Below are 72,089 nucleotides of genomic sequence, written 5' to 3' on the forward strand. Positions count from 1 at the left end.
AGACTTACGGTGTATCGATGAGCTTAGATGTAGATCGACTTCTATTGTAGACATTCGATACAGCATGCCGAAGTCTAAATTAGATCGGGATCCCTAGATTAGAAATGATTTGAGATAAGATAACAAGTCATTGCCTTAAATACAGATTCGTATTGATTCATGTATTCATATTGGATACATGTTTTAATGATTGTTTATGCTTTTATATATGTTTTATGTGATTGCATTGATACATTGTTTATACTGGGATATTTATATCTCACCGGAGTTATCCGGCTGTTGTCGTGTTTGTATGTGTGCATGGCAACAGGTGGGACAGGTTCAGGGTCACAGAGGTGAAGAAAGATCGAGATTAGAGTGGTGATTCCGGACTTAAACTAGAGATAGGGTTTAAACACTTGTTATATAGTTGTTAAACCTTAGTTGAGACTGATTTTATATAGTGCAAGATTTGTACTTTTAATACTGACGTGTATGTTAAGATGTATGCCACTACGTTCCGTTTTTGATAATGTATTTAAAAAAAAAATTAGACCATGTTTATTCTAATTAATTAAATTAGTCCCAATGATGATTAGCGTCCGGGTCCCCACACTCCATCTCATATATCCCGATCGAATCTGCAATCATTGGTTCATCGAGGGTTGCATAAGAATTCGATAACTGTGTGACACATCTTTGAGAATAAATAGTGGCATCGCATGTTCAATTAGAGAACTCTTTCCCTAATGTACATATCATACTTTGTCCAGAGATTTCTTGCACTGTTATTTTATCAGATCACACAAGATATCCACATCCGTAGATGAGCGGTGAATTTCCAATCACAATGCACTAGCTCCTATATGTGTCGCAATTGTACCAAATCTCGCCATCTGATGACCTTCCTGGAGTCAGTAAACGAGTCAAAGCATAGCCCTAGCATATAGAACATCAGTGTTGTCCCGGGTCGTAATGTACTATCACAATCTTGGACTTATCTTCGCGATGAATGATAACCACTTGGAATGTCTTAGGGAGGGCAGTTCAGTATAATCATCATATGACTATCCATTTGCGTGTTTGGACATCTCTATGACCTTACCAGAAAACGCGGTACACAAAATCACAAATGGTAGTCTCGAGCTCAAGCGACCTTTATCCATGTTTTAGGCGCTGAATCGACTAGAAACAAATTTAAATTATACAATGTTTACAAATGAGTTTCAACATCGACAATTCATTTGTATTAAAGTATAATCAAGGTCTTAATCGATATCACATTGGTATACAGATAAAGAAATAACAAACCATGAAATAATGTATTATATTAAAATAAAGATTTATTACAACCGAGTCAATAAATTCCCTAGCCAACGATTGGCTTACAGGGCATATACTCTAACACTGTAAACCATTATACCAATCAATTGCTCCAGGACCTCCATGGCAAGCTGGGCTATGCCATTGCCATTGTCTTTCTGGATCATTGATCTGCTCAACACTCAATCCATTCAGGAACTCGAACAATTCTCTAAACCATCCGAGTCAAAATCATCATCCAGAAGTTCATCATTTGTGTCATCCAACTCTCCATCGCTGTCATCAACTTCATTAGCCTTAGATACCTGGTCATCAGCTGAGTAAGTTGATTGAACATGCTGCTTCAGGCGCTGGCTATCTTCTAGAGACTGAGAGGCTATGTCAGACCATCTCCATCCATTCTTCAAAGGAGCAGAAATTACCAGGTCAGGATTTTGGTAAGCAGATTGGGGCTTAGCATAACCTCTGCCAGCTGATTTTCTTGAATCAGAAGAATGTAGGCCAGCCTGAACCCCTTCGTGATCCACCATGATTTATAATTCCCTGTTTTTTCATAGTATCTTGAGGACTCAATGTAGAATCCGTAAATTAGACTACGTATAAGTCATGCATAATTTCTATCATTTAAAATAAAATGATTTTATTATTCTTGCATGAGTATTTATTCTTTCTTTTAAATTTAGTTATTTTATGCAGTAGTCTAAATTTTTATCTTTTCAGTTATTTCAGTGAAGCCGGACTGGAGTTGGAGTTTTGAGATAAAATTTAAGATTTATAAAATCATTCCCAGAGTTTATTTTAGCTAACTAATAAGTTAATTTAAGTTAAAAGAAGGTTTAAGGAATTATTTAAGTAACTTGAGTTAAGTAGGAAATAAGTTCATTTGTGTTCCATAATTAAGTGTTAATTCACTAAATTATTTAAAGGATAGGTAAGGCTCTAAAGGTTTAAAATGCACTAACTAAACAATATTTCCCTTCCATTTATTTGATAAATTTCGGCCACCCCCTAGTTGTTAGAACAATTCTTTGCCAACTCACCTTTGACCCTTTCCTTGTCATTTCTTAGCATGATAATCCTTTCATTTATTAATCACCCTTAATCAATTAATATTAGATCATTATCCTAACCTTGTTTAGCATGTAGAATCAGTCATGATCCCTCCAACCATCTCTAGGATATTAAGCCATTTCAAAATTCAAAAAGGAGAGCAAGACTTGGTCTTGCCATCCCTTTTATATTGCAACCCCTTCCCCCTCACTCTCCTAACCATCATTCCCCCTTCCTCATCACCAAATTCAGAGGCATTTTTGAGAGAAAAATAGAGAGGTTCTAGGGGAAAAACAAGAGAGAATAATCGAGTAGAAGGAAGGAAGGAAGGTAGATCACTCCGTCTCCTCCGCGTCGCGTCGTCGTTTCGTTCGTTTTTCTTTCAAAACGAATCAAGGCATGTAACGTTTTTGTTTGCTCTTCAATCAAGCCATATTAGTATTTTAAAACATCACACTCATGATTTATTTGAGCTCAAAACCGATATCTTTCCATATTATTTTCGAAAAATGAAATGCAGATTTCGGCTCCTCCATTTCATTCTTCATGGTTCGCTTGTTTTTGGTGTTTCAGGTATTGGTTCGATTCCAGGCTCCCAAGGCTGCATCTAGACATGTACTAGGGTGTGTCAAGACCATGTTGGTCCATTCGTTCAGTCCCATACACGCTGGAAACTCGCATGTGACAGCAACACCCCAAATGTGTCCCTTTGAGTCTCGATTTGTATAGTTTCTGTCAAGGGAAGGAGTTTCTGATCTTGGCTGCCCTAGGTGCCTATAGCCATGGTTAAAAAACTTCCCTATCATGTCTAAGACGTGACCAAGTTGCCTTTTTGAAGCTTGGTCCATGGTTGAATCGGTTTTTAATCAAAGAAACAAGAACAGCCCCTCGGCCCCTTTCCACTACTGCATGTGTTGTTCGGTTTTTGGTGGAATGGGGTGGATCTTGTTTGGCCTCTGGCCATTAGCCATGGATCAAACCATACCCTAGGATGTTGTTAAGAGGCTCTGGTCAGTGGTTCAAACCCCAATGGCCGGTAGTCTCTAAAACGACACAAGGAAGCGAAGGCACGGTTGCTGGAATTTCTGGAGAGCAACTTGTTGCGTCGGTTCAGTGGCTCGTTCGAGTTCTTGGTTGGCTTTTAGCCTATGGCCTTGGTTTGGACAGTGCCTCATCGAGTTAGGAAGGTCATGTTATTGGCCGTTCGTGATTCTGATGACTTTAGAGGTCGTACGAGAATTTACGGTGCGATGTGCCAAATTGACTCTCGAAAGAGCGTTTTATGTTTTGGCCTCCATTCACAAAAATTTCAACTTGAATCATTTTTGGAGCATTATTTCATCATTTAAGGTGTATTTTAATCATGACTAAATGATGTTTCGGTGTTGGTTCGGGATGGTAAGGAGTCGTCATTAAATACGAAATCGTGGGGCGTAATTGTCTCGTTTTTGTATTCAATTACAAAGTTTGGTCAAGAAAATCATTTGCATATTTTTCATGATTAATTAAGGTCGCAGCGAGCCTGGGAACGATCCAATCCATGTGGTAAAATAATACAGGATATTTCATCATACCATTTAATTATATTACGTGCATAAAAATATAAAATATTCATTTTTGAGATTTATGCGATATTGCTTGTGGCCATTTCACTATCATGTGATCATTGTATCATCCGGTCGTCAGTTACCGGTCAGTTCTGTTCTGTTCCACCCAGTATACTGTGGCGTTATTCTGATCAGACGTTCATTACTTCACCCGGTCGCGAGTTACCAGTCAGTTCAGTTCAGTTCAGTGCAGGAGCCACTTGCGTAGAACATAATCTCACCAGAAAATTATTACATGCTATTTTATTACAGGGCTCCAAGGAGCAAACATTTCACTTATTATTTTCAGTCAGTTATACACGTATTATAATTACTCATGATAAGTTATTTTCACGTTATTTCTCATGACATGATATTTTTACTTGCATGCAATTTTATCTTATTATTTACTCGTTATTTACAATATATGCATGCTGAGTCTTTATACTCACTAGACTTGATTGTTGTAGGTACTGATGATGTCGGGGCCGAGGGCGGGGACCAGTGAGCTAGCTTGGATCGGCAGTAGTGGAACCCGAGGACCTCATTTTAGCATTTAACGTTTCTATGCTCAAACATTTTATTTTGTTGGATTATTCTTAAATTGTTATTTTGCAAACATATATTTACTTCCGCTGCTATTTTGAATATTAAATTTTATCTATCAGTTGAACTTTGAATGAGACATTTTAATTATTTAATGAGGCATTCTAATTATTTAAAGAAAATTTTAAATTTTCCGCAAATTTTCAAACAAGAATTTTTGGGCTATTACAGCTGGTATCAGAGCAATGATTCTGTATAGGGTTGTACTACTACTAACCACGAGAAGTTCACGAAGTCACGTCTTCGGTCTGTAAGTTTTACATTTACGCATTTTATTTAAAGCATGAATTATTTAACAGCATGTTTTCATGAAATATTTTACGTCCATATTTTTATTGTTCACTATTTAAATTTAAATAAATTATGGAATTATGCATGTTGGTTACGTATGGGTTATGTATGGAACAATATGCCCCCTAGATGTTTCTCGAGCGCACTAGAAATGATGAGCCTCGCCAAGAGGATGGGGAGGAGCAGAGGCAGGAGAGAGATTTACCACCTCCACCTCCACCGGACATGAATGCCCAGATGCTAGCTGGGATGACTTTGTTCTTTGTACAGTTTGCGGGGAACAATGATGTGGCGACCAGGCCGACAGGGCCCGAGGCTGTCTATGAGCGCTTCACGAAGATGAGGCCGAAGGAGTTTTCAGGGACGTCTGATCCCATGATTGCCGAGGGCTGGATCAAGTTTCTCGAGGTTATCTTCGAGTTCATGGAGCTTGGAGATGCAGACAGAGTTCGATGTGCCACCTAGTTATTCGGAGGAGATGCCCACTTATGGTGGGAAGGAGCGTCAGTAGCCCTGAACTTGGCTACGCTGAGCTGGACACGCTTAACAGAGGTATTCTACTCCAAATATTTTACTGATGAGGTGCGTTCCAGGTTGACCAGGGAGTTCATGACCCTAAGGCAGGGAGATCTGTCTGTTACGGAGTTCGTCCGTAAGTTTGAGAGGGGTTGCCACTTTGTGTCCCTAATCGCCGGTGATGCTGGAGCCAAACTGAGACAATTTATGAATGGTGCGGCCGATCTTGCGCCGCGATGTTAGAGTGGCAGGCCCTACTACTTTCGAAGTCGCTGTTTCCAGAGCTCTTGCTGTAGAGCAAGATCAGATCGACATTGAGAGGGACCGCCAGGGTAAGCGACCAATCCCAGTACCACACCGCCCTCCCCCTCCTCAGCAGCATCAGCAGCAGAACAAGAGGCCTTTTCACGGGCTGCCTAGAAACAGAGGTCAGCAGCAGCAGCAGCGGGGACGCCCAGCCCAGAGGACCATTGAGCACCCAGTCTGTCCCAAGTGCTCACGCCGCCATCCTGGAGCATGTATGTCTGGCTCAGGAAAGTGTTACAAGTGTGGTAGTCCAGACCACTTACTTCTGCAGTGCCCTCAGAGGAATCTGCCTACCCAAGGCAGAGTTTTTGCCCTTCATGCGATAGAGACAAACCCGGAGACCATGCTCATGACAAGGAGAATTTTTATATCTGGTTCTGCTATGAAAACCTTGATAGATTCAGGGGCTACTCACTCATTTATTTCGGAGGTCTTTTCTAATTTCCTCAAGGTCAAGACCGTTGAGCTAGATGTAGCCTATTCAGTAGTATTGCCTTCCGGTGAGGAGATGGCAGCTACCAATGTGATCCGAGACATAGATCTTGAGCTCCATGGCAATCTTGTTTATGCGGATCTTATCGTACTGCCGATGCCAGAGTTTGACATCATTCTAGGGATGGATTGGCTATTACGGAACTGAGTTTTGATCGACTTTCATCGGAGATCTGTTCTAGTCCGACCGCCTGGAATGGCGCAATTCTTATTCGAGCCAGACAAGTACTTTCCTCTACCGCGCATTATTCCTTATGTCCAGGCCAGGAAGCTCATGCATAGAGGGTGTCGGGCGTTTCTAGCGACCTTTGTATATGTCCCCGTGGCGCCCGGTCAGTCAGCCTCAGATGTTCCTATTGTTAGAGATTTCCTAGACGTTTTTCCTGAGCACGTCTCTGGTATGCCACCCGAGAGAGAGGTGAAATTTTCTATTGAGCTTATGCCAGGTACGGATCTGATTTCGAAAGCGTCGTACCGACTAGCACCGACAGACATGGCAGAGCTTAAGAAGCAAATTCAAGAACTTCTAGATAAGGAGTTCATTCGCCCGAGTTTTTCACCATGGGGCGTGCCAGTCTTATGGCTCTATGAGGCTTTGCATTGATTACTGGGAGTTAAACAGGGTTACAGTGAAGAACAAATACCCACTTCCGAGGATTGAGGATTTGTTTGACCAGTTGCAGGGAGCTTCGATATTCTCCAAGATAGATCTGCGTTCCGGTTATCACCAGTTGAGGGTGAAAGATGCTGATGTTTCCAAGACTGCTTTTAGGACTCGTTATGGCCACTATGAGTTCCTTGTGATGCCGTTCGATCTGACGAATGCGTCAGCGATCTTCATGGATCTCATGAACCGCGTATTTCAGTCGTATCTTGACCAGTTTGTGATAGTATTCATAGACGACATTCTCGTCAACTCCAAGAATCAGGAGGATCACAGAAGACATCTGACCACAGTGCTACAGACGTTGCAGAAGCACAAGTTATTCGCAAAGTTCAGTAAGTGCGTATTCTGGTTAGAGAAGGTGGCGTTCTTAGGCCACATTGTTTCTAGCAGTGGTATTGAGGTAGACCCAGCAAAAGTTGCAGCAGTCAGAGATTGGGTTGTGCCGCAGAATGCATCAGAGATCCGCAGTTTTCTTGGGCTAGCAGGATATTATCGGAAGTTCATTAAGGGATTCTCCTCTATTTCCGTTCCACTCACATCATTGACCAAGAAGAATGCTAAAATTGTGTGGAGCGAGGAGTGTCAGAAGAGCTTCGATACTTTGAAGCAAGCTCTTATCTCAGCACCAGTTTTGGCCATGCCGTCAGGGCCTGGAGATTTTGTGTTGTATACCGATGGTTCGAAGCTCGGTTTGGGCGCAGTATTGATGCAGCATGGGAAGGTGATAGCGTATGATTCTCGTCAGCTGAAAGTCCACGAGAAGAATCACCCTACCCATGATCTAGAGTTGGCCACCGTGGTATTTTCCTTGAAGATTTGGAGGCATTATTTGTATGGAGAGAAGTGCAAAATCTTTACCGACCACAAGAGCCTCAAGTATTTCTTTACGCAGAAGGAGCTGAACATGCGTCAGAGACGTTGGTTGGAACTTTTGAAAGATTATGATTGTGATATTAGCTACCACCCGGGTAAAGCTAATGTAGTTACGGATGCATTGAGCAGAAAAGTCGCACTGATGGCTCATTTGACGATTCAGAGACCTCTTCTGACTGAGATGCAGAGGTTTGGTCTAGAGACTTATCCTCGAGGTAGAGTTCCCCGTCTATCTACCTTGACTATTCAGTCCTATCTTCTGGACCGTATTCGCAGTGGTCAGCCAGCAGATGAGCAGTTGGAAAAGTGGAAGGAGAGAGATTAGGCCAAGGAATGTGTCTTGTATTCAGTTAGCGAAGGTATTGTGAGATACCGAGACAGGATGTGGGTTCCTAACAGTGGTTCCATCCGAGCAGATATTTTATCCGAGGCCCACTTGTCGTCGTACTCTATTCATCTAGGGAGTACGAAGATATACCGAGATCTGCAGTCATTGTATTGGTGGCCTGGGATGAAGAAAGACATCAGAAGATTTGTATCCGAGTGTCTGACTTGCCAGTTAGTGAAGGCGGAGCATCAGAGACCAGCAGGTTTGCTCAAGCCTCTTCCCATTCCCGAATGGACGTGGGAGAATGTTACCATAGACTTCGTGACCGGTTTGCCGAAGTCAGTCAGAGGATCAAATGCTATCTGGGTGATTGTAGATCGTCTTACCAAATCAGCCCATTTCTTGCCTATTAAGACGACTTTCACCATGATTCAGTATGCAGAGTTGTATATCTGGGAGATAGTCAGACTTCATGGTATCCCAGTTTCTATCGTATCTGACAGAGACCCTAGATTCACTTCCGCATTCTGGAAGAGTTTGCATTCGGCAGTGGGTACGAAGTTGCTGTTTAGCACAGCTTTCCATCCGCAGACAGATGGGCAGTCAGAGCGAGTTATTCAGATCTTGGAGGATCTTCTCCGTGCTTGTGTGATTGATTTCTCTGGGAGTTGGGAGTCGAACTTGCCATTGGTAGAGTTCACCTATAACAACAGCTTCCAGTCGTCTATTGGTATGGGTCCGTATGAAGCACTGTATGCTCGAAAGTGCAGATCTCATGTTCATTGGGATGAAGTAGGAGAGGGAGCAGAGTTGGGTCCAGAGATTATTCAGCAGGCTACCGATGTAGTAGTCAAGATCCGTGATAGGATGAGGACTGCTCAGAGTCGACAGAAGAGTTATACAAATCAGAGGAGGAGAGACCTAGAGTTTGCCGTTGGCGACCATGTCTTTGTGAAGGTAGCACCTATGAAGGGTATCATGCGGTTCGGTAAGAAAGGGAAGCTCAGTCCGAGATTCATTGGACCATTTGAGATCCTCGACAGAGTTGGGACTCTACCTTATCGTGTGGTTCTTCCGCCGAATCTGACCGGAGTACACAATGTGTTCCACGTCTCTATGCTGAGGAAGTACATGGAGAATCCTTCGCATGTCTTGAACATTGAGCCATTGCAGCTTACTCCGAACCTGACTTATGAGGAGAGACCAGTGCAGATCTTAGACAGACAGGAGAAGAAGCTTCAGAACAAGCTGGTTAAGCGAGTCAAAGTCAAATGGCTTAACCATTCAGAGGAGGAAGCTACGTGGGAGTCTGAGCCAGAGATGAGGAGTCGGTACCCTGAATTATTCGATGAGTTTTAATTTTGAGAACAAAATTTCTTTTAAGGGGGGGAGAGTTGTAGAACCCGTAAATTAGACTACGTATAAGTCATGCATAATTTCTAGCATTTAAAGTAAAATGATTTTATTATTCTTGCATGAGTATTTATCGTTTCCTTTAAATTTAGTTATTTTATGCAGTAGTCAAAATTTTTATCTTTTCAGTTATTTCAGTGAGGCCGGACTGGAGTTGGAGTTTTGAGATAAAATTTAAGATTTATAAAATCATTCCCAGATTTTATTTTAGCTAGCTAATAATTTAATTTAAGTTAAAAGAAGGTTTAAGGAATTATTTAAGTAACTTGAGGTAAGTAGGAAATAAGTTCATTTGGGTTCCATAATTAAGGTGTTAATTCACTAAATTATTTAAAGGATGGGTAAGGCTCTAAAGGTTTAAAATACACTAACTAAACAATATTTCCCTTCCCTTTATTTGATTAATTTAGGCCACCCCCTAGTTGTTAGAACAATTCTTTGCCAACTCACCTTTGACCCTTTACTTGTCATTTCTTAGCTTGATAATCCTTTCATTTATTAATCACCCTTAATTAATTAATATTAGATCATTATGCTAACCTTGATCAGATGTAGAATTGGTCATGATCCCTCCAACCATCTCTAGGATATCAAGCCATTTCAAAATTCAAAAAGGAGAGCAAGGCTTGGTCTTGCCATCCCTTTTATATTGCAACCCCTTCCCCCTCACTCTGCTAACCATCATTCCCCCTTCCTCATCACCGAATTGAGAGCCATTTTTGAGAGAAAAATCGAGAGGTGCTAGGTGAAAAACAAGAGAGAATAATCGAGTAGAAGGAAGGAAGGTAGATCACTCCATCTCCTCCGTGCCGCTTCGTCCTTTCGTTCGTTTTTCTATCAAAACGAATCAAGGCATGTATATGTTTTTATTTGCTCTTCAATAAAGCCATATTAGTATTTTAAAACATCACACTCATGATTTATTTAAGCTCAAAACCGAAATCTTTCCATATTATTTTCGAAAAATGAAATGCATATTTCGGCTCCTCCATTTCATGCTTCACGGTTCGCTTGTTTTTGGTGTTTCAGGTATTGGTTCGATTCCAGGCTCCCAAGGCTGCATCTAGACATGTAATAGGGTGTGTCAAGACCATGTTGGTCCATTCGTTCAGTCCCATACACGCTGGAAACTCGCATGTGACAGCAACACCCCAAATGTGTCCCTTTGAGTCTCGATTTGTATAGTTGCTGTCAAGGGAGGGAGTTTCTGATCTTGGCTGTCCTAGGAGCCCATAGCCATGGTTATAACACTTCCCTATCATGTCTAAGACGTGACCAAGTTGCCCTTTTGAGACTTGGTCCATGGTTGAATCGGTTTTTAATCAAAGTAACAAGAACAGCCCCTCGGCCCCTTTCCCCTACTGCATGTGTTGTTCGGTTTTTGGTGGAATGGTGTGGATCTTGGTTGGCCTCTGGCCCTTAGCCACGGTTCAAACCATACCCTAGGATGTTGGAAAGAAGATCTGGTCTGTGGTTCAAACCCCAATGGCCGGTAGTCTCAAAAACGACACAAGGAAGCGAAGGCACGGTTGCTGGAACTTCTAGACACCAACTTGCTGTGTCGGTTCAGTGGCTCGTTCGAGTTCTTGTTTGGCTTTTAGCCTATGGCCTTGGACTGGATAGTGCTTCATCGAGTTAGTAAGGTCATGTTTTTGTCCGTTCATGATTCGGATCATTTTAGAGGTCCTACGAGAATTTACGGTACGATGTGCCAAATTGACTCTCGAAAGAGCATTTCATGTTTTGGCCTCCATTCACCAAAATTTCGACTTGCATCATTTTTGGAGCATTATTTCATCATTTAAGGTGTATTTTAATCATGACTAAATGATGGTTCGGTGTTAGTTCGGGTTGGCACGGAGCCATGAATAAATACGAAATCGTTGGGCGTAATTGTCTCGTTTTTGGATTCAATTACAAAGTTTGGTCAAGAAAATCATTTGCATATTTTTCATGATAAATTTAGGTCGCAGCGAGCCTGGGAATGATCCAATCCATGTGGTAAAATAATACAGGATATTTCATCATATCATTTAATTATATTAAGTGCATAAAAATATAAAATATTCATTTTTGAGATTTATGCGATATTGCTTGTGGCCATTTCACTATCATGTGATCATTGTATCATCCGGTCGTCAGTTACCGGTCAGTTCTGTTCTGTTCCACCCAGTATACTGTGGCATTAGTCTGATCAGACGTTCATTACTTCACCCGGTCGCCAGTTACCGGTCAGTTCAGTTCAGTTCAGTGCAAGGGCCACTTGCGTAGAACATAATCTCACCAGAAAATTGTTACATGCTATTTTATTACAGGGCTCCAAGGAGCAAACATTTCACTTATGATTTTCAGTCAGTTATGCGCGTATTATAATTGCTCATGATAAGTTATTTCACGTTATGTCTCATGACATGATATTTTCACTTGCATGCAATTTTATCATATTATTTACTCGTTATTTACAATATATGCATGCTGAGTCTTTAGACTCACTAGACTTGATTGTTGTAGGTACTGATGATGTCGAGGTCGAGGGCGGGGACCAGTGAGCTAGCTTGGGTCGGCGGTAGTGGAACCCGAGGACCTCATTTTAGCATTTACCATTTCTATGCTCAAACATTTTATTTTGTTGGATTATTCTTAAATTGTTATTTTGCAAACAAATATTTACTTCCGCTGCTATTTTGAATATTAACTTTATCTATCAGTTGAACTTTGAATGAGACATTTCAATTATTTAATGAGGCATTTTAATTATTTAAATAAAATTTTAAATTTTTCTCAAATTTTCAAACACGAATTTTCGGGTCATTACACTCAATGTCTCAGAATGGGAATAATGAGGACGCAATTGTATTGAAGCATTGCCCCCACCCTTGTTTTTGGATTTGTTTCCACGCATTTCCCATCCATCATCTTGTGCAGAATCTAGACCTACATACGAGATTCCACTGGTTTATTGATCAAATCCAGGATCAGAAACATAGAAGGCACCTTTTCCCTTAAACGATGGATCAAAGGTACCATCTCTGGAAGGATTCCCACCTACTTTTCTAGAGTTCATGTCTGGGATGTCACAATGAGAATAAGTGCGGGAAGAAAGGGCTATCGCTCACAACTGTGGGTATAGACGTCAGAGGAATATTACAGTAATAACTTATCATGGCTATAATAGATCATCATTTAGCAACCAGCCATTTTAAGTTCCACAATATAATCGACGATAAAAAAGGTGTGCAACAAAATTTGTGAAAAAATGTAGAAACGTACAAGTAAAAAAGAATATAGTGTTGAGTTCAGATAAAAATTAAATGACATGATTTAAGTCATGGAGCCACAATTAGGTCCTTCTTTTCACCTATACTTACCCTGAGAAAGTAAGTAGAATAATCACAAGTTCATGGTATATTTTCTGTACTAAATCGGAGAATGTCACCGTAAAGTTAACGATGCAGCAGTAGCATCCATGAAAAGATTGAAAAAATACCAAAAAATATGATAAAAATTTCAATCTTTATCACATATGCACCAAGATAGGCAAAATTTATTGGGAAACATCAGGATTGATAAATGCAAAAATATTTAAATATATCAAACATAGTTTCTCATCATACAAAAAAAAATTTATTGGTCAAAAATCTGATAAAAACATGAATTAAGCAAATAAAGTCCATCCTTTCCCATATAAAAAACTCCATCTACCCTGTAAAAATGGTAAAATACTAAGTGGTCGCGGCGATAGATGTGATAGTTGTCCAGAGAAAAGATGATACTATAAATGTGAGAACTCGGAATTTCCAAAGTAAATCATGTAAGGAATAAAAACTCGAAACTAAGCTCAAAAATTTTATTCTAACTATAAAACTCAGTTATTAACTTAAATGTTCAACTAACTTGACTCAAGGAAGTAGCTTCGAAGCTCTGGAATTAGCTCAACGGAAAACTATGCTATAGGAAATCGCATCAATCGAAGAATCGTCATCGGAGAAGTAAAACCCCAGCTCAAGGACTCAATCTTTCAGCTCAATGAAGCTCAACCATGTTTGTACCAAAAGGGTCAAAAAGGAGTTAAAGGAGGAGCTAAGGGATAGGACAAATTAATAATGCAAGAAATAATCCTTTAGAAAGTCTATGTGACCTTTGGTGCATGAGATAACATTGATTACATTCATTTCATTTCTTAGGGAGCAAAGGGCGGCCATGGGGGAGATGAAGGGACAAAGCCATGGGGGAGATGAAGGGGCAAAGTTTTCATCTATAAATGGAACTCAAAAGGTGAAGAAAAAACACACCAAAAAGCCATACAAAATTTCGGCTACTCCCCTCCATAAGCAGCCAAATTTCGGCCAAGGCAAGGGAGAAAGAAGAACCAAGTTGGTGCTTTAAGAGTGCTCAAGCAAATACGTCGAGGTGTTGCTGGATTGACGACATAAATTGCTAAAGCAATGTGTCGAAGTACTGTCCAAACTTCGGAAGAAACTTCGTTCAAGAATCTGCAAATTTCGAAGCATACCTACGCATTTCAGTAAGTGGGTTTTCGTTGCGTATTTTTTTGTAATTTTAAACTTGAATACATATATCATGACATGCATGTATGTGTATCATTATTTTCGAAAATTTCTGTATTTCCTTTTAAAAATTTCGATCGATGATACGCTTTTTCTGGTTTGTTCGTTCTGTTTTTCGACGTTCTTTGACTCCTCTGTATTCGTTCAAAAATCTGATAAGCTCTGATTGATAAATCTGAATTCTGTGATACACTGTTACAAATAGATTTTAAATGAAAAATAATTGTAATTATGTTCTAGCCCCCATCGGTGGATATAAAACTGAAAACTGTCTGGCCCCATCGGTGGGTATAAAATTGTTTTCTTGCCTCATCTCTTAGAGGACTAATATATTGGGGACAATTTAACCATCGAAATAAGATGAGAAACATTGTTGTGTTTGTTTCTTATTTCCTTATGAATTGCCTCTGAACTGCTCTGATTAATCTGATAACTTCTATCTCATATTTGATTTGGTTCTGCTATGATAAGTTAAAAGTAATAAGTTTTGAAAGTTTGTTAAAAATATGTTTTAAGAAAATTAATTTCTATATGTAACTTTAGAAATCGATCGACCCCCACTTGCTGAGTGTTTCCCAAAACACTCACCGCTTACAACTTTCAGATAAGAATGAAGAGCAACTGAATGAAGAAGAACAAGAAGCTTTCTGGGGATGGTAATCGATGGACAAGATCAAGAATCAAAATTTTTTTACCTTTTCTCTTATTTAGTTTCCGCAAAACTCTGATGTAATTGTTGTTCTATTGTCATTGTAAAGACAATGTTATATTTATGAAAAAGACTGTGTTATTTGGCTTTTTGATACGAGGCTTATTGTTTTCAAGTAATTGTTAAATAATGTCGGATGTCACCGATGCTTCGGTCTCGGGGCGTGACATTTAAGTGGTATCGGAGCCCCTAGGTTCATAATCCCGTTGAGATTTTGATAGACAATTTGGAGAACTAAAATTTTGGCAAAAGCCTAGTGCATCCCAACATGAACCCAACTTTCATTTGTTCCCTAAACTTTCCAGAAACTCAAAATATATCCCTCCAATTGTTCCGCAAATTCTTAGTATCGAATTTTCCACGACAAATTTGCTTTTATTGTGCCTTTCTACCCTTCATACTGTTCTGATATTTTACCTAGATTTTATCCTAGGAAATGGCTGTTCTACGTACTCATGCTCAGGTTGCCCTTCGTATGCGCATGCTCACAATAGATAATCAAGTTAGGGAGATTGCTACTTTGAAGACGCAACTTGCCAGGGAGAAGCTAGAAAAGCAGGAGCTTAGCGAGATTAGGAACATACTGGAGACAAACATACAGTGACTCACTCACCATCTTGACTTGGCTGAGAGCCAACTTCTTCAGATACCTACTGATGCTAGAGAAGAAGAGAAAAGACTACGAGATGACGTTCGAAGCTATACTGCTTATCACCTAGAATCTGAACGTCAGCACGATAGCACAAAAAGAGAGTTGGAGACAATTCAAGGAAGGTTTTTGGCAGCACATGGTCGAGAGAACAAGCTTAACAAGGCGATTTACCAATTTTAAGTAAGGATAGAAGAACAGGAACTCAATGAGGCAACAAACCAAACAACCGTACAAGAACTTCAGGACCAAGTAAACAATATCGACGACCACAAAACACTGTTGCAAAACCATATTGATCAACTACAGAATGATATGATCAACATGGAAGAGCTCGTGGGAGAACTCGAAGACAATCAAGGAGGAAACCCCATTGAAGAAGAAATTAACGAAGTAATAGGAGACGGCGAAGTAATAGATGAGTAGGGTAATCCCTAGTTAGGAAGCGATTGTATCTAGAACCATTAGACTTGTCGTTTTCTTTAAAAAGATAAATGTATGATTTTTGAAAATTAATGAAGATATTTCTTTGATTATACATTGTTTCAAACAAATTAATAAAATATATGTTTATAGGAAATGGCAGGCAGACCACCCAGATACAATCCAAACCCCCGAGGAGTTAATCAAAACGAGAACGAAAATCCACAATCACCACCAAGGTTGAACCTCAATCGAGAAGACATGATGGCAATAGCTACCATTGTAGTCGCCCCTTTGCAATGAATGGTAATCTCATTGCCAATGCCATCCAGCTGCCACCAGAACCACAACCATGAGGAATCAGGTATCATTACGAATCCCTCAGGAAGAATCGAGTCCCAAATTTTGATGGAAATCCAGACCCACAAGTCGGTCATAACTGGCTTAAGAATGTTGAAGCTCAGCTGCACTTATTGGAAGTACCTGAAGGACTTAGAGTGGATGTCGTAACCCCGTTTCTGGAATATCGAGCATGAAAGTGGTGGGAAATAGTTTCACCATCTTTGGCTGAGGTGAAGCAGATCACATGGCAAACCTTCAGGAGAGAATTTTTGAAGCAATATTACCCAGCGGAATTTTGGCTGCAAAATTTGAGCGAATTTGAGAACTTTAAACAAACACCAGACATGACGGTGATGGAATACACCTCAAGGTTCAATGATCTGGGAACCTATGTTCCAACAATCATGTTTGATGAGACATTGAAAATTCACCATTTTAAGAAAGGACTGAACAGCTGGATCCAATCGGCTTTGGCAGTATTCAGGCCAAGCAATTTTGTAGATTTGATGGGTGTGGCAATGAGTGCGGAAACTTATATCAAACGCCGCGAAGAAGAAAACAAAGCAAGAGACCTTTGATTAGTCAGTCTGCTCATTGTGGCCCAAATTCAAAAGGCCAAACTATTCAAGCGGTCCCCCAAGAGGAACCTTCAGCAGTTCTAGCAATAAAGAAGGAAAATGGTGCTACATATCGACAGAATCACTTTGGGTAATGTTATATGAAAACGGGCGCTTGTTTCAGATGTGGTAAGGTGGGTCATCAGATTAAAGATTGTTCTGAAAACAAAGACAAAGGGGCGGGGCCCAGCAAACAAAATGAAAACAAGACTAATGCTCGGGTATATGCAATAACCCTTGAAGAAACTGATAACACCAACTAGGTGGTTGCAGGTACTGTTTTACTCAATAAAATACCTGCATATACTTTGTTTGATTTTGGTGCTACGCACTTGTTTGTGTCTAGAAGATTTGCTACGAAGCTAAAACTTGAGCATGAAATTTTTAGTGAACCGTTAAGAGTGGAAACACCTGCAAGTAAAAAAATTGAAACCCACAAGGTGTATCGAAACTGTAAAAATTGGTATCAGTAAACAGATTTTTGAGGCGGAATTGATTCAACTTAATATGATTGAGTTTGACATCATTTTTGGAATGGATTGGTTAGCATGTTCAACTAACTTGACTCGAGGAAGTATCTCCAAAGCTCTGGGATTAGCTCAATGGAAAACTATGCAACAGGAAATCGCATAAATCGAAGAATCATCATCAGAGAAGTAAAACCCCAGCTTAAGGACTCAATCTTTCAGCTCAATGAAGCTCAAACATTTTTGTCCTAAAAGGATCAAAAAATGAGTTAAAGGAGGAGCTAAGGGATTGGACAAATTAATTATGCAAGAAATGCCCCTTTAGAAAGTCTATGTGACCTTTGGTGCTTGAGATAGCCTTGACTACATTCGTTTCATTTCTTGGGGAGCAAGGGGCGGCCATGGGGGAGATGAAGGGACAAAGCCATGGAGGAGATGAAGGGACAAAGTTTTCATTTATAAATGACACTCAAAAGGTGAAGGAAAAACACACCAAAAAGCCATACAAAATTTCGGCTACTCCCCTCCATAAAGCAACCAAATTTCGGCCAAGGCAAAGGAGAAAGAAGAACCAACTTCGTGCTGTTAGAGTGCTCAAGAAAATACGTCGAGGTGCTGCTGGATTGACGGCATAAATTGCTCAAGCAACGCGTCGAAGTACTGTCCAAACTTCGGAAGAAACTTCGTTCAAGAATCTGCAAATTTCGAAGCATAGCTACGCATTTTAGTAAGTGGGTTTTCGTTACGTATTTTTTTTGTAATTTTAAACTTGAATACATATATCATGACATGCATGTGTGTGTATCCTTATTTTCGAAAATTTCAGTCTTTCCTTTCAAAAATTTCGATCGATGATACGTTCTTCCTGGTTTGTTCGTTCTGTTTTTCAACGTTCTTTGATTCCGCTGTATTCGTTCAAATATCTGATAAGCTTTGATTAATAAATCTGAATTATGTGATACACTGTTACAAATCGATTTGAAATGGAACGATAATTGTAATTCTGTTCTGGCCCCCATCGGTAGGTATAAAACCGTGTTCCGGCCTCACCTCTTAGAAGACTAACATATTGGGGACAATTTGACTATAGAAATAAGATGAGTAAAATTGTTGTGTTTTTTTTTTCTGATTTTCTTCTGAATTACCTCTGAACTGCTCTGATTCGTCTGATAACCTTTATCTCATATTTGTTTTGGTTCTGCTATGATAAGTTAAAACTAATAAGTTTTCAAAGTTTGTTAAAAATATGTTTTAAGAAAATTAAGTTCTATATATACCTTTGGAAATCGATCGACCCCCACTTGCTGAGTTTTTCCCAAAACACTCACCCCTTACAACTTTCAGATAAGAATGAAGAGCAACTGTATGAGGAAGAACAAGAAGCTTTCTGGGGATGGTAATCGATGGACAAGATCAAGAATCAAGATTTTTTTACCTTTTCTTTTGTTTAGTTTCCGCAAAACTCTGATGTAATTGTTGTTCTATTGTCATTGTAAAGAAAATGTTATATTTATGAAAAAACTGGGTTATTTGGCTTTTCGATACGAGGCTTATTATTTTAAAGTAATTGTTAAATAATGCCGGATGTCGCCGATGCTTCGGTCTCGGGGCGTGACAATAAATTCATTCAAAAAATGAAAAAGAACGTGCCATATACAGCTTTACCTGTTTCACACAGAGACTATGAATGAGAAATTCAATTTGGATCACCGTAGAAAATCTCATAATTCTCACAACAAAAACAACTGAAATCAGGAAAATTTCAAGCACAATTATTCTAGGAGTTAAAGAAAACTGTCAAAAGATATAATCAGTTGTAAATGTTTAAAACTTTTTGTTTGACTGAGTACAATGCAAGTCTACATTTCTGTATGCACATATACACACAAAATACACAGTTTGATTCGCACGTCCGTGGAGATTTACAAATGCACGAACAAAATAAAACAATAAACAGCAACTATCAGCCACCACCTATTAACTAAACAAATTGCACACTCTTAAAATTAAGTCATGCTCGCACATGTCAGATGCATGCCAAACCAGTTTGTTTTAGATTAAAAAAAAATGAAGAATTTTTGGGAAAAGATTGACTGAGAATAATTTAATTTTCATATATGCATAACTTTTCCTTTTATAATTTAGGAAAATTTTCTTAAAACCCCATTCCAAAAGTTTTTCATATCTAAAAATCCCATTTTTTTTGCCTTACAACCATTCAATGATTTACGCTAAAAATCTCAATTTTAATTTATATTTAAACCAACTAATAGTAATATTTACTTTCAAATACATTATGTCTTTCTAAGTTTTCAATCAGCAAATTAATTAAAGATAATTCCTATCACTGAATTTATTAATGATAATTTCGTTTAATTTAATTACCTTTTAAAGTAATTATCTGGGATAATTGGAAAAAAAATCACGAAATTGGCAGTTGTAGTATAAAAATAGTAAAACAGTTTTTTGAGATTAAATATGCCTAGGAATTTTAGAAATTAAAACATTTCCCATTATTTTTTATGTACGTAAGTACAGGAATTTAGTTTTATCAATATAAAAAAGGTTGAAATTGTTGATTTATTTCAAGTAAAATTTTTCAACCTCTTTTATCAATTTTATTATATTTTCTAGAGGGTGGACAAATTAAAATCTACAACAAAACCAAAAGAACAAAATAAAATACACCAACATATCTGAACTTTTTAAGGAACTTTTTTAGAGGTGTGAGTGATGATTGAAGACAGAAAACAAATACAAAAATAACTGTATATATCAAAGCATATTCATGTCGAACTGTCAAATCAAAATCTTTTACTCAATTCTTGATCTTATTTCAATAGTTCTGCGTAATATATTGGTGCTTTAGCTAATTACTTATGTACTTAACTCGCCTTTAATCATGCAGGTGGACAAATAGATTACAGGGAATTCATGGCAATAATGAGAAAAGGAGTTGGAAGTGGTGTTGAAAGTAGAACCGTTAGAAATACTGTAAACTTGGGAGAAGCCTTCGGACTAGGAATTGTTAAAGATCAGAGTGAAGGATGCAGCAGCTGACACCAGGGAGTTGTTAAAGAGCAAACTGAAAGATACAGTAGCTGGATACAAATTTATGGACGTTTATGTGAAACGGGGCTCCGAAAAGTTCTTATAGGTTGTATATTGATGCTGATTCATGTTACATGTCGAACTTTTTCTGCGAATCAAAACTTTCAACCGAAGTCTGTATAGAATCAGAAAGGTCATGCAAATGATAATAAACAGATCATTATATGTTATGCATGTTAGAGTAGATGCCCTGCAAGCCAACTGTTGGCAAGGGAATTAATTGACTCAGTTGTAATAAACAATCTTTATTTTAATATAATTTAATGTTTCATGGTTTGTTATTTCTTTATCTGTATACCCATGTGAACAACATAGATAAAGACCTTGATTATACTTTAATACAAATGAATCGTAATTCGATGTTGAAACTCATTTTTAAACACCTATTATCTAAACCTGTTCCTAGTCGATTCAGCCGCCTAAAACATGGATAAAAGTCGCTTGAGCTCGAGACTAGCATTGTGATGTTGTGTACCGCGTTTCTTGGTAAGGGCATGGAGATGTCAAAACATACAGATAGGTAGTCATATGATGATTATACCGAACAACCCTCCCTCGGACTTTCCAAGTGGTTATCATTCATCGAGAGGATAAGTCCGTGGTTATGATTGTACACCATTAGTCCTTACGACCCGGACAACACTGAGGCTCTATATGCTAGGACTGGACTTTGACTCGTTTACCGGCTCCAGGAGAGTCATCAGGTGGCGAGATTGGGTACAGTTGCGACACATGTAGGAGCCAGTGCATTGTAGTCGGGGATTCACCGCTCACCTACGGGTGTGGATATCCTATGTGATCTGATGAAATAATAGTTCATGGAATCTCTGGCCAGAGTATGAAATGTACGTTAGAGAAGGAATTCTCCAACAGTACATGCGGTGCCACTATTTATAGTTATCACATAGTTACCGAATTAATATGCAACCCTCGATGAACCAATGGTTGCAGATTCGATCGGGATGTATGAGATGAAGGGACCATACTGTACGTTAATCATAATCGACTGGTTCTTGTAGGCACTATCAGTGATACCTAGGGGATCATGAGGCGATGCTACTAGACGCTCTTACCATGATTCGATGAGTGCAATCAGAAATGAGTTCTGACATTCTTGATCAAGATATTGATGAAAAGAATGGGGCTGACTAGGGTAAGCCCGAATAAAAGATTATGTCCTGAATCACAAAGAGTTGTGAACCCACGGCTAGCTATATCTCTGAACCATTGAGGGTCACACAAGCACTGGCTTACTTGTTCCCGTCGAGATAATAAAATCAATGAGTTGAATTTATAAGAAATAAGTTTGATATGATCAATCGATATGCTTATAAATAAATTTTATAAAAGCTTATAGAAATTTTGAGCGCATGACTGCTAAAAAAAGTCAAAAGAAGTAAACATGTTTTATTTAGATTTTAGTGATCTCCCAAATATATATGTATTAAAAGAAAATCAAGATTGAAAGAGGTTGGCATTCATATTTAGAATCTTTAATTAATTAGATTAATTAAGTTAAGAAAGGACTAGAAATAATAATGAGGGATTTTGATTCCCAATTTACGTAACATGCATCTACAAGGATTTTATTGAAATTCATTGATTTGATTAATATGATTAATTAAGGAAATGACAATCAATTATTCAAATTAATAATATATGTTGGAGATCACCGAAACTTAAAAAAGGAACAAGGATTTTGATTCTTTTTGAAATAAGGCATTGACTGAAGATTTTAAAATTATGATAAGGGGAAAGTCTCCAAGAGATATCATTCTAATTCTCTTCTAAAATCCATCGGCTCTTCAAAACTTGAGAAGAAAAGTTTTGCTCCAAAAAAGGTTTTTGAACCATTTTTATTTCTTGATCTCAAATACAAAATCTTCTACACTTTCTAGTGAGAGTTAGAAGAGGAACAATTATTCCAGTCGTGGACCTGATTCGGAGATCGAAGAAAGTTCGAACTGAGTTACAACAAGAGCTATCTATATTCGCTAATATCGGAGTAGTTGATGTAAAGTGAATATTCACCAAAGGTATATTTTAAACATCCTATGTATGTTTAATTCATGAAAACCATACGAGTGCCCAAAAGAATTATTTTGTTTTTCAAAATAAAATAAAAATTGTAAACTTCCGCTGCGTTTGGGCACGTAGAAAACTGAGTTACAACAGTAGTATCAGAGCAAAGGTTTTTCTAAATCGTATGGTTTTGATATTGAATAATTTATTTCTAACCACACAAGAAAATTTTTCAGAAAATTGTAGCACCATAAAAATTATTTTTTCCAGATTTTCGAGACAAAAAAAAATTTAAATCTGCCCGGAACAGTTCCAGGCAGTCCGTGCGTGCAGGCATCGGACGCCTGCGCGTAGGCGCCGGACGCCTGCGCGCACCTTGTAAGCGCAGGGGCCGGACGCCTGAGCGCACCGCGCGCGGCGTGCGCGCACAGGGCGCTGCCGCTGCCCGAAACGTTTGGGCAGCGAGGGCGGCTGCCCGGGATCGTCTCGAGAAGCGTGCTAAATGTTGGTCTTTAATTGTTTGGGCCTATGGTGCAATTTTCTGAATTTTAAAATTTTTGGGCAAAATTGATATTTTTGAAAATTGGTTCAATTTTTATTTTGGAAAATTGTTTTTTATAAAATTAATAATTTTCTTGTGAAATAAATAAGTAAAATATGATTTTAATTAGTTATGGTAAAAATGAGTTTTTACAAGAAATCAATTATTATTGATTTAGTTGGAAATTAAATAAATGAGTTTATTTAATTTATTAAATCTTTTAATAATTGTGGTGGTTAGTGATAAATTATTAGATATATGATTTATTAATTAATAAAATTGTTTAATTAAGATGTTAATATTTGATATTAAATGCATGAAGGATGATCGAGAGCCTTGACCAATGTGTTAGGTGTATGTTAGGATATTTTACTGTTTTATTCGTTTATTTTTTTTTTAATATTTGATATTATTAAAGTGGGCCTGGTTTATGACCCGTTCCCACTCCCATGAGATGTAACCTTTATTTGCCATGACTATTTAAATGTAATTATTAGAAATAGTGGGAGATCAAGACTGGAAGATGGTGGGCCCGATGAACGAAATGAAGACATGTAAAATATTGGAAGCTCTTGTAATAGTTGCATTTGCATCCCTGCATTCACCTAGGTTTTGGACCTAGATCCATGTATGGCTCACATGGATCTAATAGTGTTGGCGATCGATCATCCTTATTTATTGTTGAATGTCATATTATGATATATGTGATATATAGTAGTATGCATGTATGTATATTATTATATAATATATTTGCATGAATCCGACAAACATACAAACTCGTGGCTCGCGATTTTTAAATTAAAATGATGAGACAATTTTAAAATTAAAATCCCTCATTTTGAATAAGATTCAAAATTTATATCAAACCGAAGAAGTAAAAATTAAAAGAGTTTAATTTTTCCTTGCCTTCCATCAACCGTGATTGCATGTTGATCGCTACCCGCGGACAGTGTCTGGCTAATATTGTAAAAGCCCTAAACTCCTTACTTGAAAATTTGCGGAAAATTAAAAATTTTCTTTTTAAAGAACTTAAATTGCTTCATTCATAAAATCAACTGATAAATCAAGTTCAATGTTTAAAAATATAGCAGCGGAAGAAAATAAAGTTTGACAAAAATAACAATTAAAAGAATATCCAACAACTGATAAAAATGTTTGAACGTCAAATAAAATGTCAAATGCTGAAACTGAGGTCCTCGGGTGCCACTACTGCCGACCCAAGCTGGCTCACTGGTTCCCGCCCTCGGCCCTGGCCTCATCAGTACCTACAACAATCAAGTCTAGTGAGTCTAAAGACTCACCATGCAAATATCGTAGGTAACGAGTAAATACTGAAGTAAAATGTGCATGGGATAAAATATCATGTCATGAGGCATACTGAAAATAACTTGTACTGAGCAATTATAATACGTGCATAACTGAACTGAAATCATAGTAAAAATGTTGGCTCCTTGGAGCCGTGTACTGGAGTAACTGGTAAAAATTTCTGTTGAGATTATGGTCTACGCCTGTGGCCCCTGCACTGAACTGATCGGTAACTGGCTACCGGGGAGTATAAAACTGAACTGAGCTGGCCGGTCACTGGCGACCGGGTGGTACCAAACTGAACTGATCGGTCACTGGCGACCGAGTAAAATAGTGCTCCCATAACAGTGAATTGACCACAAGCAATATCGCATAAATCTCAAAAATAAGCATTTTCTAATTTCATGCACGTAATATAATTAAATGGCATAATGAAAAATCCTGTAATTTTACCAACTATATTGGATCGCTCCCAGGCTCGCTGCAACCTAATTATGTCATGAAAAATATGCAATAGCTTAGACTTGGCCAACTATGCGCTTTAATTTCAAAAATGCGACTATCACGCCTAATGACTTCGTATTTAATCATGACTCCGAACCAACCCGAACCGACACCGAACCGACGTATAGTCATGATTAAAATACGCTTAAAATTATGAACTAATACTCCTAAAATGATGAGGGTCGAAGTCTAGGTGAAATGGAGGCCAAAACCAGAAACGCTCTTTCGAGAGTCAATTTGGCACATCGCACTGTAAATTCTCGTACGACCTCAAAAATGATCCGAATCACGAACGGTCAAAAACATGACCTTCCCAACTCAAAGGGGAACTGTCCAGTCCAAGGCCATAGGCTAAAAGCCAACCGGGAACTCGAACGAGCCTCCGAACCGACACAGCAACTTGCTGTAAATTTCCAGCAGCTGCAACCTTTCTTGCAACGCGTCGTTTGCGAGACTTTTGGCCATTGGGTTTGAACCACCGACCAAAGCCTCTCCACAACGTCCCAAGGAATGATTCGAACCATGGCTAAGGGCCCTAGGCCAGCCACAATTCGAATTATTCCAGCAACATCAGAAAACTCTTACCGAGGGATCCAACCGAGAACACCTTTGTATGCGTGAGGTGTTTTGTTTTGATTGTTGTCTCGTGTCGTTCCAGTGGCCATTTGATTGACCATGGCACGATCTAGACATGTAAGGGCATGGTATGAACCGTGGCTAGGGGCCATAGGCCAACCAAGATCCACACCATTCCACCAAACCGAATGTTACACTTGCCGAAAAATGAAGGGGCCGAAGGGGAGTAGGGGCTGTTCTTGTTGTTTTCTGTAAAACTGCTTAGCCATGGACCAAGCCACCAAAAGGGCGACTTATTCACGTCTTAGACATGCTAGGGAAGTGATCTAACCATGGCTATAGGCCCTTGAGGCAGCCAAGATCAGATCCTTTCTCCTTGACAGCAAAACCGAAACTTTGAGACACAAAATGGCACCGATAATAAAGTTGCTGTCATTTGCGAATTCAAGCAAGCATGGGGACTGAAATATTGGACTAAAGTGATCCTAATCCATGCTAGAACATGTCTAGATGTCACCTTGGGAGCCTGGAATCGAACCAATACCTGAAACTCACAACACAAGGCAAACCGTGAAATGCATCTTGAAATATCGAAAATTCTGCATGTATAAGTTTCTGAAATTTGCTGGTATATTTCGGTTTTTGCTCACTAAAACACGATCATGTACTGAAAAATAATTGATAATATGACTTGATTGAGGTTTGAAAGAAGTCTAGACATGCCTGGTTTCATTTTGAAATAAAACGAACGAAACGACGACGACGCGGCACGGAGGAGTGGAACGCTTCTTTCCTTTCTTCTTCTACTCGATTTTCACTCTTCTTAAAAGCTATGAACCTCACAATTTTTAATCTGAAATGGCAGCTGAATTTCGGTGGTAGGGAGAGGGGAGAAGGTTGTTTAAGATAGTGAGGGGAGATCCACAATAAAAGGGATAAAAAGGAGTGGCCAAGTCTCCACAAAATTTGAATTTGAAATGTTGCTTGATATCAAATGAGTTGTTGGAGAGATTGGATGGGGTGGCCGATTTCTCTAGCTAGAATAGGGGTAGGATAATGCTTGTTAGATAATTAAATGGTGCTCCCAAAAATCCAAGAATTATCCTACTAATTAAATACAAAGAAAAGATTAAAGGTGATAAGACAAATGAATTGTTTAATAATCTAAGGGGTGGCCAAAAATTTGATATTTAAATGGAGGGAAGTTGTTGATTATTGACTAAATTAATAACCCTTAACAGCCTCACTAATCCTTTAATTAATTTAGTGAATTAATCCTTTAATTAAGAAACTTAAATGAACTTATTTCTTATTCACCTCAAGTAATTAAAATAAATCCTCAAACCTTCTTACTAACTTAAATGAACTTACTTGCTAGCTAAATTAACTTCTGGAAATATTTCTCAAATCTTAAATTCTATCTCAAAACTCCCACTCCAGTCCGGCCTCACTGAAATAACTGAAATACTAAAAATCAAACTACTGCACTGAAATAATAAAATAATTAACTTCAAAGAAATGCATTAAAATAATCATGCAATGAAGTCAATTTAAATTTAAAAATCTAGAATTATGCATGGCTTATACGTAGACTGATTTACGGGTTCTACACATATTATTGGGGAGGCCTGGACGCCGGAAAGCTGTGACTTCCACCGGACATATGACGTGAATTGAGAGGAACTCCCATGACTTCGGCTCATAGTATGAAAAATATCATACTCAAAATATCTTTCATGAACTTAAAAAAAAAAACCTTATTGCCAACATACCTTTCCTGAACTTTTAAAACATGAATATAAACGTGTCGTATAAAATTATGTCATCTCATATCATCATATACGTGTCAAAACAGCTCATCATGTCGAAGCATGTCAGCTCATGTCATCATATACGTAAACGTGTCGTGTAAAATCGTAACGTGTCAAAACATGTCTCATCCTATTATCATATCGTATGCGTAACTGTGACCTGTCAAAACATGGTAATAGCATGTATCATCGTATCAGCATATACGTGTTAAAATCTTAATTTGAATTCCGTTCATTAGCTGTGACTTTCGTATCATCATGTCAGTCGATGGATCCATCTACGTGTAACCGCGGTACCCGGCGGCGGGGGACATCAGCGACACTCTCACCCATCAACTGAGCCCGAGCCTATCATATCATCATATCATGATGTCAATGGAAATACGATCGTCGGCTCCCTCTGGGGCCTTCTCCTGTAAACGGGCTCCCTCTGGGGCCTTTTCTCTCACGATATCTCCAATCATATCATCATGTCATCATATTAGTCACAACTAAATCACTTCCTTCAAAACGTGTCATCATATTCATCACTTAATAAAATCATGCATATAGGTAATTTTTCCTTTAAACCAAGCATGCACCGTATTTATTATAATTTCATAAAAATTCATAAACATGATGCATAACCATTTAAAACGTGATAAAATATGCTCAGGGCGCTGCCAGGACCAAAATCTCACCTGAGTGCGAAATGACCATTTTGCCCTTAAAACCCAAAACTACCGTTTTGCCCCTAGACGTAAAATTTTCTTCTTTGACATTTTCTTAATTCCATTGACTCTAACATGTCCCAAATAATTATTTAAGACTACATGAATTTTCTCATATTTTTATTTGGCTTAAATCGATAATTTTTAAATTAATCTTTGAGTATAACATATTAATGCGTTTTAATCCCGAATTAAACCAAACCTTAGCATAAAATTCCTAAATTAAAAACTTAGACTCCTAATAATTATTTGAGCTTAAATATAATTTTCCATAATTTTATCAAGCTTAAATCTAGGCTTTTCAATTTATCCTGTAATTAACGTTTCGTGCGACGACTAAATCTCGGATAAATCCAAAACTCATTATTTTGATCCGAAACTTACCAAACTCTTAAAAATGTCCCAAAACATATTTAAAAGCATCCCTAGACGTAAACTCGAGCCCATTTCATAACTTAACCGAATTGTTTTAAAGCTTAGACCGAGGCCCCGGTTTTAACCCAAACCAACTCGAAACTTAACCGAATTTTACCAAACTCAAAACATGACTTAACAACACCATACCAGACCTGAATCCACCCAATTTGAAACCCTTAGAACCCCTACAACCCTGCTGGTATGCTGCTGGATTTTCAGAACATGCCCAATTCAAAGCTCTAATTCACGTGCCTCTCTTAATTTCACTCCAAGTCTTCGTCCAATAGAACCAATCCTTACCCAAACACACCTAGACCACCCAAAGCCCGGGATATGCTAGACTCACGGCTAACCTCCCATGCAAGCCCACAACACAAGCACGATCGCTAGAACCCCGAAGGCATCCTACCGAGCTCCTCTCCTTCATGCGTGCAGCAGCTACGTCTGATGGTTTCAGCAGTTGTTGAGCCACCCTGGGCCGTGACTCAGACCCACCAGGGTCTGGTCCGAGCCCCAGTTTAGTCCTTTCACCACCGGAACCACCCCTACCTCGATCCCTCACTCGTGAAAGGCACACCATCTAGAATACCCTTCGGTTCTTCCACCTACAGCAACACCGACCCGATCGAACCCCCAGACCACACTTTATAAACTTTTTCAGCCTCTTAACACTCGATCCCACAGTCCCTTGCACATCAGTAAGATGAAAACGTGAGTGGATGCAAAATAAATATATATTTCATGCTCAACCGAAACATACCCGTAAAAACGATGCATGAACTGAAAACAAAATGAATGGCACACATATCAGCATGTATTATCGCGTATATGATGCAGAAATAAAAGTATGTGGCGTGCCTTGGTGATTAATCTTGAACAAAATGGAAAAGCTTTTGCTTGATCAAGAGAAATGAAGACACTGAATTCTTAGCAACAGCAATTACACGAGGAGCTTTGTGAGTGGAGGGAGAAAAAGCTTCAGTCTTCACGTGGAGGGGCTGCTCCAATAAATGGGTGGTTGGCCATTATGTATTTATTAGGTTTAGGTTTATGTTTAGTTTAAGTATAATTTAGGTTAATTAAAATATGTACAAATGAGCCTCAATTAAAATAAAAAGGGTTTTAAGTCCAATAACTTTAAAAGTAGGCCCATTAAATCCAAACAAACTCTCGAAAAATATTTCGTGTTGGAAATTTTTTGAAAATATTAGCCGAACCCTCATAAAGTCTCCCGATTCGATAAAATTCGCGTACCGTTAAAAATAAAAATCACGCGGGTAAAAATACCCAATGAATTCTATTTTTGAAAAAAAAACACTTAAAAACATCTTAAATTAATATTAAAAAAACAAATCATATAATTAAAATAATTTTCCTGAAAATTTCTCGATCTCCGCTCCTCGTTCGTGCACGAAATGAAACTTAAAAATCATAGTGCATGAACTTTTAAAATTTCATGAATTAAATCCTATCATGCAATAATAATGCATAAAAATAATAAAAAACAATTTAATGAAATAAACATATATTTTATGCTTTAAAAGAATTTAATAAAATACCAAAGAAATTTAATAATTTGCATGCATGTGGTTCACGCGGACTTTTCGATTTTCGGGACGTTACAGATGGGTTGGTTTGACACGTGAAAGTAAACGACGTCATATTATTGGGTCCTTATTAAACGTGAGGCAAAACACGCGGAGGTTGCATAGGGATGCAATTGGACTCTACCTTTTAGAAATTATAATTGGCTGATATTATTCGGGATTATAATTGGCTAATTGGACTCTACGTGCCTACTAAGGAAATACGATTTCCCTTTTTAATCAGAGGGTGGTGGAAATGTCAAAATAGTAGGAGGGAATTTATAAAATAAAAATCCATATTTTATATCTTAAAATTATTTTAAAATAATCAGCAACCATTATTCTGTTTCTGTATCAGTATATTTTCGATTTCGTCACGTAATAAATTTTTATTATTAACAAGCTAATTGAATCTAATTTTTCAAGACTGGTTGGGAAAATTGTTCCGAATTCAGAGAAAATGATATACACAATAATGTCAGTCCTGCTGAACTGACAAAGCATTCAAGATGGTAGGACCATATTATGGAAGCTAAAGTGTGATGTGCTCGCTTCTATGTCAAATGAACTGTAGGGACAGTTTGAGGAAATTTTGAATGCTGCTAACATTCGAATGCACGTGCAAGAGTTGCATGGTGCATGAAACTCATACGATTATGCACACTACTTTCAAGGAGCTCATGACTACACACATGCAAGATGGGGCTCTAGCCCATGAGAATATTCATGGTGTACATATGACTGTGCTTATTGAGAATGTGGTGGGCCTGGAATATGTGATTCCTAACGAGTTAATTGATAACATCAATTTTTTGTCTTTATATTCCACATTTGACGGGGTTATGGTGAACTTCAAGTTTAATAAGATATTTGATAGCCTTGAAGAGCTAATCAATATGCTTATGAGTTATGAGATCACCATAAAATAAGTAAGGGAAAGAAATGTTCCGCCCCTCACTAGAAAAACAATCCCAATAAGAGGCAAACTCTGAAATATACTTAAAAGGTCTACAAATCCCGATAAGTTAGAACATATTTATTTCACTGCAAGAAGTCCAGACATAATAAATTATATGTGCCACAAATGTTCTGGAAATGATAAGTGAATGTCCAAGTAAATATGATTTCAACAAAAACCAAAATAAAGTTAGATGATCCAGATCCCACACAAATATGGCGCGCTAGACTATGTCACATTTTCCAAAGAAAGATGCACAAGCTAGTGGGAGAAAGCATGTTTGACTTGTCAGACATAAATTCTCTACCTACTTGTATGTCCTGTCTAAAAGGAAAATTGACCAAGACTCCATTCAATGGAATCATGGAACGTGCACATGGTCTACTGGATTTGATCCACACAGACGTTTGTGGCCCGCTAAGTGTTAGCACAAAATATGGGCGATCCTACTTCATTACCTTTACTAATGACCATTCGAGGTATTGGTATGTTTATATGATGAAACACAAATCTGAAGCATTTGAAAGGTTCAAAGAATTCAGATCTGAAGTAGAAAATCAGCAAGAAAGAAATATTAAGGCACTTCGATCTGATCGAGGTGGAGAATACTTAAGTGCTGAATTTTTTGGTTATCTAAAAGAGAATGAGATTCTCTCACAGTAGACTCCACCAGCAACACCATAATTGAATGATGTTTCCGAACGTCATAAGCGAACCTTGTTGGACATGGTTCGATCTAAAATGGGATTCACTGAATTGCCTACATCGTTTTGGGGCTTTGCGCTTGAAACTGCGGCAATGTTGTTGAATAATGTCTATACTAAAGCAGTGGATTAAACACCATATGAGATATGGATGAGAGAAACTCCCAAATATTCTTACATGAGAATATGGGGATGTCTTGCTTACGTGAAGCAGACAGTGGGAGACAAATTGGATAGTAGATCCACTTTGTGCTACTTTGTAGGATATCCAAAGAATTCTATTGGATACTATTTCTATCATCTGAATGAAGTAAAAGTGTTTGTTTCAAGAAATATCACCTTTTTGGAAAGAGAGTTTCTATTAGATAGAAAAGGCAAGATGATTGAACTTGAAGAAATTCAAGATACTCCCTCAAATTTAGAAGTTGAACCTAATCCCCTAGAACCATTAATTGAAGTACAAGTTCCTATAAGGTCTGATAGGGTTATTAGACCACATGCAAGATATACACTCTTCATGAACAAAACCATGATGAGCACTGTGTTGGATGTGATCCAATGAATTTCAAAGAAGCAATATCTGATACTGATTCAACCAAATGGCTTGAAGCTATGCAATCAGAAATGGACTCTATGTATTCTAACCAAGTCTGGACATTAGTGGATCCACATGAGGGAATCGTTCCCATAGGATGCAAATGGATCTACAAAAGAAAGATTGGGGCATATGGGAAGGTAGTGACCTTCAAAGCAAGACTGGTTGCAAAAGGTTATACTCAAAGGCAATGAATTGACTATGAGGAAACCTTTTCATCAGCCGTTATGTTTAAGTCCATTAGAATACTACTAGCCATAGCAGCATGGTATGACTATGAGATATGACAAAGGGATGTAAAGACTGCATTCCTCAATAGAGACATCAAAGAAGAAATTTATATGTCTCAACCTGAGGGATACACATCAGTGGGAAGTGAGCATAAGGTATGCAAACTTCAGAGATCAATATATGGTCTCAAGCAGTCGTCAAGGAGTTGGAACCTCAGATTTGATATCACTATCAAAGAGTTTGGTTTTGCTAAGAATCCTGAAGAACCATGCGTGTACAAGAAAGTTAGTGGGAATTCAGTGACATTCCTTGTACTTTATGTTGATGATATCCTACTTATTGGGAATGATGTAGGATTACTACAATCAACTAAAGTATGGTTGGCGAGTAAATTCTCGATGAAAGACATGGGTGAAGCATCCTATGTATTGGGAATACAAATCTATAGAGATAGATCAAAGAGGATGCTTAGGCTCACCCAAGCGACTTATATCGATACCATCCTAAAAGATTCTCTATGGAAGAGTCCAAGAGAAGATACTTACCAATGTGTCATGGTATTACTCTATGTATAGTTATGTGTCCCAAAACTGATGAAGAGATAGAGATGATGACACGTATTCCATATGTGTCAGCTATTGGTAGTATCATGTATGGTATGATATCGACACGTCCTGATGTTGCTTACGCTTTGAGTGTTACAAGAAGATATCAGGCAAACCCTGGTCCAATGCATTGGAATGCCGTGAAAGATATTCTTAAGTACTTGAGAAGAACTAAGAACTTGTTCATGGTCTATGGGGGTGGAGAATTGAAATTGGAAGGCTACACTGATTCTAGGTTCCAATGTGACGTAGATGATTCGAAATCGACCTCTGGCTTTGTATTCATGCTATATGGTGTGGCTGTCTTTTGGAAAGGTTCCAAGCAAGACATCATTGCGGATTCCACCACTGAAGCTGAATACGTTGTTGCATCTGATGCAGCGAAAGAGGCAGTTTGGATGAGGAATTTTGTCCAAGTTTTGGGCGTTATTCATAATGGAGTTGATCCAGTCCCGTTGTACAGGGACAACACTGGTGCCATTGCACAAGCAAAGGAACCAAGGTCTCATCAGCGATCCAAACATGTACTGAGGAAGTTCCACATCATACAGGAGATTGTGGGAAGAAGAGACATATCAGTCGAAAGAGTCCCCTCTGCAGATAATATTGCTGATCCACTTACAAAGCCCTTGCCAGGACCATTGTTTGAAAAGCATCGCGAAGCAATGAGATTATGGGTAGTTGGCTCTAGGGTAAGTGGGAGATTGTTAGAGTAGATGCGCTGCAAGCCAACTGTTGGCTAAGGAATTTATTGACTCAGTAGTAATAAACAATCTTTATTTTAATATAATTTAATGTTACATGGTTTGTTATTTCTTTATCTGTATACCCATGTGAACAACATAGATAAAGACCTTGATTATACTTTAATACAAATGAATCGTAATTCGATGTTGAAACTCATTTTTAAACACTGTATTATCTAAATCTGTTCCTAGTCGATTCAGCCATCTAAAACATGGATAAAGGTTGCTTGAGCTCGAGACTAGCATCTGTGATGTTGTGTACCGCGTTTCTTGGTAAGGGCATGGAGATGTCCAAACATACAGATAGGTAGTCATATGATGATTATACCGAACAACCCTCCCTCGAACTTTCCAATTGGTTATCATTCATCGAGAGGATAAGTCCGTGGTTATGATTGTACACCATTAGTCCTTACGACCCGGGACAACACTGAGGCTCTATATGCTAGGACTGGACTTTGACTCGTTTACCGGCTCCAGGAGAGTCATCAGGTGGCGAGATTGGGTACAGTTGCGACACATGTAGGAGCCAGTGCATTGTAGTCGGGGATTCACCGCTCACCTACGGGTGTGGATATCCTATGTGATCTGATGAAATAATAGGGCATGGAATCTCTGGCCAGAGTATGAAATGTACGTTAGAGAAGGAGTTCTCCAATAGTACATGCGGTGCCACTATTTATAGTTATCACATAATTATCGAATTAATATGCAACCCTCGATGAACATTGGCTTGCAGATTCGATCGGGATATATGAGATGAAGGGACCGTACCGTACGTTAATCATAATCGACTGGTTCTTGCAGGTACTATCAGTGATACCTAGAGGATCATGGGGCGATGCTACTAGACGCTCTTACCATGATTCGATGGGTGCAATCAGATATGAGTTCTGACATTCTTGATCAAGATATTGTTGAAAAGAATGGGGCTGACTAGGGTAAGCCCGAATAAAGGATTATGACCTGAATCACAAAGAGTTGTGAACCCACGGCTAGCTATATCCCTGAACCATTGAGGGTCACACAAGCACTGGCTTACTTGTTCCCGTTTAGATAATAAATTCAATGAGTTGAATTTATAAGAAATAAGTTTGACATGATCAATCGATAAGCTTATAAATAAATTTTATAAAAGCTTATAGAAATTTTGAGAGCATGACTGCTAAAGACAGTCACAAGAAGTAAACATGTTTTATTTTGATTTTGGTGATCTCCCAAATATATATGTATTAAAAGAAAATCAAGATTGAAAGAGGTTGGCATGCATATTTAGATTCTTTAATTAATTAAATTAATTAGATTAATTAAGTTAAGAAAGGATTAGAAATAATAATGAGGGAATTTGATTCCCAATTTACGTAACATACATCCACAAGGATTTTATTGAAATTCATTGACTTGATTAATATGATTAATTAAGGAAATGACAATCAATTATTCAAATTAATAATATATGTTGGAGATCACCGAAACTTAAAAAAGGAACAAGGATTTTGATTCTTTTTAAATAAGGCATTGACCTAAGATTTTAAAATGATGATAAGGGCAAAGTCTCCAAGAGATATCATTCTCATTCTCTTCTAAAATCCATCGGCTCTTCAAAACTTGAGAAGAAAAGTTTTGCTCCAAAAAGGGTTTTTGAACCATTTTGATTTTTTGATCTCAAATACAAAATCTTCTACACTGTCTAGTGAGAGATAGCAGAGGACAATTATTCGAGTCGTGGACCTGATTCGGAGATCGAAGAAAGTTCGAAGGGAGTTACAACAAGAGCTACATCCGCTAATATCGGAGTAGTTGGTGCAAATTGAATATTCACTAAAGGTATATTTTAAACATTATATGTATGATTAATTCACGAAAACCATATGAATGTCCAAAAGAATTATTTTGTTTTTCAAAATAAAATAAAAATTGTAAACTTCCGCTGCGTTTGGACACGTAGAAAACCGAGATACAACAGTTGTCAGACTTTGAGGGCCTCGGATTGGGTTTCTTGTATGGTTTTTTGTTGGACTTGTTCTTATTAAAATTAATTTTCCAAAAATTAATTTTTCAATGCAACAGTTGAGACCACCCAAGAGAATTGATCACATATTGTTGCCTTTTTGTCTGAAATATATCTAGTGGTTCATACATGTAAGTGTACCCGGTACAATAATTTCTTATACAGAAAATATACATAACGGTTTCAAGCATTCCAGCATCTAAACGTAAAGAGACATTTTCCCATTGCTGCCACAAATAATAGAGGAGTTGTACTCATAATCACATCTTGCTGGGAACTATTAGATACTTGGTATGGCGACCCTGAGCAATTATTTTTCCTGTTTTTTTGTTCCTAAGCTCAACGCTCACGACAGCTATAGCCTTCCGGACATGCAGCACCTTTGATTCTATCTCAATCTCCTCCTGCACAAAAGAAAATCACTCAAATTTCTTGATTTTGTAGGTACAACAATGCAAACATTCCATCCTAGTCACTATTAATCCAAATACAGAAACTCACCTCCATACATGCAATCTCATAAAATGTGACACTTGATGATAAGTCAATTTAGCTAGCTACTTCACATTATACAAATAACTACAGCAAAACAGGCCAAGCTGCTAATATCTAAGAGATTGATTTCAGTAACAAGGCTGTTAAAACAAGGACGGGCATACATGACCTGATGACCACACATCTCTAAAGATGAAACATCAAAACTTCTCAAAGTTTTAGGTACAAAGAAGTGTTTCATCCCAAAAAGTTTGTCTATTGAGTGATATAACATCGTGGATTTATAAGTTATTCTTTATTTGTAACAATATCTTCAAGCATTATAACCATTTTCGATAGATGGAGTTGGAACTCTAACTCAGGCACTTTTTCCTACAAAAGATAAGTCATCTCTACGAGAAATTTCTACCTACCTTGGCACACTACCTGCCCTTAGGATATTATCCCAAGAGTATATCTAAGGATGAATATTTAATAATGCGTATGGTGTCAACTGAAAAATCAATGGAGCTCACATGTATTTATAAATATCGACTCTTAAATGGACCCTAAGAGTAATGTCATATGGGTAGTAGTGACTACAAATTAATGAATTATAGTAACTATATCTTCCCAAGTCAACAAACAACTCAGAGGGTTATTTTCTGGATCATAAAGGCAAACCACTCAAACGAGGAAGGATTTAAACAGAAACTAGGCTGCAATGTTTTCAACATTTTATAGCAACTATAGGTCCATTCTTGCTCAACAATGAGCTGCATATAGCCCAGAAATCAGAAATTCCACCATTGTCTACAGGAAGAATTCACTAAACCAAAAGATGATAAAAAGAAATGGTCTGATTAGAAGAATAACAAATTCTGAAGCAACAGAGCAAAAGTAAAAGAAGTTAAGGGAATAAACCAATTACACCGACAAAAGCGCCATCCAAGTAGGAAACGTTGATCTCCACAGAAACGCCACTGGTGGGAGCCCCCATGGTGAATATAGCAGCCGATCCCACTATATCAACAAGGGCCGCCGTGGCGCCGCCGTGCAACGAGTTTCCAGTGTTCTTGAGCCACAAAAAGAAACAAGTGAATATTTCCAATCACAAACTTAAAAAACTGAAATCAAAGGGCAACAGAGGAGGAGACCCACCAGGAGGCGAGGAGGAACAACGAAGGAACACAGGAGAAGACCGCGCTCGATGCGATTGACTTTGAGGCCTTGCATCACAATAGGGTCGATGAATTTCGTGGGCATCGAATCCATCGTGAACTCAAACGGCCCACCTTGCTTTTCCACCATCTTCTTCACGCACTCCAGCTCCATCCTCCCCCACTTCTCCACCGTGAACTCCGAAGAGAGAAGCAATTATTTGTATTTTTTAATCCCGAGTTAAATTTGTTTTTAAAATCCCTTGTCGACTCTGATTTTGATGTCAAATCTATTACAACAATAAAAAAATGGGACAACTGGATTAACAGTGATCATTGGTGACGGAGAAACAAAATAATGATTAATTCAGGCAACTTACAAAAATGATAAAGTTTTCCTCTCCTCAGCAATATATAATTTTTAAAGTTAAGTTTCTTCAATTTTGCTTCTCCTTTCTTCAATTTGAAGCAGGCTTTTTTCTTCTCGATTTTCCTTGGTTTCGTTGGAGTTTCATATGTTATCCCAAAAAATTTAAAGACTAGCACCAAAAATTCAGATGCATGTCATAATAATTGGGATGCATATCAGCTTACTAGCAAGCTTACCCATAACAAATATGAGTCATCAGACAAGATATTACAGAAATTCATTGAAAGAGGGATGATCATTGACCAAGTTATTCATAATACATCAATGAACATAAACGTACAGTCAATCATTCAAGAGACCTCAAAAGAGAAAACCAAATATCTTGCGAAAAACTAAACTATAATAATAAATAGTAAGAGGTAAATGTTGAATCTAAGTAACATCCACGTTTTCTTTATCTTTGTTATACAAAAAAAAAAAAAGAAAAAGAAATTGTTTGTTATGTTACTGATTTTGATGGTTATTGGTGTTTAGATAAAGCTTACAAGTTTCTTTTTTGCATTTGAATTGGTTATGATGATATTATTTTATACGTATTGATGCAGAATTGGTTACAAGAAATTATATTGATGTGTATGAGTCTCATAGACAAATGAGCAAAGATGCAATGTCACCATGTTCTTCTAATTACTTAGAAAGGTGATGAATAAGCTTGAACAAAAATGGGGGGAGAAGCTTCGGGCAAGGATCAGAATGGAGTGTTCAATAAGGAGTAATGTTCGTGTTGTGCATGTGAAAATGATGAAAGCATTGATGTACGAAAAGAATGAAAACGAACAATATTAGAGCATGTATTGTTTTACGACCTTATGTAGATGGACCCGCCCCATCTGGACGGGTTTGGGCATACTAAATGGGTAATGGGATGGATCTCGGGTCCAGTTTTTCAGATCCGTATGGGTATGGGCCGGGTCATGGGTCCTATAATATCCGCCCCATATATGTGGATATAAATATTCTAAGACTTAGTTTTATTAATTTTTATTTTTTTAGTATCCCACCTCAAGGTCAACCATAGACATGTCTGATTCTGTTTTGGGTTGGACTTTAGTTTATTATCCAAATAGGTAGACCAATTATAAATAAAGCCCTACTGTCTCTACACCACCATAACTATACGCTAATGCTAGTGGTTCAAGCCTCAAGGTATCTCTCAAAGAAGATTAATCTTTTTATTTTGAAAAAATTCGGATCTCACGGGTCTCATGGGTCTAACCCGCCTTGTTTCGTATTCGGGGTGGGACGGGTCCAAAGAATATTTAACCGGGGTGGGGTGGGTAATGGGTCGAAATTTTCTTCATGGGACGTGATGTCAACCGGGCAAATCGGGTAGTAGCCGGGTGGGCGATTTGCCAAGTCGAGTGTTTAGATATATGTGCGAATGTTAATGCGAGTTACTGATGGCCCGGGGTGGTTGAGCTCCCTGTCACCTGAAAGACAACGCCCGGGATGATTTGAGTAATAACCCTGAAACCACAGAACGTTAGGGGAGCGCCGGAAGTTGTTCCGGCGTATCCACTCCGACGCTCAAGTCAGTGATGTACGCAAAGGAAAACTTGGGAAGAAAATAAGAATCTTCGTGAGTGCTTGTGTGTTTTTTAGAGAAAAGGATCGATGCCCCTTGAGAATACCTGCGAGGGGTACTTATAGGTGAATCGGGTAAGTGACTTGCCCGCAAAGTTCGGGTGATGGTCACGATTGTGGGTGGTGGGCCACGTTGTAAAGTAGTGGGCCACGTGTTGAATGTTGGCTTGGTCACAGAACGTGGGAGTACGGGTTCCGAGTTTTCCGGAGAACGTGGTGACCAGGGAGAGATTGGGTTTTCTTCCCGGATATTATTTACCCGGGAACTTCTAGGACCGGGAAGCTATAACCCCGGGTACTGACTGGTTATTCCCCTGGTAGTCGCTTGCTACGTGGTGCACAACTCGCCGGGCCAGTGAAGACCCGGGATCCTTCCTTCACACCGGCTCGCCGCATGTAACCATACTTTGGTATCTCCTCCCTGCTCTCCACTTATCCGAGTCCAAGAACCTTCCGGGTCCGGAGCTTTACCCGGGCCCGGGCTCCTTTGGGGGTATCACCACTCCCTCCTAAAAAAGTCGGGCTAGAGTCTATCTCGCTGTCCCGATTAGTAAAAGAAATGGTCCACACACCCTGAGCGAAGCCTTATAGAAATTTTAGAGAGATGGACACTATTGCTGGTGCTGCTACAAAACCCTAAAATTCGAACTTATCCGCAAGGTTTCGTGTTTCGAGGACTGTTATGCTCCCTCGATATTTACGCCTGTCTTTTAGCCTGCTTGGTGCAACTTCCAATATTCATTCCCACCGTTGATATATTCGAGAACCAACGATTGTGATTCACTCCTCTTCCCTATATATATATGATATCCTCCCACCCTTCCATTATCCTTCGCTGATTACTTCAATAGACATGGCCGGCGCAAGCAGCTCAAGAACTCCAGGGATGATTGAAGCGCTTAGGGAACCATACCTGGAAGCTCAAAAATCCATAATAGAAAATGAAGTGCTCAACGAAGTTCTCCGCTATTGGGAAGAGCTTCAAAAGCTGAAACTTCTTTATGATTCTGGGGAAGCCACCACCCCTGCCCTGGTATCCAAACTAAAGACAGTGCGTCGACAACTACACATAGCTGAGTGGGTGGACATCTTCACGGATGGCCGCGTCTATCAGCTGATGCTCCGGAAAGAATTGAAGCTACTGAAACGTATCCTCGGTTCTCCCAGTTTCTGGCAAGGCTCCACTCCTCCTCTGTCTGCTTGGTTGAAGATGCGAGTACTTGTTATAGAAGAGAAATATGACGATGTAGTATGCACCAACGTATATGGTTGAATAAGAATTTATTTTAGTTCTTTTTTCTCTATCACCACTCGGCTTATAACCACTGTAAATCCACTGACACATCATGAACTGCGTAAAACCATCTGAAATAATTTACTAAAAACTTCTGGACTTGATATCTCCCGGGCGATTAACCCCAGTGCCGGGGCCTTGCGCTCCCCGGGCTGTGAATCACCTGCGGGGGCCTCGTGCTTCCCAGGCTCCATGAAATGCCGGGGACTCGTGTTTCCCAGGCTTGGATAAGTGCCGATACCCTAAGACTCCCCGCCCCTTGGTATGGTGTCCCATACACAAATTTCGATTTTTGATACTAAAGTTCCGCCGAGGGACGCTCCATTTCCCAAGGTAATAATGACACTGTGACATTGATATTTGTTCGCGTCCCTTTGACTACATGGAACAATTTATCAGGCGTCTCTTGACCCCATACGTGTGCTCAAATCGATGGCTGCACTTAACCTCTCTCCTGCATAAATGCGAAGTCGCTTCGTCTGCCCAGAAACTTTTCGGCTTCTTCCGTTTCGAATCTCATCTGCTTATAAATAGATGAAGGTGAGAGGATAACGATCATTCTGCCATGTCGAGCTCAAGTGAGTCAACTGTCTGCAACAGCCCGTACAGCCCGTATGGACACCTGCCCCCCTCAACGCGTGCCCATCTAGAATCTGTGCAGAAGACCGTCGAGGAACTTATTCTGACGAGGGTTATGTCCACTTGGTATAAGATTCAGGATCTTATACAATCATACCAGGGTGGCCTGGCTTTCACCAAGCCCCAGAGGGCACTGGCGCGGAGATACAGGCGGGAACTCTGCGTGACGCACGTGGCAGAGCTGGCCACCGATCCAGTTCTGTTACAGGCCATGTTGCGGAAGGAGTGGAATCAGCTGAACAAGCTTGCTGCCACCGAGTCTTTTGCCTCTATTCCCCTTCCCGAGCTGCACAGTTGGATGTCAGAGTGGCAAGATCATGTAGGCTCTAGGATGGCAGCTGTAATATGGGACCAGTTTCATTAATAATATTTTGCTTCGCGCATGTTTGTATTTTCCTCAAACTTCACTGGCTTTTAAGATAAAATACTGAGGTCTAAACCTCCTGAAATTAAAGTAACATGCTAGGGCTTTAAACCTCCTAGGCTTAAAATGGTAACATGCCGGGGCCTTAAACCTCCCGGGCTTAAGATAATAACATGCCGGGGCCTTAAACCTCCCGGGCTTAAGATGGTAACATGCCGGGGCCTTAAACCTCCCGGGCTTAAGATAACATGCCGGGGCCTTAAACCTCCCGGGCTTAAGATAATAACATGCCGGGGCCTTAAACCTCCCGGGCCTAAGATGGTAACATGCCGGGGCCTTAAACCTCCCGGGCTTAAGATAATAACATGCCGGGGCCTTAAACCTCCCGGGCTTAAGATGGTAACATGCCGGGGCCTTAAACCTCCCGGGCTTAAGATAATAACATGCCGGGGCCTTAAACCTTCCGGGCTTAAGATGGTAACATGCCGGGGCCTTAAACCTCCCGGGCTTAAGATAATAACATGCCGGGGCCTTAAACCTCCCGGGCTTAAGATAATAACATGCCGGGGCCTTAAACCTCCCGGGCTTAAGATGGTAACATGCCGGGGCCTTAAACCTCCCGGGCTTAAGATAATAACATGCCGGGGCCTTAAACCTCCCGGGCTTGAGATGGTAACATGCCGGGGCCTTAAACCTCCCGAGCTTAAGATAATAACATGCCGGAGCCTTAAACCACCCGGGCTTAAGATGGTAACATGCCGGGGCCTTAAACCTCCCGGGGTTAAGATAATAACATGCCGGGGCCTTAAACCTCCCGGGCTTAAGATGACATGCTGGCTCTCTTCTTGGAATGTTACTCAGACCGCCCTGATGACACGTGCCCCATCTCTCTCATCCCAACGGTCGGCGATGTTCCATATTCCGAGGAGTCGATCAGTCTGACACCCTCATGATTACACGTCCTTTCACCTGCCCTGCACAGCTGACAAGGTGCATCCCGTTCGTCCGTATCCATTCAGATCAATGGCGGAGATACACGATCCGGGTGTATTCTTCTGAACCAATGCGGACCTTCGGATTACGGCTAGATCTACGGCCCAGATCGTTTCCCCGTTCCTATATATATGTCTCCTTCTCCATCACTCCCCACTCTTTAGCAAACTCAAGCTCTCGCGTCTCGAAACCCTGCACAAACTCTGCTGCATCCTCGGCGTTCCGACCACCGTTTTTCTTCAAAAACAATCCTTGTAAGTCCATTTCTTCGTCATGTCTTCTTCTCATACCTCTTCTACGTCGGTTAGGATCTACCACGGCTCCTCGGAATTTGAGGAAGAGGCCCTACTTGATAGCCCACCGGTTTCTGCTTCTCCCATTTCTGCTTTCCGCCCCCAAAATCCAATTTCCTCTCCTCCTCCCAAAAAACTAAAATTTCCCCATGGGGCTGGGTCTTCAAGCTCCCAGAAGAAAAAGAAGAAGGCAACTTCTTCAAAACCCTCAGCCTGGGCTGCTTCTTCTCCAGCCCAGGCTGCTGCTACTGGCCCCCTGCCGTGGTTTTCCACCATGGCCAGCTCCCTTCGAGCCAAATCAGCCGAGGAGATCCGTCTCCTTGGCTCCATCCCTACTAATTTTGACATCATCATCCCGGGCCCTAGCAACCGGGCTGACCAGCCACCAGAAGGGTGTCTAACCTTCTTCCGAGACCAGGTGGCCAATGGTCTCAGGTTTCCCCTCCACCCCTTCTTTGTTGGGATATCCTCCCTTCTGAGTATTCCCCTTAACCAATTCCATCCTAATGCTATCAGGATGATGACTTGCTTTTTTACTCTTATTTCTATGTACCCTGACATCGCCCTTGAGCCTTCCCTTTTCAATTTTTTCTTTATCTGTTATATTGGCGATTACGCCTTTTCCTTCAAGACCCGGTCTCACCACAAACTTTTCGGAGATATCCCTTCCTCCGTCAAGGACTGGAAACGCCGGTTCTTTTATATCCGTCTTCCCCGTCTTCCCGAGTGCCCGGCTGGGTTTATTTCTGCCCTCCCTGCTCAGCCCGGTCTCCCAGAAAATTACCGCACCCTAGACTCTTACACCCTGAGTGAGGAGGTGGTGGGCGGAAAAGTGTATAGCTCCTCCGCCCTCCTTAGTGAAAAGCTCCTGATGGCATTCGGGCTGAGTCCCAGGGTAGAGGACCCTACCGATCGCATCATCGAGGAGTTCGACCCCTCCCGCTCCGGTAGGTTTCCTCTACTTGCCATTTATATTTCCTTAACTCACCCTTTACCTGTGACTAACGGGTTGCTTGATTTTCTGCAGACGTCGAGATGAAAGAGGCCTTTGCCCGGAAAATGGCTGAGGAAAAGGCAGCTAAGAAGGCTGCCCGGAAGGCTGCCGCCGCTGAGAGAGAGGCCCGAGAGCGCCAGGGGTCTTCATCCCGGATGGCTACTGAAGGCCCGTCTGGGGAGGAGTCAGTACCCCCAGTGCCTGGTGAGAAGGAGACCCTGGCCCCTGCTGAGGTGGGGCAGGTTGGTACCCCTCCAAGTGCCCGGGCTGCCAAAGTCACCGGGCCCCCGGAGCACGGGGTTATTACAATTGAGGAGGAGGACGAATCTTCGGATCAGCCCCTCCTGATTGCCAAAAAAAGGAAAGCTTCCCGGGAGCTGGTTCGTGTTGAGCCCCGGGTGGTTCAGGGGTCAGGGCCCGTCCCCCCGGTGTCCCCTGGAGGATCCTCTCAGGTCCTTCCTGCCATCATTCCTACTCCTCCTGCAATAGCCGGGACTATATTCTCGGCCGGGAGCTCGAAGATGGGCTTCCAAATACTGAAGCAGGTGGTGACTCCTGCCGAGGAGACCATCCTTCAGGATTCGAAGGCCGGGGATCTCATGCTGGAGAGCCTCAACCTTATGCTGGCTGTAAGTTTCTTCTTCCACTACTTCTACTTCTTTGTTCTACCGGTAATACTTTTCCTTATGTGCTCTTTGTTTATTCACAGAGCGGGCAGCTGGCTAGGGTGGTCTTTGAGAAGATGGGTGCCCTGCAAGAGAACATAGAGGCTCGGGTCGCCTCTGTCACCGCTCTTCATGAAGGTTCCCTGGCCCGCATTGCTCACCTTAAAAACCTCCATGCGTGGGAACTCCAGGGCCAGGAAGCTACCATCAATGGCTTGCAGGGCCAGCTTGAAGAAGCCCGGGCAGAGATCCTTTCTCTGAAGGCTCAGCTGGAGAAGACGGAGGCCCGAGCTGAAAAGCTAAACTTGGATGCCCGGGACGCCCTGGATAATTTCGTGCTGGCCACCGAGAGGGTGAGTGTCACACCCTTACTCTATACTTAGCATAATTACCATAATCAAAATAGGATTTGAATGATATAACTATATTATGAATCAAATCAACAAGGGGCATCACTTTGATGGTTTGTAAAAATTTTGGCATGATGTCCCTATATTTTGAATAAGCCCAAACCAAGCAACAACATTTACATATACATAGACACAAACTCAACTCAAGCAACAACATCAACCCATATATATATAATCGTATTCTTACACACAAACATATTCTGTACCATCATACCCCTAGACATAAACATTGTAAAACTTGTTTCAAACCCTGACATTCAATTCATTATAATACATATGCGGAAGCTATACAATAAGAAGCCCGGTTCTTGTCGAGGTGAGGCACGTCACTAGCATCCATTGGCGAACCGGCATCCTACGCATCTTCACTACCTGATCCTGTAATACATGAGCTACGTGAGTTTATAAACTCAATAAGTTGGCACTTGTACGTATCAATATGCATAGAAGGAACATACATATCAAGTCGTGATCAACAATGAATCTTAAAAACATGTCATACCGTAGCATATATTCAATGTTCATTTTTGTACTTGAGCCTCATTAGTTGACCTGTACTACCTTGCTTGCTTTATTATATAGCTACTACTGTGTTGGACGTCAGGGAGCAACCTTTGGCATCCCCACGCCCCATGAACATATATTGGCCAATAGCTTTGGTGGACTTAAAACCACTCATGATGTCAACAAGCTCTACATCATGTAAATCAATCCTTTTCTTTTCATGTTCATGTTCTTGTTCATGACATAGCACCCATCATCAATATTCATGAGTTCCTTACATATTTAATACATAACAATGAAATATGGTGCTATGTTTTTATCAATAAACATACTAACAAAGTACATATATCAATAGACAATGAGATGCATTTGAAATTCATAATATTACTCATGTATTACTTCAAGAACATGCCAACTTACCGTCCAAGTGTACGAATACTTGTTTGGGACGATGTTTATCAGTCCTATGCTGTCAATAAACCAATAGTTCAGTTACTATTTCTATACAAGGTGAAATTTACCCCTATACATGTAGAACAACTAAAGGAGAAGAAAACTTACACCCTTAGGAAGCTCTTGGAATGGACAACTAAGTTTTAACCTCAAAATGATGAAAGGAATGAAGAAGGAAGCTTTTGGGAGAAAGAAATCTTGTTTTCCCTCGAGTTCTTGCTGGTAAAGTGGAGAAGGAATGGTTGGAATGGCTTAGAAATTCGATACTTATCCTTGTACAGACTGCCGGCGCATATGCGCGACATTCTGGGCGCATATGCGCGACCCTTTCTGCCCTCCCGGCGCTCATGCGCGAATTCTGGCGCATATGCGCGCTACATTCTGCCACAAAACTCATTTTTAACTTCCGAATCAGCAAAGGTGGTCAACATAAAAGTTGTAGCCCTATGTGTTTTCTTGAATCTCCTCAAATTTCAGGTCATTTGGAGGTTTGAGTAAAAAGTTATGCCTATTCTCCCAACATGTGTCAGTGCAGGAACAACGAAACACACGACACATTTCGGGTCACTTTTGGCTCATCTTCCCTAATGATTTGAACAAAACCCAAAACGTGAAAGTTGTAGCATTATGTCTTAGCTTTCTAATGGTTATGGCCTCACCCAATTTGGATCAATATTTAAATCATTATGCTAAAACCCGTAAAAACTACCATATCTACATCTCATTTCCTACCAACTTCATAACACTATTTCTATGTACACATCTTACCATCACTATTTTGACATTTATTCATTCTCAATGCACCATAAACAATATAAAAGTCATGTTCAATCTCAATATTGATACTTCAATCATCACGTGAAATCTAATAAGGTAATTAACTACAAAATAAACGACATAAACGCATTATTATCATTTGTACGAGTAACCGGGCATTACAATTCTCCCCTCCTTCAAAGAATTTCGTCCTCGAAATTTGACATACCATATAGTTCGGGATATCTCTGTTGAATCTCGTCTTCGCGTTCCCAAGTTGCTTCTTCAATTGCATGATTTCGCCATAACAGTTTCACCAAGGGTATTTCCTTGCCTCGTAACACTTTTGATTTCCTATCGAGGATTTGGACCGGTCGTTCTTCATATGAGAGATTCGAAGCTAGCTCCAATGGTTCGTAATGAAGAACGTGAGAAGGATTGGCCAAATACTTTCGTAGCAAGGAAACGTGAAAAACATTGTGAACATTTGACAAGTTCGGAGGTAAAGCAACTCGGTAGGCTCTGTCTCCTATTCTTTCCAAGATTTCGAATGGACCGATATATCTTGGACTCAATTTTCCCTTCTTACCAAAACGCAAAATGCCCTTCAATGGTGATATCTTTACAAATACATGGTCACCACCTTGAAATTCCAATCGACGACGTCGCACATCAGCATAGCTTTTCTGTCGACTCTGGGCAGTGTGCATTCTTTCTCTGATCTTGGTTACCAATTCAGCTGTCTGTTGTACCAATTCAGGGCCTAACAATTTCCTTTCTCCTATTTCATCCCAATGTACGGGAGATCGACATTTTCTACCATATAATGCATTATATGGTGCCATTCCAATGCTTGACTGATAGCTATTGTTATATGTAAACTCAGCCAACGGTAGTTTACTGTCCCAACTACTTGGGAAGTCAATAGTACATGCCCTCAACATATCTTCTAAGATCTGATTCACTCGTTCTGATTGTCCATCAGTTTGAGGGTGGAATGCTGTGCTGAATGACAATCGAGTTCCCATAGCATGATGCAAACTCTTCCAAAATGCTGATGTAAATTTTGGATCTCTATCAGATACAATGGACACTGGTATGCCATGAAGCCTCACTATCTCCTTGATGTATTCTTCAGCATATTGATTCATCGTGTATGTGGTCTTCACCGGAAGAAAGTGAGCCGATTTCGTAAGTCGATCGACAATAACCCATATAGCATTGAATCCTCTTTGTGTTCTTGGCAGACCAAGGATGAAATCCATTGTGATATGTTCCCATTTCCACTCAGGAATGGGTAGCGGTTTCAGGAGCCCTGCTGGTCTTTGATGTTCAATCTTGACCTGTTGACAAGTTAGACATTGTGCAACAAATTGAGCAATGTCATTTTTCATACCTGGCCACCAAAATAATGGTTTCAAATCCTTGTATATTTTCGTGCCTCCTGGATGGATCGAATATGGAGTAGCATGAGCATCAATAAGAATATCAGTTCTGATTGTTCCTTGCTTTGGCACACACAATCTACTACGATATGTCCAAATTCCTTTCTCATTCAATTCAAAGTTCGAATGTCCTTTTGCTTCATCTCGCTGCCTCAATTGTTGTAATTCACTGTCTATACTTTGTTTGGCCTTGATTCTATCTGCAAGTGTTGGTCGAACCATGAGAGATGATAACTGAATTACAGCTCCCTTTGGAATAACATCAAGCTTCAAGTTCTGCAAATCCCATAAAATCTGCTCTTGTACTTTCATTGCAGCAATAGAACTGGACTTTCGACTTAACGCATCTGCAACAACATTGGCTTTACCTGGATGATAATTAATAACACAATCATAATCTTTCACCAATTCCAACCAACGTCGTTGTCGCATATTCAATTCTTTTTGCGTGAATAAATATTTCAAACTCTAGTGGTCCGTATATATTTCACACCGTTCACCATACAGGTAATGGCGCCATATTTTCAATGCAAATACCACTGCTGCCAGTTCTAAATCATGTGTGGGATAGTTCTTTTCATATTCTTTCAATTGCCTAGAGACATAAGCAATCACCTTCCCGTGCTGCATCAAGACTGCTCCTAAACCTTGTTTCGAAGCATCACTGTACACTACAAAATCTCCTGATCCTTCTGGAATAGCAAGGACCGGTGCTGATGTCAATTTTGCCTTTAACTCTTGAAAACTGCGATCACATGCTTCGTCCCACACAAATTTCACATTCTTTCGAGTTAAAGCAGTCAAAGGCAATGCTATCTTAGAAAATCCCGCTATAAACCGACGGTAATAACCAGCTAGCCCAAGAAAACTACGTACCTCGGTAACAGTGGTAGGTCGTAGCCAGTTATTAACAGCTTCAATCTTACTTGGATCCACTGATATGCCTTCTTTTGAAATGATATGACCCAAGAATGATACTTGTTCAAGCCAAAATTCACATTTCTTCCATTTGGCATATAAATGTTTATCCTTCAAAGTCTGCAAAACTAATTGCAAATGTTCTCGATGCTCCTCTACAGTTCGTGAGTAGATGAGAATATCATCAATAAATACAATCACGAACTTGTCTAGAAATGGCTTGAAAATTCTATTCATTAAATCCATAAAAGCTGCTGGTGCATTTGTTAGTCCAAATGGCATTACAAGAAATTCATAATGCCCGTACCTGGTTCGGAAGGCAGTCTTTGAGATATCATCTGATTTAACTTTTAATTGATGATAGCCTGATCGTAAATCAATCTTCGAAAATATAGCAGCTCCTTGTAATTGATCAAACAAATCATCAATTCTGGGGAGTGGATATTTGTTTTAAATCGTCACTTTGTTCAACTCCCGATAATCAATACACAAACGAAGAGTACCGTCTTTCTTTTTCACAAACAAAACAGGTGCACCCCACGGTGAAAAGGTCGGTCTAATAAACCCTTTATCAAGCAACTCCTGTAACTGTTCTTTCAGTTCTTTCATTTCTGTAGGAGCTAATCGATAAGGAGCTTTTGAGATCGGATGAGTTCCTGTCACAACATCAATTACAAATTCGATCTCTCTATCCGGGGGTAAGCCTGTTACATCATCAGGAAATACTTCTGGAAATTGACAAACAACATCTGTATCTTTTAATTCACGAACAGGTGGATCACTAGTTAACACAGATGCTAAATATCCTTGACACCCCTTCTGTAGTAATTTATAAGCCTTCATACAAGAGATTATCCGAAGAGGTAAGGATATGCCTGCACTTGCTACGGTGAATGGTTCAGCTCCTACTGGTGCAAACTTGATCATCTTTATGCCACAGTCAATAGTAACTCTGTACTTCGTGAGCCAATCCATTCCCAATATCACATCAAAATCTGTCATCCTCAGAACTATCAAGTCAGCATACATCTGATATCCTTGGACATATAATGGACACCCTCGCACAATCTGATCTGTCTGTAATTCTTGTCCGGAAGGTAAGGCTATGGAGAGTTGTGTCTCAGTTGTACTTGCTGTAATGCCCAGTCTCCTTACAAACGATTCCGAAATAAAAGAATGCGTGGCTCCTGAATCTAGTAAAACAATAGCAGTAATACCAGAAATCAAGAACATACCCATAATCATCGATGTATCCGCATCCACTTCTTCTTTGGTCATGGAGAAAAGGCGTCCCTGCACTTTCTCAGAACTCCCTGGACAATTCTTGGCCAGATGTCCTGGCTTCTTGCAACGATAACAGACATTAGAACCCCTGCATACACTCCCCGCCATGGAGTTTGCCACATTTAGGACAAGGTGGCCTGTCCTGTTCTTTACGTGGAGGAGGACCCTTGCCACGGGGTTCCTCTGGTCTCGTACCCCTGCTATCAGTCTTTTTGCCTTGTCCTGTTCCTTGGCTCTTCTGAAAGTACTGTTGCCTTCGTTGTTGCCTGTTCCTGTCAATGTCATGTTCATCTTGTTCTGCCATAAGTGCTCTTTCTACTATCTCCCCATACGTAGCAACTTTCGACATTCGTACATCTCTTTTAATTTCCGAGCGAAGTCCTCGCATGAAATGTTCGCCCTTACTGGTGTCATCTTGTGCAATATATGGTACATATTGGACTCCGGCCTCAAATTGTTGTATGTATTCTGTCATTGCCATAGTTCCTTGCTTCAGGTTAAGGAAGTCGCTGGCTTTCTTAGCTCGTACGTCTTTACTGAAATACTTGTTGTAAAACACGGTTTTGAAAGTTCCCCATGTCAGTGGTCCAACCGGTAATGCCACTTTTGCACTTTCCCACCATATTCTTGCATGTTTTGTTAAGAGAAAGATGGCACAAGTCACTTGGTCAGCATCATCCATATGAAGGTAGGAGAAGATGGACTCCAATGACTTAATCCACTCTTCTGCTACTGCTGGATCAGTGCTTCCCATGAATTCCGGAGGATTAAAACGTCTAAAACGATCATATACGTCTGTTTGAACAGGCACATGTCTGTGTACTATGGCTTGAGCTTGTGCTTGTTCATGAGTAGTCCGTTGCATCTCCAGTAGCTGCTGGATTTGTTCACCATGGACCTTTGCTTGTTGTTGGAGTAATTGGGCGAAGTCATCTACAGGTCGTGGCGCACTACCTTCACCTTCGCCTGCTGGGGCCTTGCCCTTAGATGATTCTCCCTCATGTACTTTACGTTTCGGTGGCATCGTTGCTTATCTTAACCTACATGTAGGTCACGTAGAAACACATAACTTAGCATAAACTATGGAATAAAAAGATACTTACTTGCCAAGTTCTCCATATGGATGAAGTGCAGTGTCTTCCCTGTCAAAGAACCGTGGGTTCTGATACCATAAAAATGTCACACCCTTACTCTATACTTAGCATAATTACCATAATCAAAATAGGATTTGAATGATATAACTATATGATGAATCAAATCAACAAGGGGCATCACTTTGACGGTTTGTAAAAATTTTGGCATGATGTCCTTATATTTTGTATAAGCCCAAACCAAGTAACAACATTTACATATACATAGACACAAACTCAACTCAAGCAACAACATCAACCCATATATATATAATCGTATTCTTACACACAAACATATTCTGTACCATCATACCCCTAGACATAAACATTGTAAAACTTGTTTCAAACCCTGACATTCAATTCATTATAATACATATGCGGAAGCTATACAATAAGAAGCCTGGTTCTTGTCGAGGTGAGGCACGTCACTAGCATCCATTGGCGAACCGGCATCCTACGCATCTTCACTACCTGATCCTGTAATACATGAGCTACGTGAGTTTATAAACTCAATAAGTTGGCACTTGTACGTATCAATATGCATAGAAGGAACATACATATCAAGTCGTGATCAACAATGAATCTTAAAAACATGTCATACCGTAGCATATATTCAATGTTCATTTTTGTACTTGAGCCTCATTAGTTGACCTGTACTACCGTGCTTGCTTTATTATATAGCTACTACTGTGTTGGACGTCAGGGAGCAACCTTTGGCATCCCCACGCCCCATGAACATATATTGGCCAATAGCTTTGGTGGACTTAAAACCACCCATGATGTCAACAAGCTCTATATCATGTAAATCAATCCTTTTCTTTTCATGTTCATGTTCTTGTTCATGACATAGCACCCATCATCAATATTCATGAGTTCCTTACATATTTAATACATAACAATGGAATATGGTGCTATGTTTTTATCAATAAACATACTAACAAAGTACATATATCAATAGACAATGAGATGCATTTGAAATTCATAATATTACTCATGTATTACTTCAAGAACATGCCAACTTACCGTCCAAGTGTACGAATACTTGTTTGGGACGATGTTTATCAGTCCTATGCTGTCAATAAACCAATAGTTCAGTTACTATTTCTATACAAGGTGAAATTTACCCCTATACATGTAGAACAACTAAAGGAGAAGAAAACTTACACCCTTAGGAAGCTCTTGAAATGGACAACTAAGTTTTAACCTCAAAATGATGAAAGGAATGAAGAAGGAAGCTTTTGGGAGAAAGAAATCTTGTTTTCCCTCGAGTTCTTGCTGGTAAAGTGGAGAAGGAATGGTTGGAATGGCTTAGAAATTCGATACTTATCCTTGTACAGACTGCCGGCGCATATGCGCGACCCTTTCTGCCCTCCCGGTGCTCATGCGCGAATTCTGGCGCATATGCGCGCTACATTCTGCCACAAAACTCATTTTTAACTTCCGAATCAGCAAAGGTGGTCAACATAAAAGTTGTAGCCCTATGTGTTTTCTTGAATCTCCTCAAATTTCAGGTCATTTGGAGGTTTGAGTAAAAAGTTATGCCTATTCTCCCAACATGTGTCAGTGCAGGAACAACGAAACACACGACACATTTCGGGTCACTTTTGGCTCATCTTCCCTAATGATTTGAACAAAACCCAAAACGTGAAAGTTGCAGCATTATGTCTTAGCTTTCTAATGGTTATGGCTCACCCAATTTGCATCAATATTCAAATCATTATGCTAAAACCCGTAAAAACTACCATATCTACATCTCATTTCCTACCAACTTCATAACACTATTTCTATGTACACATCTTACCATCACTATTTTGACATTTATTCATTCTCAATGCACCATAAACAATATAAAAGTCATGTTCAATCTCAATATTGATACTTCAATCATCACGTGAAATCTAATAAGGTAATTAACTACAAAATAAACGACATAAACGCATTATTATCATTTGTACGAGTAACCGGGCATTACAGTGAGTGAACTGGAGGCGAATCTTACGGCTCGGGCCACCTTAGAAGAGGAGTGGCGGGCCGCTTTCCTTGCTACTGCGGAATTCCAGCAGCTAGTGACTAATAAAGCCTTTCCTTATTTCAAGGCAGGCTTTAACAAATGCAAAGGGCAAGTGAAAGAAGCCGGCCTTCTGCCTCTGGGAAAGAAAAGCCCCCTAGACTTAGCCCGGGCTGTTAGCTCCCTGCCGGAAGACGGCGCAGAGCTCCCGAATGAGGAAGAGTCCGAGGTGGAGGAGGACTCCGAGCCAAAGACTGCCCCTTAAATTCTTATATTTTCTCTTCTTATGGTAGTTGTAATAATCTCCCTTTTAATGAAAAATTTTCTTCACCTCGTCTGCGTCTTTGTCTTATCTTCGCCAATAAGAAAAATTCACAAGTGTTGGAAGTTAATCGGGCTTTTAACAATATCTGAACGATAACATTTTAACGCCAAGTACCAGGGGATCAATCAACTTGAATTTATAGGCAAACGAGACTTCGGTTCCTTAGGCTTAGTAATAAGGGAAGCCGGGGCATGGTATTACCCGGGCCCTTAATAATAAATCGGAGAGAAGCCGGGGCATGGTATCACCCGGGCCCTTAATAAATCGGAGGGAAACCGGGGCATGGTATCACCCGGGCCCTTAATAAATCGGAGGGAAGCCGGGGCATGGTATCACCCGGGCCCTTAATAAATCGGAGGGAAACCGGGGCATGGTATCACCCGGGCCCTTAATAAATCGGAGGGAAGCCGGGGCATGGTATCACCCGGGCCCTTAATAAATCGGAGGGAAGCCGGGGCATGGTATCACCCGGGCCCTTAATAAATCGGAGGGAAGCCGGGGCATGGTATCACCCGGGCCCTTAATATGTGCCGGAGTTCCGGACCTTCCGGGCTTTAAGAATGATCTTTCCAGGAACGATCTTTATTACCAAATAATTAAAAGATGTACAAGAACTTTTAAGGAAAATATTTCTTAAGGTGAAAAGCATTCCAGGGCCTTTTGAGAGGATGGCCCTGTCCATCTTCAAGATAATAGGTGCCTGAGCTAACTCTGCGCACTACTTTGTAAGGACCTTCCCACCGGGCCTCAAGCTTGCCCACATCTCCCGTCGGGTTTGCTTTCTTGAGGACCATGTCTCCAATTTGAAACTCTCGGTGTCGGACCCTCTGATTATAAGCTTTCATCACCCGGCGTCGATAGGCCTCCATTCTGATCGCCGCTCTCTCTCTCCTTTCTTCAATGCAATCAAGTTCACTGGCACGGGCGTTGTCATCGCCTTCCGGATAGGTGTCTATCCGGGCTGATGTCTGCCCGATCTCTACTGGGAGCACTGCTGCAGATCCATACACTAAGCTGAATGGTGTTTCCCCAGTAGCTGTTCGAGGCGTAGTCCGGTATGCCCAAAGAACACTAGGCAGCTCCTCCACCCAATCCTTACCAACTCCAAATAATCGGGCTCTGAGAGCTTGGACAATAGTGCGGTTGGTCACCTCAGTCTGCCCATTGGCTTGGGGGTAGGCAACTGAGGTGAAAGCTTGAGTAATCTTCATCTCCTCGCACCAAGCTCTGACCTTATTCCCCTGGAATTGCCTGCCATTGTCAGAGACAAGCTTCCGGAGGATGCCAAACCTGCAGACAATATTTTTCCATAGAAATTTGAGAACTTCTCCTTCAGTAATCTTAGCCAGGGGCTCTGCTTCCACCCACTTAGAGAAGTAGTCAATCCCTACCAGCAGGAACTTCTTCTGGGCTCGGGCTACAGGGAAAGAGCCCACAATATCCAAGCCCCATTGGTCAAAGGGGCAAGATGCCTAGATAGGCTTCATCAAGGCCGTCGGGTGGTGGTTAATGCTGCTATGCCTTTGGCATCCTTCGCAAGAGTGGACTACCCGGGTGGCATCTTGATGCATGGTAGGCCACCAGAACCCGGCAAGCAAAGCCTTCCTGACCAGGGAAGTTACCCCTATATGATCTCCACAACAGCCTTCATGGATCTCCCTCAAGACATAATTGGATTCATCCCCGGCGACGCACTTGAGGGAGGGAACCTTGGAAAGATCGTCGGTATAGATTATCACCGATTAAAACAAAACAAGCTGCTCTCCTTTTGATTTTACTGGCCTCCTTAACATCCTCCGGTAGACCAAATCGGGAGATATAGTCAAGGATTGGGGTAGTCCAGTCTTCTCCTCGGGCTGGAGGGGGCCCGGCCTCCACTGAAGAGACCAGGTTGGTGTGGTAAGATATGCCTGGCTCTTGACAACCAGAAAGTGAAGCTGCCATCTTTGCCAGGGCATCGGCTTCAGTATTTTTCTCCCGGGGGATTTGCTCTATGCTCCAGTCTGTGAAATGTGCTGAAAAACCTTTAATGAGAGCTAGATATTTCCCAAATTTTTCCTCCCGAGTCTCATACACTCCTTTTACCTGCTGGGCTACCAACTGTGAATCCGTATAGATAATGACCCGGCTAGCTCCGGCATTCCGGGCTGCTTCTATCCCGTTGACAACAGCCTCGTACTCTGCTTCGTTGTTAGAGGCCCGGAAGTCCAATCTGACAGCCAACTGTATTTTTTCTTCGGTAGGTGGTATCAGCAGGACCCCCACGCCACTACCCTCTTTGCAGGAAGCCCCGTCTACAAATACCCTCCAAACTTCCCCGGTATCGGGGACCACCATCTCAATGATGAAATCTGACAAGGCCTGGGCCTTAATGGCCCGCCGGGGCCGGTACTCGAAGTCATATTCTCCCAACTCCACAGTCCACTTTACCAACCTTCCTGAGACCTCGGGTTGAGTCATGATTCTCCCGAGAGGGGAGTTAGTCAACACAGTGATAGGATGAGACAAGAAGTATGGGCGTAGTTTTTGTGCTGTGATAACCAGGGCCAGGGCCACTTTCTCTACCTCTGTATACCTGATCTCTGGCCCTTTGAGTGCATGACTTACAAAATAGACCGGTTTGTGATCCGTATCTTCTTCTCGGATTAGTACAGAACTAACAGCATACTTGGTGGCAGAAAGGTATACCCAGAGCTTCTCCCCGGGTCCGGGCTTCTCAAGGACAGGGAGCCCGGCTAGATGATTCTTCAATTCCCCGAAAGCTTTTTCACATTTTTCGTCCCAGCCAAATTCTTTAGCCCTCCTCAGGGCCTGGAAGAAAGGGTAGCTTCGGTGTGCAGATCGGGAAATGAAACGTGACAGGGCGGCGATTCTCCCCGTGAGTCTCTGCACCTCCCTGACCGATTTTGGGGATGCCATTTCAGTAATCGACCGGACTTTCTCCGGATTAACTTCAATTCCTCTCTCGGTGACCATGAACCCGAGGGACTTGCCACTTTTAACCCCAAATGTGCATTTGGACGGGTTCAGCTTAACCCCATACTCCCGGAGAGTGGCGAAAGTCTCCTTGAGGTCAGGGATGAACTCAGTATGTGCCCGGGACTTTATCAAGATGTCATCCACATAAACTTCAATATTCCGCCCGGCTTGCTTGGTGAATATCCTGTCCATTAATCTCTGGTATGTGGCCCCGGCATTCTTCAGTCCGATGGGCATGACCACATAGCAGAAGGTTCCTCCCGTGGTAATGAAACTAACTTTCTCCTGATCCTCTCGGGCTAGGGGGATCTGGTGGTACCCCTGGTATGCGTCCATGAAACTCAGTAGCTCATACCCCGATGTGGAGTCTACCAGCTGGTCAATCCGGGGTAGGGGGTAGCAATCTTTTGGACAAGCTTTGTTCAAATCCCTGAAGTCAACGCACATCCGCCACTTGCCGGCCGATTTGGGAACCAAGACTACATTGGATAGCCAGGTGGGATACTGAACCTCTCTGATTTGCCCGGCCTTCAATAGTTCTGCCACATGGTCGGCAATCACTTTATCCTTTTCAGGACCAAAGTGTCTCTTTTTCTGCTTCACTGCCCGGGAACCCGGGACGATGTTCAACTTGAGCTCTGCTATGTGGGGTGAGATCCCCACCAACTCTGAGGAAAGCCATGCGAAGATGTCCACGTTCTCTTCTAGGCACCTTATCAACTGAGCCCGGGTGATTGGCTCCAGATCTCGAGCTATTTTTATCGTCCTCTCGGGCTGCCCGGGTAAGACGCTTACTTCTTCCTGCTCCTCCCCTTCCACCACATGTACTTGTTGGATAGAGTGTACCTCCTCCTTCCCTGCCCTCCGGTCTTCGCCGCTTCGCCGGGCTCTTTTATTTTTCACCCGGACAGTTTCTGCATAGCAATCGCGGGAAGATGGCTGGTCTCCCCTTACTTCTCCCACTCTGTTCCCCACCGGGAACTTAAGCTTCTGGTGATAGGCGGAAGCCACGGCCCGGAGAGCATTCATAGCAGGTCTGCCCAAAATGATATTATAAGAGGTAGGGGCACTTACCACAGTGAACACCGTCATCACTGTCTTTCTGAGCTCCTCGGTTCCTACAGTGAGGGGTAGGACGATTTCCCCCCGAGGGTAGACAGTGTGGCCAGCAAATCCAAACAATGCTGTTTCTACCGGTCGCAACTGATAATCTTCTAACTTCATTTGGTCCAGGGCCTCCTGAAAAATAACATTCACCGAGCTCCCCAAATCGGCGAAGACCCGGCGAATGTCATAATTCGCTATTTTTGCCTGGATGACTAAGGCATCATTGTGCGGCAGGCTGACTCCTTGAAGATCTCTGGGGCCAAAACTGATGACCGGTACATCATCTCCTGGTGTATTATCTACCCCAAGACTCTCATGCCGGGAATGTGCTTTCCGGGCCCGGTTAGAATCTACATCTGTCGAACCCCCAGAAATCATTTTAATCACCCCCAGGACTGGTGATCTTCCTCGGTCCTTAATTACTCGGCCCTGGTATGTTTGCCCGGGACTATCCCTTTTCTCTTTTCTTACCGGGCCTATATCCCCCGGCCTGCACCTCGCATCTTTAGGTATCCACGGTGGTCCCCGGGACTTCTTTGCTAATGGTAATGGCTCACCCGGGCCCGACTGGGAAGGGGCCCTCTTCAATCTTCTGCACTAATTTGTACTGTGTGCGCATTCTCCGTGATAAGAGCACATCTTGGTGACAGGTGGTAAATTTAGGGGTGACCGGGATGATAAGGCTCCCCGATCGCCGTCACATATATGGACCCCTTCGTCCCGTCGTGACCTCATTGGGGTGTATCGAGAAAAACGCCCGAGATCACTTCCCCGAGTTTTATCGTCTGGCTTTCCAGCTCGGTCATTTCTTTCTTTTCGGGTAGATTCCCTTTTCTGTCTCTGGGCTTCTTCCATGTTTATGTATTTTTCTGCCCGGGACAACAGATCTTCAAAATCCCCCGGCTGCTTCTTTACCAGGGATCGGAAAAAATCTCCTTCTCTGAGCCCTTGAGTGAACGCTGTAGTTTTGGTCTCCGGGGCACAAGCCGGGACTTCCAGGGATGCTTTGTTGAACCGGCGAATATATGCCCGGAGAGATTCATCGCCTAACTGCTTTATTTCGAACAGGCTGAAGGCAGTCTTCTTGTATTTCTTGCTGCTTCTAAAGTGATGTACAAAGGTGTCCCTGAAACCTTCGAAAGATTGGATGCTCCGGGGTTCCAACTTTTCAAACCACTTCTGGGCAGAATCCACCAAGGTGGTGAGGAATACCTTGCATTTTATCTTGTCAGGGTAACAGTGCAACATCGCTATATTTTCAAACCGGGCGAGATGTTCTTCGGGATCGGAATTTCCATCATACTCCCGGATGTTGGTGATCTTGAACTGAGCGGGGAGGGGCTCGCTTACAATCTCCGGGGAGAAAGGGCATCCCCGGGAGCTGACCGGGGTTATCGCATGAGAGGACCCGGCCCTGGCCTCCAATTCTTTCACTTTCTTTCTCAAATCCTTCAGCTCCTGGGCCACAGTGAATGTAGGAGCTTTGGAAAACGTCTGAGAACTTTCTTCCCTGTCTCTTTCTTTCTCGAGAGGAGATTCTCCCATAGCCTCACTGTCCCTTGGTTGGCTAGATTCGGGTGGGACCCTTTCATCGAGGGCTTTTTGGACAGCGGCAGCAATTAGTTGTGACAGCTCCTCGGGGACGTGACTGAATAATGGATTTTCTTGAGTTCCCCTACCCCCCTCAGGGTTCTGAGGACCAGAGTTGTTCCCAGTAGTTTTGCGAGTGGAAACCATATCTACGTCTCGAGCTTCAGTTCCCACAGACGGCGCCAATGATGTCAACCGGGCAAATCGGGTAGTAGCCGGGTGGGCGATTTGCCAAGTCGAGTGTTTAGATATATGTGCGAATGTTAATGCGAGTTACTGATGGCCCGGGGTGGTTGAGCTCCCTGTCACCTGAAAGACAACGCCCGGGATGATTTGAGTAATAACCCTGAAACCACAGAACGTTAGGGGAGCGCCGGAAGTTGTTCCGGCGTATCCACTCCGACGCTCAAGTCAGTGATGTACGCAAAGGAAAACTTGGGAAGAAAATAAGAATCTTCGTGAGTGCTTGTGTGTTTTTTAGAGAAAATGATCGATGCCCCTTGAGAATACCTGCGAGGGGTACTTATAGGTGAATCGGGTAAGTGACTTGCCCACAAAGTTCGGGTGATGGTCACGATTGTGGGTGGTGGGCCACGTTGTAAAGTAGTGGGCCACGTGTTGAATGTTGGCTTGGTCACAGAACGTGGGAGTACGGGTTCCGAGTTTTCCGGAGAACGTGGTGACCAGGGAGAGATTGGGTTTTCTTCCCGGATATTATTTACCCGGGAACTTCTGGGACCGGGAAGCGGGAACTTCTGGGACCGGGAAGCTATAACCCTGGGTACTGACTGGTTATTCCCCTGGTAGTCGCTTGCTACGTGGTGCACAACTCGCCGGGCCAGTGAAGACCCGGGATCCTTCCTTCACACCGGCTCGCCGCATGTAACCATACTTTGGTATCTCCTCCCTGCTCTCCACTTATCCGAGTCCAAGAACCTTCCGGGTCCGGAGCTTTACCCGGGCCCGGGCTCCTTTGGGGGTATCACCAGGACGGGTCTTAGGTTTAGCCATACCCGCCCCATTGACATCCCTGACCTTATGTTGGCAATAATGGTTTTTCCTACAGGGGGTCGTGAAGATTTAAATTTATCCTTTTTTTTACTAAACTATTTATCTTATTTAGAAGCTGCTGGGGTGGTAACAATTTTAAGTTTAACCAAATGAAATCTTGCTTCACGTCTAATTTTGGATCATACTCGATTTAGCTTTTTAGTTTAAGCCTTTTCATATTTAGCTTGATAAACAATAAATATGTTTTCTGGATAATTTTTTTCCTAATTTTTGTTATTATCAACATTTGGAGATTTTGCAAAAAGGTTGACTAATGCACGATCCTTTTTTTTTTTTTTTTGCTCTTTAGTGTAGTTTTGAATGGTACCATGAATTTTATCTATGAAACAAAAAGCACTACATATATTATTATTGACACAAAATATGATAATTCGGGATAAAATATCGTCAATTCAGTATAATGTCCAAATTTGACACATAACTTGGATATTTGAGTATAAATGTTTTGGTGCCTAATTCTGATTGTACGTGAATCTTGATCTTGTGTATGTTATTGTGAATTTTGATCTTGTATGTTATATAACAAATTGCGAACAATATACTTTACTACTAGCTTTTATTTGTGTCAAAATTAACATATTTTAAGCCAAAAATTTACGTGCTAGTGCTTTGAGGTAATTAGTAGATAAAAAAATATACTAAGAAGTAGTCTCCTAAACAATACTCATTGACAAGACATATAAGTTTGGGTCAAGACGATAGTGCTTTTTCTTGGAGTTTTGGGGTTAAGACGGTGATGGTTTCCCTCAGAATTTATACTTATATTCTCACGCTATATACCAAATTGTAAACAAATTATACTGTAATTTTTTAATTTGTGCCGCAATTAACCCATTTTATACCGAAAATTTAATTGCTAGTGTATTGTGTTTAGTTGATAAAAAAACATTATAAGAAGTAGTTTTCTTAAACCTTACTCATTGATAAGACATATAGGTTTGAGTCAAGATGATAATGGTTTCTCTAAGAATTTATGCCTATATTCTCACGTTTTGTACGAAATTGCAAACAAATTATACCGCAATTGTTTTAATTTGTGCCCTCATTAACTTAGTTTATGCTAAGAATTTAGTTGACAGTGTCTCGTGTTTATTAGATAAAAAGTAGTTTTCTTAAACCTTATGCATTGATAAGACATAAAATTTTGGTCCAAACGATGGTGATTTCTCTTGAAATTTATGCCTATATTATTACATTAGGTACCGAATTTCAAACAAGTAATACTGCAATTATTTTACTTTGTGTCGCAAATTAAACTATTTTATGTTAAGAATTTAGTTTATAGTGTCTTTTGATTAGTAAAAAAAACATGATAAGTAGTTTTCTTAAACATTACCAATTGATAAGACATATAAGTTTGAATTAAGACAATTGTGGTTTCTCTCAGAATTTATGCCTATATTCTCACGTTATGTACCAAATTGCAAACAACTTATACTGCAATTGTTTAAATTTGTGCCACAAATTAAGCTATTTTATGCTTAGAATTTAGTTGCTAGTGCCTCTTGTTTAGTAAAAAAACATGATAAAAACTAGTTTTCTTAAACATTACTAATTGATAAGACACATAAGTTTGGATCAAAACAATGGTGGTTTTCCTCGGAATTTATGCTTATATTTACACGTTATGTACCAAATTGCAAACAAATTATACTGAAATTGTTAAAATTTTGTGCCTCAATTAACCCATTTTATGCCAAAAATTTAATTGCTAGTGTCTTGTGTTTAGTAGATAAAAACACGATAAGTAGTTTTCCTAAACCTTACTCATTGATAAGACATATAATTTTGAGTCAAGATGGTGGTGGTTTCTCTTAGAATTTATGCCTATATTCTAATGTTATGTACCAAATTGCAAACTAATTGTACTGCCATTATTTTAATTTGTCTCATAATTAACCTATTTCATGTCAAGAATTTAGTTGATGGTGTCTTGTTTTTAGTAGATAAAATACATGAAGAGAAGTAGTTTTTCTACACTTTAATCATTGATAAGACATATAAGTTTGGGTCAAAATGATGATGGGTTATCTCAGAATTTATGCTCATATTCTCATGTTATATATCAAATTGCAAAAAAAAATTACATTGCAATTATTTTAGTTTGTGCCGAAATTAACTTATTTTATGCTAAGAATTTAGTTGCTAGTGTCTTGTGTTTAGTAGAAAAAAAATATGATAAGAAGTAGCTTTCACAAACCTTACTCATTGGTAAGACATATAATTTTTGGTCAAGATGATGGTGGTTTTTTTCGGAATTTATGCTCATATTATCATGTTATTTACCAAATTGCAAACAAATTATAAAGTACTTAATTCAATTTGTTCGAAGTTAACCTATTTTATGCTAAGAATTTAGTTGCTAGTGTCTTTTGTTTAGTAGATAAAAAATATAATAAACAGTAGTTTTCACAAAGCTCACTCATTGGTAAGACATATAAGTTTGGGTCAAGATGATGATGGTTTCTCTCGAAATTTATGCCTATTTTCTCATGTTATGTACAGAGTTGTCAATAAATTATACTGCGACTGTTTTAAATTTTTCCGAAATTAACCTATTTTGTATCAAGAATTTAGTTACTAGATTCTTGTGTTTAGTTGATAAAAACTATGATAAGTAGTTTTCCTAAACTTACTCATTGTTAAGATGTATATGCTTGGGTCACGATGTTTTTGGTTTTTCTCGGAATTTATACTTATTTGCTCATGTTATGTACCAAGTTGCAAAAATATTATACTGCAATTGTTTAAATTTGTGCAGAAATTAACCTATTTTATGTCATGAATTTAGTTACTAGATTATTGTGTTTAGTTGATAAAAAATATGATAAGAAATAGTTTTCCTAAACTTACTCATTGGTAAGATGTATATGTTTGGGTCACGATGTTGTTGGTTTCTCTCGGAATTTATGCTTATTTTCTAATGTTATGTATCAAGTTGCAAACAAATTATACTATAGTTGTTTTAATTTGTGCTGAAATTAACCTATTTTATGTCAAGAATTTAGTTACTAGATTCTTGTGTTTAGTGGATAAAAAACATAATAATAAATAGTTTTTCTAAACTTACTCATTGGTAAGATGTATATGAAAGGGGATCGGTTACGGTGACCGGAAGCGCAACGGAAGTTTAAAAAAAACGATTTTTTTTTTTGACAAGAATTTTCGGCCACCACAACATTTTGTGCAACAAATACAAAAACACAACTATGTCATACATAGGGTGTAAGAAATTCGTTACCTATCAATCTCAAGAGATTGATGATGGCACCAACCAAGTTGTAAACAACTTGGCTCTTGAAATGGATGACAATCTACAAGCCTCCTCCTCCAAGTCCTTGAATCTTTCCTTCAAATTAGGCCCACCACCAACTAGGTAGATCCCCTCATATATTGCACTAGAAAAATATGAGGATTTTTCAAAGAGAAGATAGTGTTTTCTTCAACAAATTGAAGAACACAAAAATGAAGAAAAATGGAGAGAAAATGAAGAGAGGATTTCGGCCATCTTGCTTGGAGAGAGAAGGGAGAATGAATTAATTTTTTTGTCTTGGTGTTGCAAAAAGAAAAAGTGAAAAAGTTGCATTCCATGCAATTTTTTATTCAAAAGTAATCTCCACCTCTTCACCTCCCAAGTATGCTTTGCATGTGGGCTTGTAACAATTTACAAGGGCCCATGGACTTTTATTTAAATTGTCTCAAACACATTTGAGCCCAATTAATCCTTACTTGATTTTACTCAAGCCCACTAGTTAAATAATTATTTCTAATTGGGCTCTACAAGGCCCAATTAATTCAACACTTGAATTAATTTAATTATTTGGACTCTACTAGGTCCACTAGTGTTTAATTAATTCAACACTTGAATTAATTTAATTTAGTCCATAATAATGTTTATGAAAATCACAATTTTCAAATACATTATTCACTTCGCCAAATTATAATCTAGGAACACTTCCATAAATTAAAATTTACATTTCTCTCATAGAAGTCATACTTCTATTTTTCCTTACGCTTATAAACTCCTTATAAGCCGTTCAACACATTGAAATATTTTTACTTCTCAACGGGATCTAAAAAGCTAGTACTTGTGTGGCCCTCAATGGTTCATTGATACAACTAGCCGTGGGTTCACATCTCCATGTGATTCGGACTAAACATGTCCTTATATGAGCATACCCCAATTGATCCATTCTTACTTATCAACTCCTTGATAATAAGAACGTCAGAACTCAAGTCTGATAGTACCCAACCAATCATGTTAAACGCCTAGCAGCATCGCTTACATGATTCCCTAGGTATCAAATGATAGTGCCTGCAAGAACCATTCAATTATGGTTAGCGTACAGTACGGTCCCTTCAACTCATATATCCCGACTGATTCGACAACCATTGGTATATCGAGAGTTGTTAATGAATCGATACTATGTGTCATGTCGTAGTTGCATCAATGGTGTAATCTATGAAACCCCTTTCATAATTACAACCATACTCTGGCCATAGATTTCAACCTACATACACATGATAACACATAGGATATCCATACCCGAAGGTAAGCGGTGAATCCCCGACTACAATGCATCGACTCCTATGTGTTTCGACAGAACACCCAACCTTGCCACATGATGACCCCATGAGAGTCGGTAAACAAGTCAAAGTGTAATTCTAGCACATAGAGTCTCAATGTTGTCCCGGGTCATAAGGACTAATGGTGTACAACCATAAACTAGGACACTTCCCCTCGATAAGTGAGAACCACTTGGAAAGTCCTTTAATGGAGGGTTGTTCAGTGCACTCTACCAGGAGCACCTATCTGCATGCTCGGACATCACAATGTCCCCTACCAATGAAACATGGTACTCACATCGCAGATACTAGTCTCTAACTCGAGCGACCTATATCCTTCTTAGTGGCGGCTGAATCGACTAGGAACCGTTTAGAATATACAGTATTCCAAATATAAGTTTCATGATACTCATCATATGAGCATCTCATATTCTTTCTACCATTTGTATATTCAAGGGCTTTATCTATGCAACTAGCATGGGTATACAGATAAAGATGTGCCAAAATAATAATATCAAATATTACTAAAATAAAGATTGCTTATACATAGAGTTTCATTGTGAACACTCGGCCAACACTTGGCTCGACGGGCACCTACTCTAACAATCTCCCACTTGCACTAGAGCCAACTACCCATATGCTTTAAACCCATTGATTCACGATGCTTGTCGAATAATGGTCCAGGTAAAGGCTTAGCTAGTGGATCAACAACATTGTCTGCGGAGCCGACTTTGTCGATAGACACTTCTCTTTCCACAATCTCTCCGAGGATGTGGTACTTTCTCAATACTAGTTTGGATTTCTAATGAGACCTTGGCTCATTTGCTTGAGCTAAAGCTCTCGTGTTGTCACACAACACCGGGATAGAAGCAACTCCATTAGGAATAACGCCCAACTCTTGGACGAAATTCCTTATCCAAACAGCCTCCCTTGCTGTATCTAATGCAGCAATGTATTCGGCCTCTGTGTTGGAATCCGTAGTATTGTCTTGCTTGGAACTCTTCCAAGTGACAGCAGCACCATTGAGCATGAATACAAGCCTAGAGGTTAACTTTGAGTCATCGATATCGCTTTGGAAGCTAGAGTCGGTATAGCCTTCCAATTTCAGTTCTCCACCCCATAGACCAAGAACAATTTATTGGTCCTTCTCAACTACTTGAGGATGTCCTTCACAGCTTTCCAGTGTGGAAGACCAAGGTTCGATTGATATCTACTCACTACACTAAGTGCGAAAGCCACGTCAGGACGCGTAGATATCATCTCATACATGATGCTACCAATCATAGATGCATAAGGAATGCTTGTCATCGCCGCTATCTCTGCATCAGTCTTGGGAGACATAGACTTGGATAGGGACACGCCATGACACATTGGTAGATGTCCTCTCTTGGACTCATCCATCGAGAACTGCTTCACGATGGTATCAATGTATGTGGACTGGGTGAGACCAAGCAATCTTCTTGATCTATCTCTATAGATCTGTATTCCCAATACAAAAGATGCTTCACCCAAGTCCTGCATCGAGAACTTACTCACTAACCATATCTTAGTTGATTGCAACATTCCTACATCATTCCCAATGAGTAGAATGTCATCAACATAAAGCACCAGGAATGTCACAACACTCCCACTGACCTTCTTATACACAGGGTTCCTCAGGATTCTTAGTAAATCAACTCTTTGATTGTACTGTTGAATATGAGGTTCCAGCTCCTAGATGCCTTCTTTAGACCATAAATAGATCTCTGAAGTTTGCATACCATATGCTCACTTCCGACAGATATAAACCCTTCAGGTTGAGACATGTAAATCACTTTCTTAATATCCCCATTAAGAAAGGCTGTCTTGACATCCATCTGCCATATCTCATAGTCATACTATACAGCTATGACTAGCAATATCCTTATAGACTTGAACATTGCAACTGGTCAAAAGGTTTCCTCAAAGTCAACTCCTTGTATTTGAGTATATCCTTTTGCCACCAATCGCGCCTTGAAGGTCAATACCTTCCCATCCGCCCCAAGTCCCTATGGGAACCGTTCCCTCAGGTGGATCTATAAGATCCCACACTTGGTTCGAATGCATGGAATTCATCTCAGATTCCATAGCTTCAAGCCATTTGGATGAATCGACATCAGATAACGCTTCCTTGAAGGTCCATGGATCACATCCATGGTTAGGCTCATCATGGCCCTCTTCAAGAAGCTGACCATACCTCATAGGTGGTCTCGAGACTTTCTCGGATCTTTTAGGAGCTTGCATCTCCTCTCTTGGCTCTTCGGGTGTGGGTTCTATAATTGTGGGTGTCTCTCGAACATCTTCGAGTTCTATCATCTCCCCTTTTCTATCCAATATAAATTCCTTTTCCAAAAAGGTTGCATTCCTAGAAACAAACACCTTTGTTTCTTGGGGATGATAGAAATGATATCCAACTGAATTCCGTGGATATCCCACAAAGTACCATAAAATGGATCGACTATCCAATTTATCTCCCACTACCTGCTTCATAAGCAGGGCACCCCCATATTCTAAGATAAGAATACTTAGGAGGCTTACCCATCCATATCCCATATGGTGTCTGCCTTTGAATGGACATTTAATGGAATATCTTTCAATTTTAAGTTATAGAGATCGTTTTCAAGTTCTCAAGTACCAATTAAACATTCATTCTTGTAAATGTTGCAAACACCTTTGCTAAATAAACAAGAATATCCATTTTTATCAGCATAGAAATGGAAACAATGTTTTTCACCAAAATTAGGTACAAACAAAACATCTCATAAATTAACTTAAAACTATTGTTCAATAATAAGTAAACATCTTCAACACCCTTGGCAGCAACTCTTGCTCCATTGCTCATCCTCAAGAAGGTCACACCTTCCTTAAGCTTCCTACTTCTTCCCATCACCTGTAACTCATTACAGAGATGTGAGTCATAACCGGTATCTAATACCCAAGAAGTAGAGTTAATTGAAATGTTTACTCCAATTTAGAACATACCGTTTCCAGAACTCTTCTGGGCCAGATATTCCTTGCAATTTCGCCTCCAATGTCCAGGCTTCTTGCAGTGATGACATACATCATCAGTCTTGTCAGCCTTAACTGGTCTGGCTGCCTCAACGGGATTCGGAGATTGCCTCCACAAGGGCACGTTCTTCTTGGGACGTTGGAAAGAACTCTTCTTTCCCTTCCCATGTGGATCAATCTTCGTACCAGATGAAGAACCCACATAAAGAACCAACTTCTCTTTCTTGATGGTTGATTCAAACGTAACAAGCATATTCACCAACTCCTCAAGGGTCGGCTCCATTTTTTTCATGTTGAAGTTCACCACAAAAGGATCAAATGAGCTAGGCAATTATAACAGCAACACGTCGGTGGTCAACTCCGAAGGCAAGATCAGATCCATGCCAACGAGCTTGTCCACAAGCCCAATCATCTTCAGGCCATGCTCATGGACCGAGGCCCCATCTCGCATGCGCATAGTGATCAGCTCCTTGACGGTAGCATGCCAAAGAGGCCGAGTCTGCTCACCAAAGAGCTCTTTGAGGTGCTTATGAATGTAAGCAGCATTCTTTGCATCCTCAAAACGCCTCTGCAGCTCATCATTCATAGAAGTCAGCATATAACACCTGGCTATCAAGTCATGGTCACACCATTCCTTATAAGCCTGCAAATCCTCAGGATTGCAGTCAGTCGGAGCCTCAACAGGGGGCGACTCAGTCAGTGTATATGCTACCCTTTCCGAATTCAAGACGATTTTCAGGTTTCTTAGCCAAGTGAGGTAATTAGGTCCAGTTAATATGTGTTTGTCGAGTATTATGGATATCGGATTGCGAATCGAAGACATTGTCAATTTGTACTGAAAAGTGAAAACAGATAAATGTTGGTGACTATTTTAAAATATTTAGTAAGATATGAAGTTTGGACTTTTACTTCATAAATATTTTCTCCCACTGTTTTGACATCTTTCACTATCCTCTAGTGAAAACGGGAAACTCCTTTCCTCAGTAGATACGTAAGGTCCAATTAGCGAATTATGATCCAGAATAATATCAGCCAATCACAATTCCTAAAAGGTAGTTTCCAATTGCATCACAATGCAACCCTCTACATAAAATTTTGTCTCACGTTTGATTAGGACCCAATAATATGACGTCGTTCATCTTCACGTGTCAAGCCTTACCCATCGATGTTGAACCTTAATGGACGGTCGCCATGAGTTCCCCCAATAATATGAGCCGAAATCATGGGAGTTCCACGTAGTTCACATCACCATGTCAATGGATGTCACAGCTTTCCAGCAACCAAAACTCCCCAATAATATGAGCCGAGCCCTGAGTACGGGTAGCGTTCATCATGCACCCATTTTCGATGGAAGACAAGGAAATTATAAACAATTTTATAATTCCCCTTTTCGGGCTTGATATTAATTTTGAATCTTATTCAAAATGAGGGTTATTAATTTTGAAAGGTCTCATCATTAATTTTATTTTAAAAGCTCGCCATGTTTGATCGTATGTTTGCCGGATTCATGCAACTTTGTTATTATCATAATAATAACGCACATACTCATTATTTATAACATATCATGCATCTATTATAAACAGTAAACAAAACAAGGATGATCAATCGCCCCAATACTAACGGACCGTGTGAGCTAAACACGGGCCTAGGTCCAATCCTAGGGAAATGCACGGGATGCAAATGCAACTACTACATAAGCTTCCAATATTTACATGTCTTCGATCTTCATAATCATCATGGCCACCATCTTCCAATCTTGATCATCCACTATACTAATATTTACAAATAAATATCCATGGCAAATAGGGATACATCTCATGGGGTGGGAACGGGCCATAAACCAAGCCCACTTTATGAATTGATAATTATTACAATCATTCAACACAAAATATCCTAGCATACACCTAGCAAATTGGGCTTGGGCTTTTGATCATCCTTCATGCATAATATCACATATCATACACCATCAATTAATTATCACACTAATTAATTGATCCAATATTATATATCTTGATCCAATCACTAACCGCCACGATTATAAACTAAATTAACAAAGTATACAAACACCTTTGTCTACTTTCAAATTAATTTATTTATAACCGAATTTCTTGTAAATCACCATTTACTATAAATATTTAAAGTCCAACTTAAAATATTTATTTCATGAGAAAATATTTGCAATTTTTGTAATTTTAAACTTAAGGGCCCAAAAAATTATTTTTCACCAAAAACATTTTGGCCCATTTAAAATCACAATTATGTTAGCCATCCAATGGCTCAACAACTCAAGGCCCATGACACTTTGATAATCCAAAACACTTTTGGAAAACCCTAGTCGTCATCGCCGTCGCCGGAGCTCCGTCGCCGGATCCCGGTAACAACCAAATTTTTTTTTTTATTTTTAAAAGAGGGGCGTTCGGGCAGCCCCTCGGGCTGCCCTTGCTGCCCGAAACGGGCAGCCCCTCGGGCAGCCCGAGCTGCCCGACACGGACAGCAACATGCTGCCCGAAAAAATCCCCACAAAGCCTTTGAAATTTGTTGCAAACTTTCATCTCATGCGGGTAGAAATCATTCTCAATATAATATCTTGTATTTGCTACACAAAATCGTAACCATAGCTCGGATACCACTTGAAAGGGGATCGGTTACGGTGACCGGAAGCGCAACGGAAGTTTAAAAAAAACGAATTTTTTTTTTTGACAAGAATTTTCGGCCACCACAACATTTTGTGCAACAAATACAAAAACACAACTATGTCATACATAGGGTGTAAGAAATTCGTTACCTATCAATCTCAAGAGATTGATGATGGCACCAACCAAGTTGTAAACAACTTGGCTCTTGAAATGGATGACAATCTACAAGCCTCCTCCTCCAAGTCCTTGAATCTTTCCTTCAAATTAGGCCCACCACCAACTAGGTAGATCCCCTCATATATTGCACTAGAAAAATATGAGGATTTTTCAAAGAGAAGATAGTGTTTTCTTCAACAAATTGAAGAACACAAAAATGAAGAAAAATGGAGAGAAAATGAAGAGAGGATTTCAGCCATCTTGCTTGGAGAGAGAAGGGAGAATGAATTAATTTTTTTGTCTTGGTGTTGCAAAAAGCAAAAGTGAAAAAGTTGCATTCCATGCAATTTTTTATTCAAAAGTAATCTCCACCTCTTCACCTCCCAAGTATGCTTTGCATGTGGGCTTGTAACAATTTACAAGGGCCCATGGACTTTTATTTAAATTGTCTCAAACACATTTGAGCCCAATTAATCCTTACTTGATTTTACTCAAGCCCACTAGTTAAATAATTATTTCTAATTGGGCTCTACAAGGCCCAATTAATTCAACACTTGAATTAATTTAATTATTTGGACTCTACTAGGTCCACTAGTGTTTAATTAATTCAACACTTGAATTAATTTAATTTAGTCCATAATAATGTTTATGAAAATCACAATTTTCAAATACATTATTCACTTCGCCAAATTATAATCTAGGAACACTTCCATAAATTAAAATTTACATTTCTCTCATAGAAGTCATACTTCTATTTTTCCTTACGCTTATAAACTCCTTTATAAGCCGTTCAACACATTGAACTATTTTTACTTCTCAACGGGATCTAAAAAGCTAGTACTTGTGTGGCCCTCAATGGTTCATTGATACAACTAGCCGTGGGTTCACATCTCCATGTGATTCGGACTAAACATGTCCTTATATGAGCATACCCCAATTGCTCCATTCTTACTTATCAACTCCTTGATAGTAAGAACGTCAGAACTCAAGTCTGATAGTACCCAACCAATCATGTTAAACGCCTAGCAGCATCGCTTACATGATTCCCTAGGTATCAAATGATAGTGCCTGCAAGAACCATTCAATTATGGTTAGCGTACAGTACGGTCCCTTCAACTCATATATCCCGACCGATTCGACAACCATTGGTATATCGAAAGTTGTCAATGAATCGATACTATGTGTCATGTCGTAGT

The 72,089-nt window shown here is 40.3% G+C and overlaps 1 protein-coding gene and 1 long non-coding RNA gene across 2 annotated transcripts; one reads left to right on the forward strand and one right to left on the reverse strand.

The window, feature by feature from the left end:
- The first annotated feature begins 20,120 nt into the window (after positions 1–20,120).
- LOC140830894 (uncharacterized) lies at positions 20,121–35,979 on the forward strand. Its single transcript, XR_012117701.1, has 2 exons — positions 20,121–20,491; positions 35,698–35,979. It is a non-coding gene; the product is annotated as an uncharacterized lncRNA (long non-coding RNA).
- Positions 35,698–37,541, reverse strand: LOC140830893 (uncharacterized). The gene is made up of 3 exons (XM_073194453.1): positions 37,274–37,541; positions 37,044–37,187; positions 35,698–36,042 (listed from the first exon to the last, which is right to left on the reverse strand). Exons 1-3 carry the CDS (start codon positions 37,445–37,447, stop codon positions 35,899–35,901), a joined length of 462 nt encoding a protein of 153 aa, XP_073050554.1. The 5' UTR covers positions 37,448–37,541; the 3' UTR covers positions 35,698–35,898.
- Between the last annotated feature and the right edge of the window lie 34,548 nt (positions 37,542–72,089).

Source organism: Primulina eburnea, chromosome 4 (genome assembly GCF_022965805.1).
Source record: "Primulina eburnea isolate SZY01 chromosome 4, ASM2296580v1, whole genome shotgun sequence".
NCBI lineage: Eukaryota > Viridiplantae > Streptophyta > Magnoliopsida > Lamiales > Gesneriaceae > Primulina > Primulina eburnea.

Coding starts and splice junctions, on each gene's coding strand:
- LOC140830893 (XM_073194453.1), bottom strand. CDS start 37,447: ATGGAGCTGGAGTGCGTGAAGAAGATGGTGGAAAAGCAAGGTGGGCCG. Junction 37,188..37,273: donor TTGTTCCTCCTCGCCTCCTG/GTGGGTCTCCTC, acceptor TTGTGGCTCAAG/AACACTGGAAACTCGTTGCA. Junction 36,043..37,043: donor TGGATGGCGCTTTTGTCGGT/GTAATTGGTTTA, acceptor TCTTTTGTGCAG/GAGGAGATTGAGATAGAATC.